General features: G+C 49.4%; 1 protein-coding gene and 1 long non-coding RNA gene across 2 annotated transcripts; both read left to right on the forward strand.

The window, feature by feature from the left end:
- The first annotated feature begins 1,136 nt into the window (after window positions 1-1,136).
- On the forward strand, window positions 1,137-32,064 carry pelp1 (proline, glutamate and leucine rich protein 1). The gene is made up of 17 exons (XM_041178934.1): window positions 1,137-1,300; window positions 2,027-2,091; window positions 3,033-3,138; window positions 3,264-3,413; window positions 6,917-6,988; window positions 8,442-8,501; window positions 10,167-10,317; window positions 12,387-12,516; window positions 14,191-14,278; window positions 16,051-16,139; window positions 17,599-17,715; window positions 20,289-20,439; window positions 21,495-21,660; window positions 22,975-23,030; window positions 25,216-25,419; window positions 28,023-29,576; window positions 31,884-32,064. Exons 1-17 carry the CDS (start codon window positions 1,163-1,165, stop codon window positions 32,004-32,006), a joined length of 3,420 nt encoding a protein of 1,139 aa, XP_041034868.1. The 5' UTR covers window positions 1,137-1,162; the 3' UTR covers window positions 32,007-32,064.
- A 2,193-nt stretch (window positions 32,065-34,257) lies between these two features.
- Window positions 34,258-51,080, forward strand: LOC121272332. The gene is made up of 4 exons (XR_005941870.1): window positions 34,258-35,756; window positions 40,249-40,462; window positions 43,800-44,056; window positions 50,564-51,080. It is a non-coding gene; the product is annotated as an uncharacterized LOC121272332 (long non-coding RNA).
- Window positions 51,081-71,213: the final 20,133 nt, after the last annotated feature.

Raw genomic sequence — 71,213 nt, forward strand, 5'->3', positions numbered from 1 at the left:
ACATTAACTCTTTATTGGTAGTCTTTAACTATTTACAGATCCCAGGCTGCTGTCGCCATGTCGTAGGATGCTTCTAGAGTGTTCTCTAGACTTCTCTCAGTCTATTACCATGTGACTCTATACATCATACCGTGGGCGGTGCTATTCTTCAGTCCCACGTTAACTCTAGCTCTGACGAGTGCTATTACATTACAATGGCATGCAGGTGCATACAACATCCTACAGCAGACACTGGGGAGAAATCATTATGTCATTATAAAAGATGGGGTTTTTTTGTTATCTTCTTTGAATATTTCTCTTTACCTGATATAAAAAGTGATAAAATGTTAGGTGGGTTGAGGCTTTTTGGCTGACAGTCAAGCATCATCCAATTGGTAATGAGTCTTTTTGCTTTCCAATCGGTGTAGGAAGGCCCTACGTCACAAAGATGGATGTGTTGGCTGACAAATGACTGGAGTGCCGGGGCAAGTCCTGTGATTAAACCTCCAGGAATCCATTCAATCACAGTTGACCACCCTAGTCGAGCGTTGGCAAGTTACAGTACATTCTGTAGATACCACTGTATGCCAGTGGTGGAGGGGTGCGTGTTTAAGGCGGTGGGTGGGGTGGTGATCAAGCGGGGCTGCTTTGTCCTGGATGGTGTTGAGCTTCTTGAGTGTTGTGGGAGCTGCACTCATCCAGGCAAGTGGGGAGTATCCCATCACACTCCTGACTTGTGCCTTGTAGATGGTGGACAGGCTTTGAGGAGTCAGCAGTTGAGTTACTCGCTGCAGGAACTCCAGTCTCCTGGTCCCAAGATTGAAATCCCCTTTATTTAATTTCATGAGTTGGCCACCCTGATGAAAACTTGACAAGGAGCTTGGCTTGGGACATTATACTGATTCATGCTCTTGATAAGTGATTCCTTTTATTTTTAATTGTTACTGTTTAAACAGGGGGAGGTGGGCACTTTGGTGAAATTGATTGCAATGCCACAGTCAGGCCTGATTGGATTCTGAGGCAAGGGTAGGCCGCACGGTTGCCAGGGTGAATTTCGTCGCGCCGCCCACGACGTCATTGCGGGGCACGGTCGCGCCGCCCAAGACGCCGCTGCGGGGCACGGTCGCGCTACTGATGACGCGAGGCCTGCTGGCGGTCGCGGCTTGATGACGCCTGGAGGAGGATGGCCGCCTCGCTGCTGCTGGACAGCGTCGCCGTGCTTCTCCGGCCCGGGGATGGCGGCCCCCAGGGCGGCCTGGCCCAGCAGCACCTGGCCGACGTGGTCAGGCAGCTGAGGGGCCAGAGGCTGCTGCAGGCCGAGGTAACCCCGGGGGACGGGGCCTGCCGGTCACCGAGTGAACATCCCCTCCCCACCCCCACCCCCACCTCCCCCTCCCCCTCCCCCTCCCAAACCAACCCCCCCCCCCCCCCCCCCACTCCCCACAACGCCCCCCCCACACCCTCCCACCTCCCCTTCCCAACCCCCCCACCCCCACCTCCCCATCCAGGCCCCCACCCCTCCCCCAACTTCACCCCCAGGTCCCCTTCCCCATCCCCAGGCCCCACCTCCCCCTCCCCAACCACCCCCCCCCCTCCCCCAGGCCAACCCCCACTCCCCCCCACTCCCCACAACGCCCCCCCCACACCCTCCCACCTCCCCTTCCCAACCCCCCCACCCCCACCTCCCCATCCAGGCCCCCCACCCCTCCCCCAACTTCACCCCCCCCCGCCCCCAGGTCCCCTTCCCCATCCCCACCCCCCCATTTCCCCCTCCGCCTTTCTCCCCCCCCTTCCTTTCTCTGCCCCCAAATGCTCCACCATTCTCTTCCCCCCCCCCCCCCCCCCCCCCAATCCATGTCCTGCCCCTCCACCAACCCCACCCTGTCCGTCAGGCATCTTGCCTCTCTACACCCCCCCCCCCCCCCCCTCCCCCTATTGAATTGCTTCTGAGGGTTTGGGGAATTGCTGAGTGCTGGCTGAGGATCGAAGGGGTTCGAACCCTCCGCGCGCCTGTTGCATAACTTCACGGGGGTTTTTTTTTCCCCAGAATTTGTCAGACCTTGGAGGCTTGATTGGGATCAGCAACTCCAACCTCCGTTCTGTGAAGACCAGGTAAGGGTCAGGAGCAATTGCTCGTCTCTGTGTGAACCGATGCAGGTGCAGCTACCCTCACAGGTGGGCATTTGGGTGTCATGGTACATGGGTCACAGCGCGTTAGCAGCAGACGCAGCAAGTGATTGGGAAGGCAAATGGAATGTTGGCCTTTATTGCAAAGGGGGAATGGAGTATAAAAGTAGGGAAGTCTTGTTACAGCTGTGCAGGGTGAGACCACATCTGGAGTCCTGTGTGCAGCTTTGATCTCCATAAGGTGGATACTTGCATTGGAAGCAGTTCAGAGATGATTCACTTGGCTGACTCCTGGGATGACGACAGAAGGGTGAGCAGGTTGGGCTTATCCTCATTGGTGTTTAGAAGGATGAGAGGTGATCTTATTGCAACATCTTAGATTTTGAGGGGGGGGGGGGGTGGGATTGATGGGGTAGATGCTGAGAGGATGTTTTCCCCCTCATGGAGGAATCTAGAACAAATGGACACGGTTTGAAAATAAGGGGTCTCCCATTTAAGACGGCGGTGAGGAGGAATTTATTCCCTCAGAGGGCCGTTAGTGTTTGGAGCTCACTCCCCCAGCGAGCAGTAGAGCTTGCATCGTTGAATATCTTCAAGACTGAATTAGCTTGTTGATTAGTGAGGGAGTCGAGGGTTGTGGGGGAGGTTGACAGGAACGTCGAGTTAAGCCCACAATCGCAATCAGCCGTGATCACGTTGACTGGCAGAGCAGGCTCGATGGCCTACTTCTCCTAACTCTTATGGTCAGTGCAGTGATGTTTCTGGGTGACCTCGAGATATTGATTCCATTCCCCCACAGCCCTCCTATCGACCTGTTCCCCGCTTTGGGGTTGAGAGGTTAAGGGAATGTTACTGTGTCCAGTTTGGTACTTAGCCAGTGCTGACGACCCTATTTGTGTGTCGCTGTCTCCCCTGCACCCCCATAGGTTCGAAGGAGTTTGCCTGCTGGCTCTGCTAGTGGCCGACAGTCCCACAGATACCTTCCAGGATCAGTGCATCTCATGGCTGCGGGCAGTGCAGCATATTATCCAGGTAAGTAGTGGACTCCAGGCTGCCTCTTTGAAGACTTTTCATTGTCCTCCAGCTCCGAGAGGGGGGAGGGGGGAGGTGCCGGTAACCAGATTGTTGCTAATTTCTCTTCCTGCCTTCTGTTCCAGTCCCAGGATCCCCAGACGACGATGGAGATGGCCATCTGGGTGCTACGCGACCTGCTGAAGTACTCGTCTCAGCTCCCGGAACTGGCCCGCGAGGTGGCCATGAATCACATCCCCACCATTGTGACCTCCCTGCTGGGCCTGAAGCCTGAGGTGAGCCCCTTGGTGCAGGCACAAAAAAATCTTCCATTTTCCACATAAAATACCTTCTACAGAAAGGAATCTCAGTGACAGGCAGGTGGGGGGTTGGGGGGAGCTAACTTGTTACAGTGGGAGTGAAGTCTCATTTCCCATGCTCCCCAGAAGCTGCATTCCCTGGTGGGGGGGGAGTGGGGGGAGGCCTTTTACCAACAGAGTGAAGGAGATGGCATCTGAATAGGACTCTGAATAAGGGTGGCAGCATGGCTGTGATCACTATGTTGCTTTGCCGCTGGGAAGTGGCTCAGATTTTACAAATACCTGGGGGGGGTGGGTGCAAACGGGGGAAGACGAGCTTCTCCTAGTTGGCGAGTCACTGCTGAGCTCTATCACCTTCAACATCCATACTGAGAGATTTGACTTTCTGGACGCAGAGGGGACATTTTCAGCGACATCTGCCTCACCACGGACCAGTTCAGACCCTAATCCCTCATGGCCTTGAAGAGGCGAGCACCGTGTGAAATAGGAGAAATTACAGCAGCAAGTAGAACGGTGGCATTAGTTTGTGATTGATACAGGGCTATGGGGAGAGAGTGGGGCAGTGGGATTAGTTTGGGATTGATACAGGGCTATGGGGAGAGAGTGGGGCAGTGGGATTAGGTTGTGATTGATACAGGGTTTTGGGGAGAGAGTGGGGCAGTGGGATTAGTTTGGGATTGATACAGGGCTATGGGGAGAGAGTGGGGCAGTGGGATTAGTTTGGGATTGATACAGGGCTATGGGGAGAGAGTGGGGCAGTGGGATTAGGTTGTGATTGATACAGGGCTATGGGGAGAGAGTGGGCCAGTGGGATTAGTTTGTGATTGATACAGGGTTATGGGGAGAGAGTGGAGCAGTGGGATTAATTTGTGATTGATACAGGGTTTTGGGGAGAGAGTGGGGCAGTGGGATTAGTTTGGGATTGATACAGGGTTATGGGGAGAGAATGGGGCAGTGGGATTAGTTTGTAATTGATACAGGGCTGTGGGGAGAGTGCGGGGTAGTGAGGTTAGTTTGGGATTGATACAGGGCTGTGGGGAGAGAGTGGGGCAGTGGGATTAGTTTGGGATTGATACAGGGCTATGGGGAGAGAGTGAGGCAGTGGGATTAGTTTGGGATTGATACAGGGCTATGGGGAGAGAGTGGGGCAGTGGGATTAGTTTGGGATTGATACAGGGCTGTGGGGAGAGAAAGTGGGGCAGTGGGATTAATTTGTGATTGATACAGGGCTATGGGGAGAGAGTGGGGCAGTGGGATTAGGTTGTAATTGATACAGGGCTATGAGGAGAGAGTGGGGCAGTGGGATTAGTTTGTGATTGATACAGGGCTATGAGGAGAGAGCATGGCAGTGGGATTAGTTTGGGATTGATTCAGTCCTATGGGGAGAGAGTGGGGCAGTGGGATTAATTTGGGATTGATACAGGGCTATGAGGAAAGAGTGAGGCAGTGGGATTAGTTTGGGGTTGATACAGGGTTATGGGGAGAGAGTGGGGCAGTGGGATTAGTTTGGGATTGATACAGGGCTGTAGGGAGAGTGGGGCTGGGATTGATACAGGGCTGTAGGGAGAGTGGGGCAGTGGGATTAGTTTGGGATTGATGGGGGGCTGTGGGGAGAGAGTGGGGCAGTGGAATTAGTTTGGGATTGATACAGGGCTATGGGGAGAGAGCGGGGCTGGGGGATTAGTTTGTGATTGATTCAGGTCTATGGAGAGAGGGGGGCAGTGGAATTAGTTTGGGATTGATACAGGGTTATGGGGAGAGAGTGGGGCAGTGGGATTAGTTTGCGATTGATTCAGGGCTATGGGGAGAGAGTGGGGCAGTGGGATTAGTTTGGGATTGATACAGGGCTATGGGGAGAGAGTGGGGCAGTTGGATTAATTTGGGATTGATACAGGGCTATGGGGAGAGAGTGTCAGTGGGATTAGTTTGGTATGTTACCGGCCTATGGGGAGAGCGCAGGGCAGTGGGATTAGTTTGGGATTGGTACAGGGCAATGGGGAAAGATCGGGATTTTTTTGGGATTAATATGGGGAGAGAGTGGAGCAGTGGGATTAGTTTGGGATTGATAGAGGGCTATGGCGAGAGAGTGGGGCAGTGGGATTAGTTTGGGATATATGCAGGGCTATGGGGAGAGAGCATGATTAGTTTGGGATTAATATGGGACTATGGAGAGAGAGTGGAGCAGTGGGATAAGTTTGGGATTAATACAGAGCTGTGGGAAGAGTGGGATTAGTTTGGGATTGATACAGGGCTGTGGGGAGAGAGTGGGGCAGTGGGATTAGTTTGGGATTGTTACAGGGCTATGGGGAAAGAGCGGGATTAGTTTGGGATTAATATGGGGCTATGGGGAGAGAGTGCAGCAGTGCGATAAGTTTAGGATTGATACAGGGCTGTGAGATGAGTTTGGGATTGATCCAGGGCTAAGAGGAGAGAGTGGGATTAGTTTGGATTGATACTGGGCTATGGGAAGAGTGGGATCATCTTGGGATTGATATTGGGCTATGGGGAGAAAGCCAGACAGTGGGATTGTTTTTTTTTTTCATTCACAGGATGTGGGTGTTGCTGGCTAGACCAGGATTTGTTGCCCATCCCTAATTGCCCCTTGAGAAGGCGGTGGTGAGCTGCCTTCTTGAACCGCTGCAGTCCATGTGGTGTAGGTGCATCCACAGTGCTGTTAGGAAGGAAGCTCCAGGATTTTGACCCAGCGACAGTGAAGGAACAGCCGATATATTTCCAAGTCAGGATGGTGAGTGACTTAGAGGGGATCTTCCAGTTGGTGGTGTTCCAACACGTCTGCCATCCTTATCCTTTTAAGTCATGGGTTTGGAAGGTGCTGTCAAAGGAGCCTTGATGAGTTGCTGCAGTGCGTCTTGTAGATGGTACACACACTGCTGCTACTGTGCATTGGAGGTGGAGGGTGTGAATGTTAAAGGTGGTGGATGGGGCGCCGATCAAGCAGACCTCTGTGCTGGAAGGTGTCCAGCTTCTTGTGTTGCCGGAGCGGCACTGATCCAGGCAAGTGCAGAGTACGGGATTGGTTTGGGATTGATACATGGGCTACGGGGACGGTACAAGGTGGCGGGATTAATGTGGGATTATGAGGAGAGAGCGAGATGGTGAGTTTAGTTTGGGTTTGATTCAGGGCTCTGATGAGAACGAGACATTGGGGTTAATTTGGGATTGATACAAGGCTATGGGCAGACAGCTGGGATTCATCAATCTTTCCTGATGATAATTTCAGACTCTTGAATCTCGCAACCTCTTTGTAAACCTTTTCTCCATTTCCCCCAGCACTTTAATCCTTTGTTTCACCTTCCTCTCCGAACACTGTGTTACAGTTAATTTGCCTGTAACTGCCCTGTAATGCTCACTCCATTTAAGAAAAGATTGTTCCTGATACCCTGCTGTCATCAGCAGGAGTTTAACCTCCTGTAAGTGAAAGTATTGGAAAAGTGTCTAATGCTCTGTCTTTCTTTCAGTGTCATGGGGCAGCGATGGATGGAATGAAGGCATGTATGACCTTTTATCCCAGAGCCTGTGGATCTCTGCGGGTAAGCAGTCTTGCTGTGTTGCATAGATCACCCCTTAAAAGGCAGCAGGTAACCAAATTGTTTACAAGTGAAAACCTGACCCCTTTCAACTTAGCAAACTTAGTTCACCATTCACCTTGATATCTTAGACCAACATCGTTCAGCTGTCCTCATTTCAAATGTGCAATAGGGTGCGATTCTTTTTCCCAATCATACACCCCAGTATGGTGACGGAACTAGTCCTTCAGAAATAGGGCAATAGCTGGAAGAAGGAATTTAAGCTGTATAACACTGGGGTACAGCACTGGTAGGGACGGGTCTGTCACTGTATAACACGGGTACAGTACTGGTGGAGACAGGTCTGTCACTGTATAACACTGGGGTACAATACTGGTGGGGACAGGTCTGTCACTATAACACTGGGGTACAGCACTGGTGGAGACGGGTCTGTCACTATAATGCTGGGGTACAGTGCTGGTGGGGACAGGTCTGTCACTGTATAACACTGGGGTAACATACTGGTGGGGACAGGTCTGTCACTATAACACTGAGGTACCATACTGGTGGGGACAAGTCTGTCACTGTATAACACTGGGGTACAGTACTGGTGGGCAATGTTCTTTCACTGTATAACACGGGTACAGTGCTGGTGGGGATGGGTCTGTCACTGTATAACACTGGGGTACAGCATTGGTGGGGACGGGTCTGTCACTGTATAACACTGGGGTACAGTACTGGTGGGGACAGGTCTGTCACTGTATAACACTGGGGTACAGTACTGGTGGGGACAGTTCTGTCACTGTATAACACTGGGGTACAGTACTGGTGGGGACAGGTCTGTCACTGTATAACACTGGGGTACAGTACTGGTGGGGACAGGTCTGTCATTGTATAACACTGGGGTACAGTATTGGTGGGGACGGGTCTGTCACTGTATAACACTGGGGTACAGTACTGGTGGGGCAGGTCTGTCACTGTATAACACTGGGGTACAGTACTGGTGGGGACAGGTCTGTCACTGTATAACACTGGGGTACAGTACTGGTGGGGACAGGTCTGTCACTGTATAACACTGGTGTATAGTACTGGTGGGGACAGGTCTGTCACTGTATAACACTGGGGTACAGTACTGGTGGGGACGGGGTCTGTCACTGTATAACACTGGGGTACAGTACTGGTGGGGACAGGTCTCTCACTGTATAACACTGGGGTACAGTACTGGTGGGGACGGGGTCTGTCACTGTATAACACTGGGGTACAGTACTGGTGGGGACAGGTCTCACTGTATAACACTGGAGTACAGTACTGGTGGGGACGGGTCTGTCACTGTAGCACTGGTTTCTATATCTTTGAGTACAAAGGGGTCTCTGCAGAGCAGATGATGGGAGATCACAGGAGTGAAAATGCGTTGTAACAGCAGGAGAAGAATTCTACAAATGCTTTGATTGTAACTTTATCTCCTTTTTGCCAACAGGGCAAACTGGCTGCTTATTTCCTCAGTAAACTGGATAACATGAGTCCCCTTGTCCAGGAGGTAAGCATGGGGCAGTGATGCCAGATGAGGGTGAGATTGGTCATGTTGCTTTGCGTTTGAAAGTAACACTAGATTTTGGGCCTGCTCGGATGAAGATCAGTATGCGATCCCATGTAATAATGGAATGCACCTTTCCCTCTGTCTTACATTGTTGGAGGCTGAGGGGACTTTACTGGGGGAAATCTGTGGCAGAGAGCGGTCGTTGTGTGTGGTGGAACTAGCTTCCTAGCATTACGTGGTAACCTCTGTAACCTGGGATTTTTTAATCCTCTCACTGAAGACTGGCTTGGATTTATATAGCGCCTCTCACAATCTCAGGGTTCCCCGAAGCCTTTACAGCTGATGAAGTGCTCACTGAGTGCCGTCATTAATGTGGAAATTGGTGACGACCTATTGTACTGATGTTGGTTGAGAGATCACGTGTCAGCCAGGCCCCTGGGGTTAAGTCCCCTGCTCGAATTTTTATTTATGCCTCCTAAGAGGAGCAAACAGGTGTAATGTCTCATCTGAAAGATGGCAGCGCTCCCTCAGTGGGAGTATCGGCATTGGATGCATATCTCCGGAATGGGACTTGGACCCACGGCCTTTGACTCAGAGGGGAAATTCCCTTCGCGGCTGATACCTAGATGGCACACTGCCAACCAGTGCCAGGAGCTGGCTTTTGGTGCCAGTGCAGACCCACACTCAGGCCGTAGTTCTTGTGATTGGGCTACAAGCGGGAGAGGGGTGGAGAGCTGGTCTAACTCTTGGAGATAGCACAGTTTCACCATTATTAGGGAAAAACAAAATTTGAAAGGATGCAGGGAAAGGACAGCACACTAAGAACTTGAGGCCGTTCAGCCTTTGAACTTGTTCTGCCATTCAGTGGGATCAGTACCAGCTCCGTGACTCAACTTGTCTGCCTGCCTTGGTTCCTTAACCCTTAATACCTTTGCGAAACACAAAGCTACTCCCAAGTTCCAAAATTTTCGACTGACGGCTCCACAGTTTTTGGGGCTGAGGGGTGGGGTGGGGTTTGGTGTTCCGGATTCCCACTCCCCCTTGTGTGGAAAAAGTGCTTCCCGATATCACGCCTTGGCTGATGAGCTATGGACATGGATTCAAATCCCACCACAGCAGCTTGTGGCATTAAAATTCGATCAGTTAGTAAAAATCTGGAATTATAAAGCTAGAATCAGAAATGGTGACCGTGAAATTTTCATCGATTGTTGTGAAAACCCATGTGGTTCACTAATGTCCTTTAGGGAAGGAAATCTGCCGTTCCTTACCCGGTCTGGCCCGCATGTAATGAGTTGACTCTTAACTGCCCCCTGAAATGGCCTAGCAAGTCACTCAGTTCAGGGGCCATTAGGGATGGGCAACAAACGCTGGCCTTGCCAGCGATGCCCGTATCCCATATTAAAAAAAAATAAAGAACCCTTTTAGCCACCCCACCCGTCCCTCCCAGCCCGGTATTCCGGTGACGTTTACTGGAGTGGGACTGAGTGGGTAGTTCTCCGAGACAGCTAGGATAGGTGGAACAGGTTGTGTGGCCTATTGCTGTGTTGTGTAATATCTGCTTCTACATTTGACCGATGATCCTCACTCTCTCTCTCTCTCTCTCTCTCTCCCCCTCTCTCCCCCCTTCTCCCTCTCTACCTCCGCCCTCCCCCTTCCTTTCTACAGCTGGCCTGCCAATGCTATGTGTTATTGCCAGGCCTTGGCACCGGGTTCGCCCAGGGTACGAAGTACGCAGAATCCTGGGCACAGCAGCTGCACTGCCTCCTCGCGACCCTGCATGGCCTGGTGGAGCAGTTGTACGAAGGGGCAGAAACTGGTGAGGGTTAAAAAGCAAGCCTGGGGCATTTGCTGTCGGGTAACAAAGCTTAAGTGAGTCGGCAAAGGTTTGGCAGGAAGAATAGAGAAGCAGAATATAATTTAACTGGAGAGAGACTGCAGAATGCTGCAGTACAGAGGGATCTGGGTGTCCTTGTACATGGATCACAAAGTCAGCAAGCAGGTACAACAAGTAATTAGGAAGGCAAGCTGAACGCTTATTGCAAGGAGGCACCATTCGCGACTCCTCAAATACTGAAGCAGTCCATGCCCAAATGCAGCAAGAGCTGGACAATATCCAGTCTTGGGCTAACAAGTGGCAAGTAACATTCGTGCCACATAAGTGCCAAGCAATGACCATCTCCAACCGGAGAAGATGTAACCATAACCTCTTGACATTCAATGGCATTATCATTGCTGAATCCCCCACTGTCATCAACCTGGGGGCGTTACCATTGACCTGAAACTAAGCTGGACCAGCCATATAAATACTGTGGCTGCAAGAGCAGGCTAGAGGCTCGGAATCCTGCAGCGAGTAGCTCACCTCCTCAGAGCCTGTCCACCATCTATAAGGCACAAGTCAGGAGTGTGATGGAATACTCTCCACTTGCCTGGATGAGTGCAGCTCCCACAACACTCAGGAAGAGTGACACCATCCACCACCTTCAGTATCTGCTCCCTCCACCACCGGCACACAGTGGCAGCAGTGTGTACAACCTGCAAGGTAAACTACAGCAACCCATCAACGATCCTTCGACAGCACCTCCCGACCCCCTGACCTCAACCATCCAGAAGGGTTAGAAAGACAGCAGACGGATGAGAACACCACCACCTGCAAGTTCCCCTCCAAGCCGCGCACCACCCTGAATTGGAAATGTATTGGCCGTTGCTTCACTGTCCCTGGATCGAAAACCTGGAACTCCCTCTGTGCCTGCACCAGATGGACTGCAGCGGTCCAAGATGGTGGCTCACCACCACATTCTTGAGGGCAATTGGGGATGGACAACAAATGCCACCCCATTTCCAAGAACAAATAAATTATGGAAACCGGTTAATTGGACTGAAGCTGTGTCTGGTTTTCAGTGTGTCATGGGCCTGCTTTCCATGAAAGATGTAGAGTAGGTGCCACACCTTAGTAGTGGTTAAATGCAGGAAGACCTCTCTGTTATGAGCCCTGGGTTTATTTAGGTAGGCGGCAGTGATGGGCGCGCAGGAGACTGGCAGGCCAGTCGTGGGAATGGCCGGTGGTGCAGATGTCGAGAGAATATCCAGTGGTAAAACCTGAACATAAGTTGCAACGGTGGGAATGGAAATCGGGTGAGTGGCGAGTTGAAAATCTGGATTTGAAAGGATTGCAGTGGGAGAATTGAGGGAGGTGAGTTCGAGTGTTGAGATCCTGATTTTTGGGGGGGTGGCAGGGAGGGAAGCTATTCATAAGAGTGGGAGATGGATGACGATCTATTTTACACCCCAGCACCAAACGCAACTGTATGTATTTTTCTGTACTTTTGCCAGGGTGGAGGGACTTACCTTGGGAGATCCTGGAAAGGCTGGGATTGTTAACTGAAATGCCTAGGTCGTGGGCTAACTCAACTGTTCAAAATGACGAGGGGTTTTGACATTGCATAGGGAGGAACTGTTTCCAGTGGCAGCAAGGGCCATTGCCAAGCACAAATATAAGATGATTGGAAAAAGAAGCAGATGAGAATTTGTTTTCATGTAGCGAGTTGCGCCCTGAAATGCACTGCCTGAAAGGGTGGTGGAAGCAGATTCCATAGCAACTTTCAAAAGCGGAATTCGGTAAATACTTGAAGAGGAATAACTACAGTGCTGTGGGGAAAGAGCAGGAGATAGTGGGGCTAATTGGAAAGCTCTTTCTTTCTATCGGAGACACGATTGGTCGTCGGATAGCTCTTTCAAAGATTGGTCGTCTGTACTGTAAGATTATTTTATTTATTTAAACGCTTCTCTCTTAGGGAAGTTGTGTTTGTAGTTTTACTTTGTATTTTTGTACAGAATCTACAGAGTAACGCTGACCCCCCCGACCTCGGTCTCTCTTGTTTGCCGCAGACCCGGTTCGTTACGAGGGACCCGGCGTTGAGCTGCCCCAGCCTGTGCTGTGTGATGGCGACCCGTTCTACGTGCTGCGGCTGAGGCAGAGATTCTCCACGCTGAGCAAGTGCCTCTCGCTGCTTCTCAGGTAGGCCCGGCCTCCGCTCTCCACCTCGGCCCTCGCTGTTCGTACCTCCTCACCAGTAAATGAACCGGGGGCTGGGTTCTGAACAGTGAGTGGTACCTCGTGAGAAAGAGCTTGCCTTTAGCTAGAACCTTTCGCGATCCCTGGACAACACCACCCCCCCCCCCCCACCCCCTTCCCCACCAAAAGCATCTTGCAACCAATCAGAAAGCACCCTTTGAAGTGAGATTACTGCTCTGGCCACTGTTCCCCCTGATGTTTCTTTGTACGTGGCCTGTTTGTTGCCCTGTCTGATTTATTCTAGGTTGCTGCCCACTTCTGTGCAGCTTTGAGGAAACCTTGGCTATGGTTTAGGAAACGTTCTAGTCAGCTTGCGCACAGCAAGCTCCCACAGACTTCAGATAATCTCTCTTGACTGGTGAATAGTGAACAGGGCACCAGGAAGAGCCCCCCCACCCCCCGCCAGTCTTTGGAATATCAGCCGTGGGATCTTTTATGTCCACCTGAGAGGGCAGACGGGGCCTTGGTTTAATGCCCCATCTTGAAAGAGCTAACTTCTGAGAGTACAGTAGTCCGCCCTCGGAGCTGATGGCGTTGGGAGTATCAGTCTAGATTTTTGTGCTCAGGCCTCTGGAGTGGGACTCGAATCCATAGCCTTCTGGCTCGGGCGAGAAGAGTTAGAGTCGTGGCTGACACCGGGGCAGACGCCAAAGATGGGGAGGAGTGGAGGGTAGGTTTGAAGGGCGCTAAGGACAGTGGCTGCACGCCACTACACTGCCACCCCCCTCCACCAGCACAGGTCCATTGTTTGGGAATCCCAGGCCTTATTGTGCCGATGGGCCAGAGGATTTTGTGTGTCGGTGTGAGGACGTTTAGCTGCTTGCTGCATTTTACATTGTGCAGCAGCTTGCTTATTTCAGTTTTGAAGCTGCCCAATTTAGCTCCTTTAATTGCCTCCCCAGGCAATAATGCAACATGTCAACCCTCTGCCCAGACAGTGTTACTGGATGCAGACCTTTGACGATCCCCAGGCAGATGGGGTTTAATGCGAGGTTTTTGGCAGTGCGGCACTCCCTCCGTCCTGCTTTGGAGTGAGGCTTGAGCCTGGGACCCACAGACTGGCAATGAGCAGGGTATACAGCGAGGGAGGTGTAGCTCCGCTGAGGGAGACTGGGACTTGAGCCTATAAGACATTGTATAACACTGGGGCAAAGCGGGTCCGTACAAACAGCAATGACTTGTATTTATATAGCGCCTTTTAATGTCGTAAAACATCCAAGGCGCTTCCCAAGGGCATTATAAAGCTAAACTTGACATTGAGCCATTGAGGAGATAGTAAACCTTCGGAAGAGCGACCGTCAGTGAGATATTTCACCTTTGCTTCCAGTACACGTGTGTCCACAAGGCCTTTCATTTTGGAAAGATAATCAGGAGCCATGGGGTAAAGGGGGTGCTGCTTAGTTGGGAGCCTGGGGCTGAAGATGATCCCGATCCCCACCGCCCTGAGCGCTATGCTTGTTCTCGGGCTGTTTCTGTAATGACTGCGCGCCCAAGCGAACCTTGTCCGTCGCTCTTAATGAATGGTATACCTTCCATGGGCTTTTTTCTTTTTTTAACTTTGTCTGCTCCCTCCCTCTACCTACTGAGATCTGACGCTCTCTCCTCCTCACGTTCCAGTTCGGATTTCCCAGTGCCCGTGAAGCTGCCGGTACAGGATGTCCTGAATTTGGTTTGTCGGGTCTTGAACATCAGCACCAAGAACATGGTAAGGAAGTGGATGCTGCCAGCTGACGGTGAGGGTGCTCCTTGCTCCAATGCTCCTCAAAGTTCTCCCAAGATCCGAGATGCAAAATGCAAACTGATTGTCCAGTCTCCTCTGTCCAGTTGTCCCTCTGCATTGGACCTCAAAAGCATGAGGCTCCTTCCCCCCTCTGATATTTCCTGACCCTCCCTTGATCTCTCGGCTACCGGGTTCCTGGCCCCTGTTACTCCGCAGTTAAACATTCCCTTCATTTTATGGTCTTATTTACTGACCCTAAATATTTTGAAAATTGCTTTAGGTACGTAGCATTTACAGCACAGAAACTGGCCATTCAGCCCAGTGAGCCCCTGCTGGTGTTTATGTTCCTCATGTCCCTCTTCCTGCTTAAATTCATCCAACCCTACCAGCCGAACTTTCCATCCCTTTCTCCTCCCTGTACTTACCTAACTTCTTTTTAAATACGCCTACAGCGTTCACCTCAGAGACTTACAGTAGCGAGTTCTGCCCTCTCGGTAGAGAATAATGCTAAAGGCTTAAGACCATAAGACGTAGGAGCAGGAGTAGGCCATTCGGCCCATCGAGCCTGCTCCGTCATTCAGTGGGATCATGGCTGATCTGATAATCTTCGATTCCACTTTCCTGCCTTTTCCCCATAACCCTTGAGTTTCTTAATGGTTAAAAATCTGTCTATCTCAGCCTTGAATATACTTAACTACCCAATCTCTAGAGCCCTCTGCAGTAAAGAATTCCACAGATTCACTACCCTCTGAGAGAAGAAATTCCTCCTCATCTCTGTTTTAAATGGGTGACCCCCTTACTCTGAAATTATGCCCTCTGGTCCTAGACTCTCCCACAAGGGGAAACAACCTCTCAGCATCTACCCTGTCAAGTCCCCTAAGAATCTTTTATGTTTCAATAAGGTTTCCTCTCATTTTTCTGAACTCCAGTGGGTACGGGCCCAACCTACTCAACCTCTCCTCATAAGAAAATCCCCCCATACCCGAGATCAACGTAGTGTCCCTTCTCTGGACTGCCTCCAATGCCAGTACATCTGTCCTTAGATAAGGCGACCAAAACTGTTCCCAGTATTCTAGGTGTGGCCTGGTCCTTATTTATAATTTACTCCTCAATTAGATGATGTTCTTGAACACTGAAAACCAGATATGTGTTAAGCATTAAGTACATGCAACAGCACTTCAATATACACTTAAAATACAGTACTGAGCACATAATCAGGTGGTTTGGTTAAGGATTTCAAGTGTAACATTGAGTTCTGCGCTCTGCATCTTTAACACGCATTTAGATTCATTAGCTTACAAACAAGCCAGTTTTTATACATTCCTCTGACTTGCTACACCTGTGCATGTCAATCCACACAACCCTGCGTTAAGAAAAGTTAAAATACTCCATCCAACAAGGACTGATTTACTTCTCCAATCCCTTATCTACCACTTTTGGGTTTTAATGAGTTCTCTCTCCCTAAACCAGCGTGACTTCCTTTTGTTACCTGAGTGAGAGTTTCGCTTTTGTTCTGTCCACTTGGTGTGTCACCAAGAAAAGCTGTTAATTAGAAGTGTGTCTTAAATTGAGCCACACGTTCTGACCACCCTTCACCATGGCATTGCGCCCCGTACCTTGAGTGGACGTGCTTTGACACTCGCTGTTCACCTCCTTTCTCACTTCGCCCCAGTGTTGTTGCCGACACAGTTTGAAACGTGTGTTTGTCCCTCTTATGTGTTTTCTCTTTTTCTTTCTCTCTTAACCCTCCATTGCAGAGCTGGGTGGGTGAAGGTCCATTGAAAATGTTAGTCCTGCCGACAATCCACTGTGATGCCCTGGAGGTTCTGTCGGCGCTCATCACCGTGTAAGTGCATCAGCATTCGCTCGAAAGTTGCCTCCCCCTGTGAGTAAAAGACCCTCCTCCTCCTCCGCTCAGCGATGAGGTTCCGTGTCAGGGATGATCTGCATGGGGGTCACTTGCGGGTGCTTGATTCTTTTGCCCAGTTTCCTTAAATATGAGTCTCTGGCTATCAAATATTGTCAAGAATCTTTAATTGGTGGTGGGTGGTGTGTTGCAGTTCACGGGGAGCCCAGGTTTCTGTGGTGACGTGCTCTTTTTTTTTTTTACATGAGTGTTGCAGCCTGGAGCTATGGCTAGTGATGGCAGAGGCTCCAACACTCTTCCCATCACACGGCCGACCAGGAATCTCTCTCACTCTTACTGCCCGCCATTGGCGTGGGTTGGAAGGATTTACAGGTTGATGCTCGACCTGTTCAGCTGTGTTTTGAGCGCATCAAGGCCTGGGGTGGGGCTTGGAGTTTCTGGGCTCAGAGGTAGGGACACCACCCACTGCGCCGCAAGACCTTCTCGAGGTCTGCAGGACTATAAGGTGTAGGGACCTGCATTATGTAAATGTTAAAGAGCAAGGAGAGGCGATATAAAGGGTGCAAGTCCAAAGGGGGTGCAGGAACAGAGAGGTCTGGGGATATATGTGCATAAATTGTTGAAGATGGCAAGGCAGGCTGAGAAAATGGTTAATCAGACACAAACAATCCTTGGCTTCTTCAGTAGGGGCACAGCAAGCAAGGAAGCTACGTTAAATCTGTGCAAAACGCTGGTTCTGCTTCGACAGGAGTATCACGTCCTGTTCTGGGTGCCGCACTTCAGCAAGGATGTGAAGGCTTTAGAGAGGGTGCAGAAAAGATCACGGGAATGGTTCCGGGATGAATAGACTGAAGGAGCTGATTCTGTTCTCTGCTTGGAGAGGCGAAGGTTGAGAGGAGATTGATAGAGGGGCTCAACATTGAGGCGTCTAGGCAGCGTAGACAGAGAGAAGCTGTTCCCATTTGACGGGCAGACTTTTGATCCCTCCCGGAATTAAGGAAGGATATGGGCACTGGGTGGAACAGTGGAGTTAAGGCTGATAATCAGCCATGGTTGTCCTGAATGGCGGAGCAGGCTCAAGGAGCCGTATGGGCTACTACTCCAATTGGCACAAGGGCAAGTGAGGCACAAGAAGCAATGGCATTGTGAGGCAAAAACCTTTTATGCAGTGCGTGGTTAGGATCTGGAATGCACTGCCTGAGAGTTTGATGGAGGCTGGTTCAGCAATCCTCGAGTTCTGTACCGAAAGCACCTAAGCTCAGGTAACCATAAAAGGTTTTGATTGTTGGCTCTTGACTTTGTGGATAGAACACAACTTGGATTGAGCACCTCCTGGCCTACCGGCGGCAGCTCTTCCCGCTGTGCCGGTCCGTTCCGCGTTGGCGGCGGTTGAGAACGATACCCAGGGGTGTGATTCGGTTGTGTTTTGGGTGAACAGGTGCAGGAAGCATTTGCTGCGATTCGCTGACATCATCTGCAGGCTCTTCCCCCAAGTCCTGAGCACGTGGAGCACGTCCCGAGACACGTCCGCACCCGGACAGGAGAAAGCATACAGGTCAGATTCCACGCTAAGTGTTGAGTTTGCGAACGTCTCTCGTTTGCGGGATTCGGGGAGGGAGCATCGCGCAAGCAGTACCGTGACACAGGGAGGTGGTTGGGGTGGGGGGGGGGGGGTGGGGGTGGGGGGGGCGGGGGAGGAAGCACAGAAGTCCAGATGTCAATACGGATTTCAACAATTTCAGATGATCACCTCCGCCCCCATTTTGTTTCCTTTTGTCCTGGCTGGTTTTGGTTTCTCTCTTGTTTTTTACTTCCGGATATCAGGTGTTCACCAATTCTGCCATTCACACCTCCTCTACACCCATCTTTTGCTTGTCCGTTACCCTGTACCGTCAGCCTTTTCTTGTCATTTAACTTCTCTTGCCCGCCACCCTATCACGCACCTTCCCTTTTGCCGTTCTTCCCGCCGTCCCTACTTTGACTTCCTTATAACCAATTACACCTCTTAACTGGTCCAAATTCTGATGAAAGGCCATCGACCTGAAAGGTGAAATTGTCCTCTCCAGGGATGCTGCCTGACCCCGAATGTTTCCGGCGTTTTCTGCTTTTTGTTTCGGATTTCCGGCATCTGTGGTATTTTGCTTCAGAATTACGGGCCTGTGTTTGGGATCAAATAGCCCAGCCCTCGTTGATAGAGTAGGGCACATCTCCACCATTGGCAGCCGTGTTTTAGGCAGCCTAGGCCAAAACCTCTGGAAATCCCTCCCTAAACATCTCTCCTTCTCTTAAAACGCTGCACCAAACCCAGATGATCTGAACAAGCTTTTGGCGTCTGCCCTAATGTGGCTTGGAGTCAAACCTTGATAACGCTCCTGTGAAGTGCCTGCTTTAAAGGTGCTATATAAAGGCAAGTTGTTGCAGGTGCTCCCCCCCAGCCTCCCCGCCCAGCAGACATTGCCTTGTGGACTTTTCCCTTATTCTTTCACGGGATGTGGGTGTCACTGGCAAGGCCAGCGTTTGCCCCTCCCTAATTGCCCTTGAACTGAGCGGCCTCCTAGACCATTTCAGAGGACTGTCAAGAGTTAGCCAAGTTTCTGTGGGCCTGGAGTCACATGTAGGCCAGACTAGGTAAGGACAGCGGATTTCCTTCCCTCAAGGGCATTTGTGAACCCCGAAGGGTTTTTACAATAATCGGTGAGAGTTTCATGGTCACCATTACTGAGACGAGCTTTATATCCCAGGTTTGTCAATTGAATTTAAATTCCACCAACTACTGTGGTGGATTTGAGCCCATGTCTCCAGAGCAGTAGCCTGGGCCTTAGGATTACTAATCCTGCTAGTCCAATGATATAACTACTAGGCCACTGTCTCCCCCTAGGTTGAGAGAAGGGATTCTCATTCATTTGGTCTGCACTACCTTTCCTCATGTCTCTCTGGCCCAAGTTTATAGATCAAGCCCAAGTTTTGGTACCAGTGTCTCACATAGGATAGGTGGTGAGTCTCTCCTTTACCCTGTGGAAGAGTTGGAGCTGATGCAATTGATTTTGATGGGTTAGATGTCGCTGTGTACGATGGGGGCTGTCGGAATACCAGCACTGAGGATAGTGATTATGTCGTTGGGCTAGCGATACAGAGCCCTGGGATACTGACCCAGACAAGGGGAGAGCAAATCCCACTAGTGGCGGTTTGAGATTCAGTTATTATCTATTTTGTTATGATCCGCACTGAAGTGACCATGAAGCTTTTAGGTTTTTGTAAAAAAAAAACCCATCTGGTTCACTGGTGCCCCTCAAGGAAGGAAATCTGTCCTCATTACACCTTCTGGGCATAAAAGATCCCAAGACATTGGAGCAGGAGTAGGCCATTTGGCCCCTCAAGCCTGCTCGACTATTCAATATTCTTGAAAAAAGAGAGATGTCGAATCTTTTCAAGTTGCACTCATCAGGTCACGTCGCAAGAATATCAATATAAGGGGCAAACAACAATTTATATTGTGTGAGAAGACTATTCAATATTATTATGATAGTGACCATAACTCCACTTTCCTGCCTGCACCCCCATTTTCCTTGACTTCCACGTCATCAAAAATCTGTCTTCCTCTGCCTTGAACATATTCCATGACCCAGCCTCCACTGCTCCCTGGGGATGAGAATTCCAAATGCTTACAACCTTCTGAGAGAAGAAATTCCTCCTCATCTCCGTCTTGAAAAGGAGACCCCTGACTTTGAAGCTGTGCCCCCTCGTCCTAGATTCTCCCATAAGAGGAAACGTTCTCTCGGCAATCTACCCTGTCAAGTCCCCTCAGAATCTTTTACGTTTCAGTGAGATCACCCCTCGTTCTTCTAAACTCCGATGAGCGTAGGCCCAACCTGCTCAACCTTTCCGATATGTGACTCCAGCACCCCCCACTGACGGAGTGGAACCTCAGCCACTCTCTTGCGGTGACCTACCAACTCACTCAGTGTATAAAACCAACTACCAACGATTCAAGGAGGCAGCCCACCACTAGGGCAACTCAGGATGGGTGGTAAATGCCATCCTTATTGGCGACGCCCATGTCCCATGAATGAATGTGGGGTGGGGGGAGGGGGGGAGAAGTTAACTAAAATGACAACATTGTGTTTTTAGCTCAGTGAGAGTCAAGACCTACGAGGTCCTGGGGACGTGGGTGAAGGTCTGTGGGGCTTCCTCGGGAGTTCTGCAAGGGGCATTCCACCATTCTGAAGTCTTATTGGCTAACTTGATCGCTGACATCACTCCGGTAGTGGACACGGTGAAGGTAAGAGCCACGGGCGAGGTGTGCGGCTTGCGAGGAGAATGAAATTCTGGAAAGAAGAGAGTCCCCTGATGGAAGGTGGTCAGTCACTCGACTCACCTCGGTGAATGGCTGCTTGTGGGTGGCTCCGTTTGTGTGCCAAATCCTCCAAGGGAGGGGTAAGGGGTCCCCGAGCCAAGGGTCACGACTCCCAGTGGGGTCACAGGACGAGACTTTTGGGGTGGCGAGCTCCCAGGCCGTAATGGCCATCGAGCGGAGACCCTGTCGGCAATTTCCTGGGACCGGCTCCGAAGCCCCTTGATACTTCAGGCCAATTTTTTTTGTTCCTGACTCGCTGTGGTTGTGAGGGGAGGGGAGGTGTGAGCCTTCAAGTGACTGCACGCGCGATAGGGTCACAGCGATCACCAGGAGTCCCAATTGGAAGAGGCGTAAGTGGGTGGGTGGCGGGGGGTCATGCTGAAATGTGAGGGTTGGGTTGAGGCTCAACGTTTAGAGAGACAGATTTTGAAGTTCAAGGTGTGAGCTTTATTGAAGGTCACTATCCTGCTGTCTTGTTTTATTTTGACAGCTGAAGTCAGGCTCAACTCCCGGATCCCTCCCCACCTCCCTCCAAATTTTTCACTCTGGGGTTACTCAAGGTCTGAGCCATTAAAATGGGGTGGAAGTGGGAACAAGTTTGGGAAGCACTGCTCGCGGAGAAAATAATTTTTTCCTCAAATGAAGAGATTTGGGGCGTGGTAAGGTTTTGTAATCTCGACACGCTATCGTGAACTTAAACCTGTAATGCCCACCCATCAACAGCTTCTCCTTTACTGGTATTGTAGCTTCTTAACGTTACTCCCTCAGCCCCTCTAACTAGGAGGGGATGGTGGGTGGTGTGTGGGGGGGAGGAATGTGGAAGTTGCCGCCCATTCCCTGTCGTCCACCCCCCCCCCCCCCCCCGCATCCCCACATTCCCCACCCCTCGGCCACCTCATGGGGCTATCGCGGGTCAGGGACCAGGCCCCCCCACCACCGCGCCAACCTGACTGAGAGGCTTTGACCTTTACCCTTCGCAGCTGCGGGCGGGCAAGCCGGCGGGGGACGGGACCCAGCCGCTCAACTACGGCAAGCACAGCAACAAGAAGCAAAAGCTGATGGACCTGAACGACGCCGTGGCGCTGACAGGCCACAAGAAGCAAGACCCAACCGCCAACAGCGACGTCTGCCTGGCGGCGCTGAAAGGTACTCGCCGCGTTAGCCCCACCCCCCCCACGCACTTCACCGGCTCGGCCCCGGTTTCGCGTCCGTGTTAGGAGGTCCTCGCCTATCCAGCCTTGCTGCGATGAGTGTAGAATGGGAGCGGAGCTTACAGACCAGGTCCTGTCGCACTCCTGGCGTCCGTTTTAACCTTGGGTCAATGAGGCGAGTAGAGTAAAATGGGAAGGTGCTCACGTTCATGTCTGCCTCAGCCTTAGCGCCTGAGTCATTCCCAGCTAGTGTGTGTGTGTGTGTGTGTGTGTGTGTGTGTGTGTGAGCGCGAGCGCACGTTGTGTGAGCGGCTCAGTCCCAGCTCCTGAGTCGCGCTCCCATCTGTGAGGAATTGTATTGGGTTGTTCTCTGGAGTTTAGGAGAATGAGAGGCGACCTCAGTCAAACATACAACATTTTTGCAGGGCGTGACTGGGTCGCTACAGGATGTTTCCCCTGACTGGGGTTGTTGGGGGTGGGGGGGTGGGGGTGGGGGTAGGGGAGGGGTCTAGAACCAGGGGGCACAGTCTCAGAATAAGGGGCATTTAGGACTGAGATGAGGAGGAATTTCTTTGCTCAGAGGGTGGCGAATCTTTAGAATGATCTGCCCCAAAGGGCTGTGAAGGTTCAGCCATTGAGGACACTCAGGACTGAGGTCGATAGATTTCTACATATTAAAAACATCAAAGGGGTACGAGGATAGTGCAGGAAAATGGTGTTGAACTGGAAGATCAGCCTTGATCTCATTGAATGGCAGAGCAGGCTCGAAGGGCTGAATGGCCTACTCCTATTCATTATGTTCTTGTACGGCACAGAAACAGGCTGTTCGGCCCAACCAGCCCATGCTGGTGTTTATATGCTGCACTCGAGCCTCCTCCCATCTTTCTTCGTCTAAATCTACCAGCTATTCCCTCCCCCCTCACGTGTTTGTCCAGCCTCCCCTCAAGTGCCGTTAAGCACTATTTGCCTGTGATGGCGGGTTCCAGGTGCACGGCACTCTCTGGGTGAAGAGGTTTCTCCTGAGCTGATAGCTGTTTTCCGAAACGGCTGCATCGAAACTCGGCTGCTCGTTCGCCTCGTTCAAGGAGGAGTCCGCGTGTCACCCACTTAGATCCCCACCATCGTGACCCCAGGGGACCCTGCGCCCACGTTCGGACCAGGCTCTCCTGACACCTTGGTGTCGGCCCAGAGGATGCAGACCTGTTGGGCTCTCCGCCTGCACCTCCATTGGCTTCGTCGCTGGCTGATGTGGGCCCTAATTCTCTGCTTTGTTGTTTCTTCTCCCCCCACCACCCCCCCCACCCCCCAGCCTGTAGCGATGTGATCCTGTCCTGTGGAAGCTTATTGAAGGAGGAAACGCACAAGGTGAGTGTAACTTAACTGTGCAGGGTGTGCCAGGGTTCCTTCTGATACCTGCCCCCCAAGCTTAAAAATAGTGCACGCGTTTATAAAGCACCTTTCCCCACCTCGGGATACCCCAAAGGACTTCACAGACAATTAAATACCTTAAATACGCAATAAACAGTCAGATCCTGAGAAGCGAGGCGGAACAGAGGGACCTTGGAACGCACAGATCCCTGAGGGTTGTTGGACAGGGCAGTAAGGGTCAAGACAGTTTATGGCATACTTGCCTTTATTAGCCGAGGGGTGATGCTGGGACTGTATAAAACGCTAGTTAGGCCACAGTTAGGAGCACTGCATGCAGCTCTGGCCTTCGCGTTATAGAAAAGATGGGATTGCACGTAAGAGGGTGTGGAGGAGATGTTCAGCAAGATGTTGCCTGGACGGGAGAATTTTAATTGTGAGGAAATATTGCACTTTGTTCAGAACAGAGGGGGCCTGAGGAAAGACCTAAGTGAAGTGTATAAAATCGAGGGTCCAGAGTGAGTGGATAGGGAAGCCCTATTCTCCTTGCTTGAGGGGGTTCACAACCAGGGGGTGTAGATTAGGATAAGAGGTGGGAGGTTTAAAGGGGGTTCAAAGGAAAAGCTTTTTACCCAGATGATGGTGGGGGGGGGGGGTGGATCTGAAACTCACTGCTTTAAAGGGCAGTAGAGGTAGAAACCCTCATCATATTTAACTTGAACCCACACAGCTACAGACCAGGAGCTGGGAAGTGGGATTAGGATAATGTCTACTAGTCAACTGGTGCAGAAAGGATGGGCCGAAGGGCCCACATCCATGCTGCATATTTCTATGGTTAAGGTACGGCCTTGTAGATTAGCACGCCAGCCAAATGAGTGCACAGCAAGATCCCACGGGCAACACTGTGGTGAACAGGCAGTTGACCTGTTGCGAAGGTGGTCTGAGACCTGATCTTTGTCGCCCTCTAGCTTGGCAGAATTGCCACAGACCCAGGCATTGCGACTGAATCCCTCACCCATCCTTCCAGCGGCCATTTGGGTCGGGGGGTGGGGGGGGAAGAGGGTGTTAAAGTTCCGTACTGAAAAGCTAAATAACTAGATACAACTAAAAGTTTTGGAGCAACCTGCATCATTCCAAGAAACGTCAGGAGTTTTTGATAGAATAGACGGGTAGAAACTTTCTCCACTGGCAGGAGGGCCAGTGACCAGAGTACCCAGATTGACAAAGGAACCAGGGAGATGTGAATTTGTTTCAGGAGGCGAATCATCGCTATCCGGAATGCCCTGCCTGAAAGGGTGGCGGAAGCAGATTGAATAGGAAGGGCATCAGATAAATACTTGGGAATGAAACATTTGCGGGGCCGTGGGGATGAATAATGGGGGAGCGGGATGAATTGGGAGTAGCTGTTTCAAAGAGCTGGCACAGGCACAATGGGCCGAATGGCCGGATCCAATGGTATAATTTCACCTTTAATTTGAATCACTTTTGTTTAGTCAGAGAAGCCTAGTTTTGGTCATCATTCCTAGCTTGTGGCAAAATTGTCAAGTGTGCCTTCCACAATTCAGTCTATTCCTTTCAGGAGCTTAAAAAGAAAATAATTCCGGCTCTAGTTCCCTTAAATTTGCTGCCTCAGCGTTGTAGCAGGCTGCCATCGTGTTGTGCTCAGGAGGCTGGGGGAGAGAGACTTGAGCACAACAGCCTGCGTTTAAGTAGTGCCTTTAACATAGTAACAGGCCCAGAGCTGCTACGCAGCAGCGTCTCAAGACACCAAGCCTCGTGAGGTACTGGGACAAGCTTGTTCGGGGGTGATCGATAGGTTTGTAGATACTCATGACATCAAGGGATGTGGGGATAATGTGGCGAAAATGGCATTGAGGTAGAAAATCAGCCACAATCTAGTTGAATGGCAAGGGTAGGGGGGGTAGGGGCGTGATTGGCATTGAGGGATCCCTTAAAAAGGAGGGAGGGAAACAGATTTCCTGGCTGGGATGAGAGAGAGAGAGAAAATATGAAGCACTTACACCAGAGTTTTGAGACTTTAATCCTTGCAACAGTTAGACCAACTTTTCCTGGTGAAACCCACCCCCCCCCCCAACCCCTCCACCTCCGATTATCTTCGGTAGCGAGTCCGTTGTTGAGACCTGGCCTCCGTTGTCGCTGACCTCTCCCGCTCTCTCCGCCGCAGAAGCTCCACGAGCTGGTGCTGCCTCTCCTGATCCGTCTGCAGCAGGGCGCCAGCGCAGTGAGCCCCTACCTCCGCCCGGACTGCCGGCGGGAACTCTACCGCCTCCTGCTCTTCCTGCTGCTGGTCCCCAGCTCAAAGTGGCCGCCGCCGCTGCACTGCGCCGTCAGGACCTTCAGCCAGGGCCAGAACGATGGAGACACCGAGGTAAACGCCAGAGAATGGCTGTCGCGTCCGTGCGCGCTTCACTGTTCCAGGTTTCCTTGTTGCGCTAATCCCCGTGCGTGCGTGTAATGGGACGCTGTAAATATCGAGCTGCGGCCGTGCCACCTTGTTTGTCCTGGCGCTGCAGCTGTAGCTGTGCGCCGTGCCACATCTTCTCCGCTAAGCGAGCGGCGCAAACACTGCGGTCTGCCGACCTTGCCTGAATCACTGTAGGCTTTGCGAGAAATTTTGTAAACTTAAGCACAGTGGACAACCCCATATAGAGAGGGGGGAGCGGTACCTAATGAGGCTTGAATGCCTGCCCAGTTGGCCGCCATCCTCCTTTGGACCTGTAAGCTACCCTTTTCCCCTCGTGCTTATCTAGCTTCCTGTTAAATGCTGTGGTACCCTAGGGTCAGGGGGGGTTGGTGGGGTGCGGTGCAGAACCAGTGGGGGGGAACCCAGTCTCAGTCTAAGGGGCAGGCCATTTCAGACTGAGACGAGGAGGAATTTCTTCACTGGGAGGATGGTGAATCTTTGGAATTCTCTATCCCGAAGGGCTGTGGCAGCTGAATCATTGAGCACATTCAAGACAAAGATCAATAGGTTTGTAGATACTCATGACATCAAGGGATGTGGGGAGAGTGCAGCGAAAACGGCATTGAGGTAGAAAATCAGCCACGATCTAGTTGAATGGCGGAGCAGGCCCAAGGGGCTGAGTGGCCACCACCACCTCCTAAATACGGTAGCAAAGTGGCTACGTTGCTGGACATGTTAATCCAAGCCCTGGACAAATGATCCAGCAACGTGAGTTTCTACCCTACTGGGAGAATTTAAATTCAATTCATTAAATAGACCCGGAATGAAAAGCTGGTCTCAGTCATGGTGACTCTTAAACTACCGGACTGTCGTAAAAATGCATCTGGCTCGCTCGAGGGAAGGAAATCTGCCGTCCTTACCCGGTCTGGCCTACGTGTGACTTCAGACCCACAGCAACGTGGTTGACTCTTAACCGCCCCCTGAAATGGCTGCGCGAGCCACTCAGTTGCATCCCAAGATGGCAGCTCGCCACCACCTTTTCGAGGGCAATTAGGGATGGGCAATAAATATTGGCCTTGCCAGCGACACCCACATCTCGTGAATAAATACATTTTTTTTTTTAAAAAAAAGCTGCCTCAACCAATCCTTGCAGTGATGAGTTCCACGTTCGCACCACTCCCTGGGCAAGGAAGTTGCTCCTGAAATTCCGATTGGATTTACTAGTGGCAATCTTAATTTACGGACCCAGATTCTGCTGTCCCCAGCAAGTGCGAACATCTCCTTACCTACCCTATCGGACCCTTCCATCATATTGAAGGCCTGTTGCAGACCGCTCTTCAGCTTTCCCTTTTCTAGAGAAAGGAAGCCCAGTCTCTTTAAAAATTCCCGATGGGTTTAACTGCTCAGTTCTGGCGCCAATCCTGTAAATCCTTTTTGTACCTTCCCCAATGCCTCGGTATCCTTTTTATACAGTGGCGACCAGGACTGTTGTTCATATTCCAAGAGTGGCCTATGAAAGGTTATATAAGCTTAATGGAGCTCCCTGCACTCCCTGTGGGCAGCCCCACAGGCCATGGTCAGTTGTATTATGGCATAAAAAATAGGAGCAGGAGTAGACATTTGACATTTTGAACCTGCTCTGCCAGTCAGTATGATCTCTTTGTGGCCTCAACTTCACTTTCCTGCTTGTGCCATAAGACCATAAGACATAGGAGCAGAAATTAGGCCATTCGACCCATCGAGTCTGCTCCGCCATTCAATCATGGCTGATAAGTTTCTCAACCCCATTCTCCCGCCTTCTCCCAGTAACCTTTGATCCCCTTTCCAATCAAGAACCTATCTATCTCGGTCTTAAATACACTCAATGACCTGGCCTCCACAGCCTTCTGTGGCAATGAATTCCATAGATTCACCACTCTCTGGCTAAAGAAGTTTCTCCTCATCTCTGTTCTAAAAGGTCTTCCCTGTACCCTGAGGCTGTGCCCTCGGGTCTTAGTCTCTCCTACTAATGGAAACATCTTTCCCACGTCCACTGTATCTATGGCCCCTCCAGCCATAACCCTTGACTCCCTTGTCCATGAAAATCCAGCCAACTCAGCCTTGGTATATTCAGTGACCCGGCCTCCACTGCTCGCTGGGGAAGAGAATTCCAAGCATTAACAACCCCCTGAGAGGAGAAATTCCTCCTCCACTGTGTCTTAAATGGGGACACGCCTTATTTTGAAACTGTGCCCCCCCCCCCCCCCCCACCCCCCCCCCCCCCCCCCCCCACCGACCTCCCGATTCCAGATTCTCCCATGAGGGGGGGAACATCCTCACAGCATCCCACCCTGTCAAGGAATGTATAAATTTCAATAGGATCACTTCTCATTCTTCTAAACTCCAACGAGTAGAGCCTCAACCTTTCCCCATAAGACAAAGGCGCTCATCCCAGGAATCAGCCGAGTGAACCTTCCCTGAACGGCTTCCAATACAAGTACATCCCTCCTTAAGTAAGGTTAAGTATGGCGTGGGAACCTGGAAGCTTAAGGTTCCTGCAATAAACTTGCATCGTTTTTATTTTGCAGGTCTCAGCTTTTTGCTCGGAAGCACTGGTCATCTGCAACTGCTTAATACACCCTCGGGTGCCCTCTCTTCAAATGCCCCTCAACACGTCCAGCCTAATCGCGGCCGCCTTCAAACCGTCAGTGCCCGACTTGCAGGGCCCCAGCCGGCAGCCTCAGGTGCCCACGTTCCACCTGCCCGCTCCCCCGGCCCGGCCGCAATCCGACCTGCCCCCGCCGCAGGGGCGCTTTGCCAACCTGCCGGCGCCCACCCGCTTCCCCCTGCCGCAGGCGCCCGCCGGCTCGGCGGAGAACCACGCCCCCGAGGAGGCGGGGCCCATGGAGACCGAGGCCCCGGCGCCGCCGGACGACGACGATGACGCCCTGTTCGGCAATGGCGGCCACCGGCCGGTCTTCGTGCGCTACGACAAGGAGGAGGAGTCCGACGTCGAGATCTCTCTGGAGAGCGACTCCGACGACAGCGTCATGATCGTGCCGGAGGGTCTTCTGCCCGAGCGCGGTGCCACGCCCGACGCCAAGAAGGAGGAGATGGAGGAGATCGAGAAGGTGGTGGTCACGTCGCCCTCTCAGAGCCAAGTGCCGACCGCGGCCCCCCCTGCCCAAGCCCAGGCTGCGGCTCCGGCGCCGGTTCCCTCGCCTCCCCAGCTGGCGGCCAGCGAAGAGCCGAAGCTGGAACCCCAGGAAGTGGACGAAGACCTAACCGTCATCAATATCAACAGCAGCGAGGATGAAGAAGGGGAGGAATACCCAGAGGACGAGGACGACTATTACGACGAGGAGGAGGAGGAGGACTACGAGGACGAGGAGGACTTCGAGGAAGGCGAATTGGAGGACGATGAGGAGGAGGAGGAGGAGGAAGAGGAGGACGAGGACGAGATGGATTACAAGGAGATCGATGAGCTGGAAGAGGATGAGGAAGACGAGATGTACGAGCACGACCAAGAGGGGATGTCCGAGGAGGAAGAGCCTCCCCCGGAGCTGACGGTGCAGGTTGGCGAAATCGGTGCGGTGGCACCCGCCCCGGCCGCGGACGAGGGTCCGACTGAAGCGAGGCAGCGGGGGTACGGCGCCCAGCAAGACCCGCACCCCCAGCAGGAGGGCGTGGCGGAGGAGGAGGAGGAGAAGGAGGAGGTGGGGGTGCCGCGGGAGGGACCCCCAGGCGCCCAGCCGGGGGGGCACGCCAGCGAGACCAAAGCGGAGGCGGGCAAGACGCGGGCGGAGCAGCCCGATGCAGAGGCGGGGTTGACCGGGCCGCCACCGCCAACGCCGGCGGAGGAAGCGACGCCGCGGGCGGAGGCGGAGCTGCAAGGGGAGGAGGTGCGCCAGGAGGCGTCCAACTCCGCGTCGGATGGGGACAACGCGGACGTGGCGGCGCCGGAAGGCAGGGCGGAGGGGGCTGTCGCCTCCGATAAGGGCGACGCCCCTGGCGCGGACGAGCTGCCGGCGAAAGCCGAGGATGGAAGCCCGGCCAAAAACGCCGAGGAAATGGCGGAGGAAAGCCCAAGCGACCAACAGGGCAAGGAGGGAACGCCGACTGAGAAAGCTGCTGAGGCGGAGGTAAGATCGCCACACCTCCTAGTAAAGCTGCACCAGTCGGAAGCCAAAACCATCCGAAAACCCGGCGGGGTGGGGGTGGGGTGGGGGGGGGGGGTACCGCAGCCGAGGAAGGAAATGGCCTCGCGCTCAGCCCGCCCCAATGCAAAGCCTCGTCTCATTACCCCAGAGCACCTGGGAGGGGCTTCCTCAGCCCCCCCCCCCCCCCCCCCCCCGTTTGGCATTGGCCAAAAAAAAGATAAGGTCCAAACAGATCCCCCAGGGCGCCAAGTAAATGGTGGTGGTTTTAAGTAAAGAAAGGAACCGGGGCTGTATTGACTGGAGTAGAGAGGGTTGGTGGCAGGGGTGGGAGGTAAGACCAGAAAGAACGGTGCATGACTTTTTTTTTGTGTAGCATCTGATCACATCCTCAGGGTGTTCGGGAAACACTTCGCAACCAGTGAGTTGTCACTGGGCAGGTCAGGTCCCGTTTCTGAGGGCAGTGTAACTGTTGAAACTGCCAAAGGATTGGAGGTGGATAAATAGTGAAAGACAGCTGGTGGTTCTATCAGTAACAATGTGCTGCAAATGGAGAGCGTAAGGGAAGTCTGGAAGCAATCTATTTTGTGCAGAAAGTTACCTGATCTTGCAATACTACCACCATCACCACCATCTTGGGGCAGAAGGCAGAAGGCCTTGCCAGCGAAGAGCTCATCCAGTGAACAAATAAAATACTTTACTGAAAGTGAGTCAGATGAAGGAATCTGGATTAGAGTAGACGTCACTAGTCTTTAGTCCTATTGCATACCTCTGTGCAATTGCGTCCCAAGAGAGTGAGCACACTGTTTCTTTCAGTAATGCCGACCGCAACTCCTGGGCAGCAAAGGGACTGAAGTGAGCAGCCCAGCATTTATATTTTAATTTCACAAAGCGAGGATCTCAAGGAAGACCATTACGTTTTTAAAAATAATTTCAAATTCCCAGTTATTAACTTAAAAGAATTATGCTGCAAGGTTTTATGTTTTAAACAAAAACCATTACTGTACAAGAGTTCAGCAAAGTAACTAACTTAACACTATATATTTTTCGTAAACACCCGTTCTTCAACCCTGTAAATCTCAACGGGGCACTCCCAGTTTGACTTGTTTTTTCCACCCAAGCGTTCCCTTATACTTACTTGGATCTTGAGGGCTCCTTCACTTCTCCTGGGGCCAAGCCAAGGCATGCCACAGATCTCAGGAATTCACTTTGATTTTTTTCAGCGCTCATGCTGTTCTGAGTTATGAGATTTTTTTGAGGTCCTTTCACTAGCATTCTGTCAGGCGACCCTCTTTAAGCACCTCACAATTCTGGACATTCCAGTGCAAACATGGGCTTCACTGCCTTCTTGCTTGGTGGTCCACAGCACAGGGCAGCTTTCTTTCACTGTCCGTATCTGTATCCAAGCTGTTCCTGCTCCAGATATAAACTGCCTGTTTTCTGTGGGGGGTGGGGGGAGGGGGGAGATCACCCAGATAAACCCAAAACAAAAAGGTAGCTCCCCTGTCCCCTATCCAGTGGCAATGATGACATAAAGGGGATGTCCCAGATAGAGATTTTGACTAATTAACCACCTTCTTAAACCTGGCCTTTAATCTGAAGAGCACGTGGATACTTTAAGAACTTCTCTTGGTTACCGGTTGCTTTCCAACTTCCCTTTGATCTAGGGAATTACATGAACAATTTAAACCCCTGATGAAGATGATTGTAGACATATCTCATCACCAAGAGACTGAAAGGGGCCATCCATTGTTAATCTTTTCCCATTTCCAACTCTGACCTTTTATTAAATAAACACACCCTTTTATCTCTTGGCTTCTTCCCTATTTACTTTGCATTTAAAAATTCAATTCCCAAATTAAAAGTTATATTCGTACAGCATATAAGTCCTGAAATTAAAAATTTTCACCACAATAAATTTCCTTAAGTTCTGTATATAATTTTGGAGTTTATTGGCACTTTACATATTTTTTTAGAAAGAGACATTTGTTAAATTGCTTGCGACTGAGGCCAATTAGAATGACCTGAGTGTCAGTTAAGAGTAGGCATCTCCAGTATGGATCTGGGCAGACACAATGGGCCGAATGGCCTCATCAAACACTGTTGTATTCCACGCTGGTCAGGATGGCTCTTCTGTATCAAGGCCCGTTTTGCACATTCCTGGGTTGGTTATAAACTGCCTAACAAACGCAGCACTTGTATCCAGAGAGAGACTCCTATGACTGCTTCATTCATTCCCTTGCATTTTCTTACCCCCCCCCCACAACCCCAAACAACACTCATCACCCTCAGGACCAAGATGACCAGACAGCGGCCATGCTGGCGGACTTCGTGGACTGCCCACCGGACGAGGAGGAGGAGGAGGAGGCTCAGGAGGTGGCGGGAGCTGCGGTGGAACCGAGCACCAGCAGCTGAGTGCTGGGGAGGAGATGGCAGAGGCATCGACGGCTTTGGCAATGCTGCTGGAGCGGGTGGCGGGGGTGGGGGTGGGGGTGGGGTGGGTGGATGGGAGGTGCTATGGTGGCGGAGAACCACGGTACAGAGCACACTGTTTGTCATGGAGTGAGTGCAGTGGCCAGTACTCCTTTGGTGCTACGCTCATTTTGTGTATGGGTTGGGGAGGGAGGGAGAATGGGTCAGCCATCCGGCTGGTTTTATTTCCAACCACTCTTGAGGCCTCCTGGCTATGTGGTTGGGGACTGAGGGTGGGGAAGCTCCCACAATGTTTCCTTTCTGTCTCTGCATATGTATTTTGTATGTTTTTATATGACAAAAAAAAACCTGAACACAATTTGCCAACATGGCAGAACTCGAGACTTGTATACGCGATTAATAAACACAGTAAGCGATGGACAGGCCCGTGCGCAATTTGTTTTCACTCCGTGCTCACCTGGCTCTGTCTCGCTGGCACAGCACGTTCTTAAACTAGGCCTTTCTGCTCCCCACCATCCTTCGACCTCCTCCACACTACCGCTCGACCAGTGAGGAGATGTTCTGAATCGAAAAGTACGTTCATCACCCTAACAGCAGTTCTCTCTCTCTCTCTCTCTCTCTCTCTCTCTGCCAGCAGACCAGGTGTGACAAAATGGGCTTCGTTTTCCATCATGGCTTCAGATTGGTGGAATCTCGGGTTTTTTTTTTGGTTTATTTTTCACACATTAATTTTCAGTCAGCAAATGGCCCTGTTCCTGTGGCCACATCCCATCAATGAATAAAGGGGAAAAAATTAAAACGAGCCATACGGACTGATTCAAAGTGATCGTCACAGTGAACTCCTTGACACCTCGCTTCACCTCTGACTGGAGATGGGTTTTTTTTGAGGAGTGTTGGACGCCCTCAGAACTCTCCATCCAGGAATCCTCTGATTATCAAGTTATGTGAGGAATAGGTTCCCAGGAGGCGCGCTGTCTCTCAGCCAGTTTGCACTTCTTCCTGTCCCCCCCACCTTGGTACATCATCAAGCACCCCACCGTCCCTCCATGTCTCACTTGGCCTGTAAAGGAAGTGGTTCATTTTGGATTGTGCGGTGATTGCCTGGAACCTGTGGCAGGGGTTAGAGATTGGAGATGAGCTGCAGAGCAGAGGTTGCCCCTCTTGTCAAGAGCAAGAAGGAAGGGGAGAGAGACAAAGAGAGAGGCAGATCCTGGCTCGGCCTTCCCTGAATTGGTTTCATGTTTGACCTGTCAAGGGAGAGCAGACTCTCGCCCCGGTCAGCCTGCACTGGCCTGTGGGTCATGCTGAAGGGGGTAGGGGAGAAGGGCAGCCAGATAGCAGTGACCTCCCTGATCCCATTCAGAGTTATAAATACACCCCACCGTGCAACTGGTGCTTTCACTTCCAGCTTCCACCGCCCCCCCCACCCCCCCCCCCCCCCCCACAGGGGTTAACTCCCCAATGTCCAGGCTGGCGCTGGTCACAGTAATTCCCGAACAGAGATTGAAACTCAAGACTCCTGTCTCCTCCTCCCCTGTTAACCAAGAAATTATCTGAACTCCCAGCCATTGCCTCTGGGCAGCTGCCATTGGAACAGACCAATATCCTGTCTCTTTGATTCTATTAAGCGGGTGCAAGAGAAGCATTTTGTCGTACAAAAACAAAAATACCTGGAAAGACTCAGCAGTTCTGACAGCATCTGTGGGGAGGGACACAGCTGACGTTTTGAATCTGGATGACCCTTCATCAGAACTAAGACATATAGAAATGCGATGAAATATAAGCTGGTAGAAGGGACATGAGAGCTGGATACAGGGCCAGTGATGGGTGGAGGTCAAGAAGAGATTGCCAAAGATGTCATAGACAAAAGGACAAAGGATTGTTGATGGTGGTGTTATTATCTAAAAGATGTGCTAATGGGGACATTAAGGGTAGCAAGCAGGACAAGCTAGTGGCAGATGGCCCTAGCGGGGGTGGGGGAAGGGATTGAAATGGGCTAAAAAGTGGAGATGAAATAATAGATCGAAATAAATTTAAAAATAGGAGGGAAAAGAAAAAATATAGTGTGTAAAAAAAATTTAAATTATTAATAATAAAAAAATATAAATTATTGGAAAAAGGGGGGTCGGAAAGGGGGTGGGGATGGAGGAGAGAATTCATGATCTGAAATTGTTGAACTCAATATTCAGTCCGGAAGGCTGTAAAGTGCCTAGTCGGAAGATGAGGTGTTGTTCCAGGTATTTTTGTTTTTGTTCTAGATTTCCAGCATCCGCAGTATTTTGCTTTTATCTAAGAGTTTTGTAGTCACTGGGAACAACACATTTTCATGGGGCACAGGTAGACTTGTGTGTGTCTCAGGCCTGGACTGTGTATACTAGGTGAAAGGGGGTGGTGGGGGGAACACTTTAAACACAAGAATACATGAATTAGGAGCAGGAGTAGGCCATTCGGCCCCTCGAGCCTGCTCCGTCATTCGAGAAGATCATGACTGGCCTGATTGTGGCCTCAACCGCACTTTCCCATTTGTCACCCCCTCCCATATCCCTTGTCGATCAAAAATCTATTTAACTCAGCCTTGAATATATTCAGTCACCCGGTCTCCACTGCTCTCTGAGGAAGAGAACTCCACGGACCAACGACCCTCTGAGAGAAAAAAAATTCTCAGTTTTAAATGGGAGGCACCTAATTTTTATAGTGCATCCTCTAGTTCAAGACTCCTCCACAAGGGGGTGCAAGCTCCCCACATCCACACTGTCAACTCCCTGAGGATGTCATATGTTTCAATAAGATAACCCCTCATTCTGCTAAACTCCAATGAGTCTAGGCCCAACTCGCTCGACCTTTCCTCCTAAGGCAACCCCTTCATCCCAGGAATTAGTCGGGTGAACCTTCTCTGAACTGCTAATGCAATTATATCCTTTAATATAATTATATAATTCCCTCTTGTGTTGCACTGCACATCTCATGGACATTCAGTTCCAGCCCCTCTAAGTGTACAGTAAAAGGGGGAGTTCCAGCCCCTCTAAGTGTACAGTAAAAGGGGGAGTTCCAGCCCCTCTCAGTGTACAGTAAAAGGGGGAGTTCCAGCCTCTGTTTACAGTAAAAGGGGGTAATTTGCTGTGTGACAGCTGTCTGCCTCCTTCTCTGTCTCTTTTTCTCTCTGTGCCCCTTTCCCTCTTGTGTGTCTCTCTGTCACCCATGCACTGTCATGTGCACTCTTTCTCTCTGCGTCTGTCATGCAGGTGCTCTCTCTACGTCTTTAACGCACATGCACTCTCCCCCTCTATGTCTTGTCGTGCGTGCTCTCCTCCCGCTTGTTCTCTTCCTGTCTCTGCCTCGCTTTGGCTCCATCTCACTCTGTCTCTCTCTCTCTCTCTTTCTGTTTCCCTACCTCTCTCTGTCCCTCTCTCTGTCTCTCTCCCCCCTCTCTCTCATGCTGTTTATAACCAGGTGGAAACTGCTAGTGAGGGTGAACCCGGATTTCACTTTCAGCAGCCGCACCAACTTGGTAAATGAGGTGTTAGGTCCCCGTTTATAAGGCTAACAGCGTAAGGGCCCTCCACCTGAACCATTACCTCTTGTTTCTCTCCCCACAGAGGCTGCCTGATTTTCTGTTTCTTTCAGAGTTCCAGCAGCCGCCGCATTTCACTGCGACCTAAGAGGGAGAGCTGGCTGTGCAGCACCTAGATACGGCACCAAAGGACCCTGACGCTGTCACACTTTGTGTGAAAGGTGGGCTGGGGGCTGTTGGAGGTGGATTTGAGGATTGGCGGAACACCGGCAGCTGTCCTGAGCCACGGTCGTTGAGCCCCACCCGGCACTTTGGGTGCACCCCGTGCAGCGGGAGCGTCCCTCGTGACAACATGAGGCACTGAGGGATTAAAAACAAAATACTGTGGACGCTGGAAATCTGAACGAAAAGACAAAAGTGCTGGAAATGCTCAGCAGGTCTGGCAGCATCTGTGGAGAGGAACAGAGCTAACATTTTGAGTCGAAGTACAGGGAGGTTGCAGTTAGTGAGCGGCTGGCTGTGTTACATAGAATATACAGTACAGAAACAGGCCATTCAGCCCAACTGCTCTGTGCTGGTGTTTATGTGCCACATGAGCCTCCAGCCATCCCCTCTTCATCTCAACCTATCAACATGGCCTCTATTCCTTTCTCCACTTGGGCTGGTAAGTGGCAAGTAGCATTTGTGCCACTCTCAAGTGCCAGGCAATGACCATCTCCAACAAGGCAGAATCTAACCATCTCCCCTTGACATTCAGTGGCATTACCATCGCTAAATCCTCCACTATCGATATCCTGGGGGTTACCATTGATTAGAAACTGAGCTGGACCAGCCATATAAATATATGCCATATATCAAGTTCTGTCGAAGGGTCATGAGGACTCAAAACGTCAACTCTTTTCTTCTCCGCCGATGCTGCCAGACCTGCTGAGTTTTTCCAGGTAATTCTGTTTTTGTTTTGGATTTCCAGCATCTGCAGTTTTTTTGTTTTTATCAGCCATATAAATACTGTGACTACAAGAACAGATCAGGGGCTGGTAATATGGCAACGGGTAACCTGTCTCCTGACTCCTCAAAGCCTGTCCACCATCTATAAGGCACAAGTCAGGAATGTGATGGAATACTCCCCACTTGCCTGGATGAGTGCAGCTCCCACAGAACTCAAAAAGCTTGACACCATCCAGGACAAAGCAGCCCAGCTTGATCAGCACCCCACCCACAAACATTCACTCCCTTGACCACCGCGCACAGTAGCAGCAGTTTGTGTACCATCTACAAAATGCATTGCAGGAACTCACCAAGGCTTCTTCAACAGCACCTGCCAAACCCACGACTATTACCACCTGGAAGGGCAAGGGCAGCAGATAGATGGGAACACCACCACCTGGAAGTTCCCCTCCAAGCCACTCACCATCCTGACTCGGAAATATACCGGCCGTTCCTTCACTGTCGCTGGGTCAAAATCCTGGAACTCGCTCCCTAACAGCGCTGTGGGTGTACCTACACCACATGGACTGCAGCGGCTCAAGAAGGCAGCTCACCGCCACCTTCTCGAGGGGCAATTCGGGATGGGCAACAAATGCTGGGCCCAGCCAGCGACATTCAAACCTGATGAAAGGTTTAAAAAGAAAAAGCTGTAGGGTGCCAGTTGATAGCTCATGATGCGTGAAAATAATGGAGATTCACAGAGTGAGGTCAATGTAGAAGTCACTCCTTGGGAGCCCTGAGTGAGGCCACACAACAGAACATCTGAGTGAAACCGCTAACCTAGGTTCATTCAAACTAAACGTGACATCACAGAGTGAGCAGTACTCCAGCGAGTGATGATTATACCACGGCAGTGACATCACAAAGCTCTGGGCCTTGCTTGTCTACCCCCCAGTCACCTCGAAATGAGATGCTGGAAAAGCCCTTGCATTGATGAGAGTAAAGCACCCGGCTACAACAATGAAACCAAGATACTTACTGCTCTTTATCCTGTTCCGGCTGATCTGGGAGTGCGACACCAGCCCAGGTAAGCTGGGGCTCGTTGGGTTGGCCCTGAGGAAGTAGAGCGTCTCTGGTCAATAGGAGGGGACCATAACGCAGGCACCAGCAACTTTTTAAAGAATTCTTACATGGGACAGAGGGGTTGCTGGCTAGACCAGGATTTGTTGCCCATCCCTAATTGCCCCTTGAGAAGGTGGTGCTGAGCCGCACTCTTGAACTGCTGCAGTCCGTGTGGTGTAGGTACACCCACTGTGCTGTTAGGGAGGGAGTTCCAGGAGTTTGACCCAGCGACAGTGAAGGAACGGCCGATATACTTCCAACTCAGGATGGTGAGTGACTTGGAGGGGAACTTCCAGTTGGTGGTGTTCCCACACGTCTGCCATCCTTATCCTTTTAAGTCATGAGTTTGGCAGGTGCTGTCTAAGGAGCCTTGGTGAGTTGCTGCAGTGCATCTTGTAGATGGTACACACACTGCTGCTACTGTGCGCGGTGGTGGAGGGAGTGAATGTTTAAGGTAGTGGATGGGGTGCCAATCAAGCAGGGCTGCTTTGTCCTGGATGGTGTCTAGCTTCTTGAGTGTTGTGGGAGCTGCACTCATCCAGGCAAATGGCAATAGTAGGGCAGATCTCCAAAGGCTTGGTCCAGGAGGTAGGTTTTAAGGAGCATCTTAAAGGAGTAAAGAAAGGAGGAGAGGTGAAGGGAGGGTATTTCAGAGCTCAGGGCTCTGGCAACTGAAGGAATAACCAATAATGGTTGCACGGTTAATATTGGGGATTCCCTAAGAAGTCAGACCGAGAGGAGAGGTCTCAGAAGGTTGTGGGCTGGAGGAGATTACCGAGACAGGGAGAATTTCAAAATCAAGATTTTACTTAAGGATGGAGGCCAGTGTAGGACAAAGAGCACAGCGGGTGATGGGTGAACATCACTTGCTGTAAGTAAAAAGGAGAGCAGAAGAGCTTTGGATGACCTCAAGTTCACAGAGGATAGAATGTGGGAGACCAATCAGAAATCGTCAAGCCGAGAGGTAACAAAGCCGTGGAGTGAGGGCTTCCGCAGCTGATGAGCTGAGACAGGCAGAGTTGGGCAACGTTATGAAGGTGGAAATAGGCAGTCTTAGTGATGGCTTTGGTGCTGGTCGGGGGTTATTTCGGAGTCAAATAGACAGAACAACTGGAGGGCCGATGGGTAAATAAATGGACAGATAAGGGGGGTAGAACAATGGCCTGATATGCAGCCGATGTATTTGTGAACTTTGTCTGAGATCTGTGCTCCTTGGATGCGGTGCCACCTGGCATTGAGATCGGGGCACTGATGGTTAGGTAGGCCTTGTGGTGCAGTAGGTAGCATCCCTGCCTCTGACCTGGAAGCTCCAGGTTCAAGTCCCACTCCAGGACTTGTTGACCACGATGTGAATAACCAACCTGCTCATCCTTCCAACAGGCACATGGAAGGCAGTAAAGAGTTATGGGTGATGTGGAGTGGAGCTCCTCAAGATATAACCAAGCAATTATGAAGGCAAATGGTATGTTGGCCTTTATTCCAACAGGATTTGAGTATAGGAGGAAAAATGTCTTACTGCAAATTTACAGAGCCTTGGTGAGGCCACATCTGGTGTAATGTGCGCAGTTTTGATCTCCTTATCTAAGGAAAGATATACTTGCCATAGAGAGAGTTCAATGAAAGTTCACCAAACTAATTCCTGGAATGGAGAGATTGCCTTATGAGGAACAATTAAATAGACTGTGCTTTTATTCTCTGGAGTTTAGAAGAATGAGTGGTGATCTCATTTAAACATACAACATTTATTCAGGGCTCAACAGGAGGTTGTTTACCCTGGCTGGAGAGTCTAGAACCAGGGGACACAGTCTCAGAACAAGCAGCAGGTCATTTAGGACTGAGATGAGGAGGAATTTCTTCACTCAGAAGGTGGTGAATCTTTGGAATTCTCTGTCCCATAGGACTGTGGAGGCTTAGTCATTGAGTATGTTCAAGACTGAGATCGATAGATTTCTACATATAAAAACACTTAAAGGGGTACAGGAATAGAGCAGGAAAATGGAGTTGATGTGGAAGATCAGCTATGATCTCATTGAATGGCAGAGAGGGTGAGAAGGGCTGAATGGCCTATGCTTTTTTTATTCATTCACGGGATGTGGGCTTCGCTGGCTGGGCCAGCATTTATTGCCCATCCCTAATTGCCCCTTGAGAAGGTGGTGGTGAGCCGCCTTCTTGAGCCGCTGCAGCCCCTGTGGTGTAGGTACACCCACAGCGCTGTTAGGGAGGGAGTTCCAGGATTTTGACCCAGCGACAGTGAAGGAACGGCCGATATATTTCCAAGTCACGATAGCGAGTGACTTGGAGGGGAACTTCCAGGTGGTGGTGTTCCCATCTATCTGCCGCCCTTGCCCTTCTAGATGGTGGTGGTCATGGATTTGGAAGGTGCTGTCTAAGGAGCCTGGTGAATTCCTGCAGCGCATCTTGTAGATGGTACACATACTGCTGCTACTGCACGTCGGTGGTGGAGGGAGTGAATGTGGTGCGGTGCCAATCACTCTTGCTCCTGTTTCCTCTGTTCTTGGGTCTCTCTCTCTCTCTCTCTAACAGAGAGTGATGCCTCTGGTTCCTGGCAGACTTACAGCTAATTATGGACAGACTGCATTGGTTAAGGAAATAAAATTTGTGAATGAATTTAAACTCTGCGATTATCTCTTTTTTTTCAAACAGAATGCGGGGAGCGAGCATTCTACTCTGGTGCCACGGACACTCGAAGTGACCACGAGAACAGAATCAGGAGTCTCGAAGGCAGAGACAGTAGTAAGGCGCATCTCAAAGAGTTTCCCTGGCAAGTGACCATAACACACTGGAGGAAGCACCACTGTGGAGGCTCCCTTATTAATGAATACTGGGTTGTAACTACAGCCCAGTGTGTGGCAAATAGGTAAAGAAAGTGGCAGAATTTTCACTGAGGTGAAAAGAGGCCAAGATCTTGTAATGTCCATGTGTTTACATGTACATTTACATTCATAGAATCATAGAAGGAGGCCATTCAACCCATCTTGCCTGTGCCGGCCCTTTGAAATTGCCATCCAATTAGTCCCACTCCCCACTTCACTTTCCCCATATCTCTGCAATTTTTTTCCCCTTCAGGTATTTATCCAATTCTCTTTTGGAAGTTCCTATTGAATCTGCTTTCACCGCCCTTTCAGGCAGCGCCTTCCAGATCACGACAGCTCGCTGTGTAAACTCATCTCCCTTCTGGCTCTTTCGCAAATAATCTTCAATCTGTGTCCTTCTGGTTACCAAACCTCCTGCCATTGGAAACAGTTTCCCCTTATTTACTCTATCAAAACCCCTCACGATTCTGAACGACTCTATTCAATCTCCCCTTAACCTTCTCTGCTCCAAGGAGAGAAATCCCAGTTTCTTCAGTTTCTTCATGCAACTGAAGTCTCTCATCCCTGGTACCATTTTAGCAAATCTCTTCTGCACCCTCTGCAAAGTCTGGACATTGTTCCTAAAGTGAACACAGTACTCCTGCCAGGTCCCATCCAGTGTTCAAAAACACGGTATTTTAGAAAGGTTTAGCTGAACTTATGTACTCTACACCTCTATTTATAAAGCCCAGAATCCCCCAAACTTTACTCATATCCTTCTCAACTTGTCCTGCCAACTTCTAGGACTTTTGACTGTACATCCCCATGTCTCCCTGTTCCTACACCCTCTTTAACATTGCAGTTTACATTGTATCTCCTCATTCCCCCTACTGTAGAGTTTAAACGTTCTGCGTTCTGCCTTCGATTATATGAGTCTGTTTACTATTGATGTTCACTGTGCTTGATTGGTTAAGCCTGGGTGTGGACTCAGAGAAAAGTAAACCAAGCTATCGAAAGAGCTGGAAGCTAAGAGCTGAAGCATGGAGCAGACATTCTAAAGCATTATATAAAATTCTTGTAAATAAATTTCCTACACATGTAGAAACTGGTGTCATCTCTGCATAGACCCGAGACATATAAATGACGCAACACCTATCATGAATTCAGCACATCACACTTCTCTGTGATAAATTTCATCTGCCACGTATCTGCACATTTCACTGGTCTATATCCTCCTGAAGTATGCTACCGCCCCTCCACATTGTTCACTGTATGTTTGAGTTCCTGGTCATCAGCAAACTTTGAAATTATATCCAGCCTATCCAAGTCCAGATAATTCATTCTATAATTCTAGGATTGATGTGTTGTAGAAAGAGCTGTGGTTCTAAAACCAAACCACTACACACATCCCTCTCCAGTCTGAAAAACAGCTGTTCATCACTTTTCTTGGCTTTCGGTGTCTTAGCCAATTTTGTATCCATTCAGCCACTGTCTTGTCAATTACCTGGGTCTCAATGTTACCAAAACATCCATTATGTGCTACTTTATCAAACAACTTTTGAAAGTCCATATGCATAACATCAATCGCACAGCCCTCATCAACTCTTTTTGTTACTTCATTGAAGAACTCAAGCAAGTTAGTCATTATTTTGCAGTATAAATTGTTGCTTCCTTTGAAATTTGGCATTCTTGCATCTGTCCCTTTGAGTACAAGATGAAAAACTTCACCTGCGTGTCTTTTTTTTAATGCTGTAAAATTTTTTCTCCCTTTGACATTCGGCATTCTTGCATCTGTCCTGATGAGTGCAAGATGAAAAGCTTCGAAAGCATGGTTTTTTTTGCAGTATAAATTGTTTCTCCCTTTGAAATTTGGCATTGTTACATCTGTCCTGATGAATGCAAGATGAAAAGCTTCAACTGTATGTATCTTTTTTTGTAGTATAAATTGTTACTCCCTTTGAAATTTGGTATTCTTGCATCTGTCCTGATGAGTGCAAGATGAAAAGCTTCAACAGCATGTTTTTTTTTGCAGTATAAACTGTTGCTCCCTTTGAAATTCGGCATTCTTGGGTCTAACCTGATGAGTACGACATGAAAAGTTTCGACTGCATGTCTAGTTTATTTTTTGTAGTATGAATTGTTTCTCCCTTTGAAATTTAGCATTCTTGCATCTGTCCTGATGAGTGCAAGATGAACTTTGATGACGTCTCTTTTTTCAGCAATACTCAATCAAGTTAATTCCAAGATATGCCTTGGACAAATCCATCCTTCTATTATTTATTAGCCTATTTTTAGCCAAACGACTATTAATTTTGCCCTGCATTATTGCCTTGCAAAGTTACTCTGTCATTGATGTTAGGCTGACTTAACCTACAGTTGTTGGTAGTCCTGTAGTTCATCCATCTTCCCTTTTTTGAACATTTGCAAACCTCCAGTCCTCCGGCACCACCCACATGGAGTCCTTGTAGCACAGAAGGAGGCTGCTCAGCCCATTGAGTCCATGCCAGCTCGCTGTGCAGTAATCCAATCAGTAAACCTCCATCTGGCCCTGGTGACTGTTTTTTCACTCGGAGCACTGTGAGTCTTTCAAGTATATCATCTTAATCTATTTTTATCCTGTCCAATATCATTAGCACCATCCCCTTTACTGTGACATTGGTACGTTCTTTAGTGAAGACAGATGCAGTTAGTACCTCAAGCACGCCCCCAGTCTCCACAAGAAGACCATCATTTGGGTCCCTAACCAGCCGCACGATCCTTACACTATTTATATGTTTACAAAAGATTTTTGGATTTCTTTTTACTGTTATCCAGTTATATATATTCTGTGCCCTTCATCTTCCTTTCACCATTTCCCCGATGTGTGTTTACATATTTCTTCTTCGATGAAAGGGAATCATCCTTACACGATCTGGGCTTATATGTGACTCCAGTCCGACACCATTGTGATTGGCTCTTTCACTGCTACTGAGGTACCTCTATCTCAAGGTGAATTGCTATCACCACCTTCTCAGGGCAGTTAGGAGTCTCCACCGAAGCCCGGTCTTCTCAATGACACCAAAATCCCAGGAGTCAATGAAACATCTAACCCCGTGCAGTACCTGTCCTGGGAGTGTTTGATGGGGACAGTGTGGAGGGAGCTTTACTCTGTATCTAACCCCGTGCTGCACCTGCCCTGGGAGTGTTTGTTGGGGACAGTGTAGAGGGAGCTTTACTCTGTATCTAACCCCGTGCTGTACCTGTCCTGGGAGTGTTTGATGGGGACAGTCCCACTAGGATGAGTAATCAATGTGATATTGCCAATATTGTGCACGTTATGAGAATGTTTCTTGGCAGGGATTGTGATGTTATAATGCTGGGCGACGTCTGGAAGACCATTAAAAATAACTGTATCCCTTCCAGATCATCCAAAAATTTACAAGTTGTCGCTGGGACGGTTGACATCACTCATCAAGAAAACACCCACACTGTGGAAAAAATAATCTCGCATGAGAATTACAACCCAATCAGCTCTTGGAATGATATCGCCTTGCTGGAGCTGACACAACCGGTCAATTATAGTGACCTGGCCAGTCCGGTCTGTTTCCCGGATGCTGCCTATGTGGACCCTGACCTTCTGGGCATTTGCTGGACCACAGGCTGGAGACACATGCAGGCGGGTAAGGGAATCCAGCTCTTCAGCCCCTTCAGCCCCCACTTCCTTCTACTATCCCCTCAGCACAACCAAACATATGAAATAGGAGCACCAGTAGGCCATTCAGCCCTCATGCCTTCTCTGCTTTCAATAGGGTCATGGCTGATTTGACTGTGGCCTTAACTCACTTCCCACTTCCCTGCCTGCCCCCCAACCGCACCCCCCCCACCCCCTACCAACTGCCCCATAACCCTTGACTCAATTGTTCATCAGAAACCTGCCTAATTTGAATATATTCAATGACCCAGTCTCCACTGCTTTCCGGAGAAGAGAATTTCAAACACTAATGAACCTCAGAGAAAACATCCCCCTGACCTCCATCTGCCCTGTCGAGCCCCCTCAGAATCTTATATGTCTCAATAAGATCACCTCTCATTCTCCTAAACCTCCAACGAGCATAGGGCCAACCTGCTCAACCTTTCCTCATAAGACAAACTCCTTCATCCCAGGAATCAGCCTAGTGAACATTCTCTGAGCTGCTTCCAGTTCAAGTAAGATAACCAAAACTGTACACCATACTCTAGGTGTGGGCTCACGAAAGCCTTGTACAGTTGGAGCACGACTTCCCTACTTTTATACCCCATCCTGCTTTGCAATAAAGGCCAATATTCCATTTGTCTTAATTATGTCTTGTACCTGCTTGCTGACTTTGTATGATTCAAGTACAAGGACACCCAGATCTGTACCAAATGCTGCAGTCTCTCTCTCTCTCTCTTTCTCCATTTACATAATATTCTGCCTTTCTATTCCTCTTGCCAAAGTGGACAGCCTCACGCTTTCCCAAATTAAACACCTTCTGCCAAACAGTTGCCCATTCACTCAGTCTATCTTATGTCCCTTGGCTAACACCCACATCGGCCGCATCTCATGGGCTTTCATGGAGTTTAGAAGAATGAGACCTGGTTTTAACTGATCCCCAGGATGCAAGGAGAGATGAAGTAGAATAGTCTGAAAACTCCCTGGAGTTTGGAAGAATGAGAGGTAATCCCACTGAAACGTGAGATTCTTAGGGGGTTGTTTTTTTTTAATTCACATGGGTGTCACTGGCTAGGTCAGCATTTATTGCCCCCTTTAGAAACTGAGTGGCTTGCTAGGCCATTTAAGAGTCAACCTTATTGATCATGTAGAGTAGACCAGGTAAGGACAACAGATTTCCTTCCCTAAAGGAGATGGGCTTTTACCACAACCATTTCATGGTCATCCTTAGGCTTCTAATCCCAGATTTTTATTGAATTCAGGTTTCACTATCTACCATGGTGGAATTTGAACACATATCCCCAGATGACTGGTCCAGTGACAACACCACTAGGGCCACCATCACCTCCCCTAATGGATGTTGAGGGGCTGTTTCTCCCGTCTGGAGAGTTAGAAAACAGGATCACAGTCTCAGAATAAAGGGCTGGCCATTTCGGACTGAGGTGATGATTGAAACCTTTAAGATCCTGAGGGGTGTTGGCAGGGTGGACGTGGAGAGAGTGTTTCCTCTTGTGGGAGAATCTAGAACGAGGAGGGTCACTGTTTAAAAATAAGGGGTCGCCCATTTAAGACAGAGATGAGGTGAATTTTTTTTCTCTCAGAGGGTTGTGAGTCTTTGGAACTCTCTTCCTCAAAAGGCAGTGGAAGCAGAGTCTTTGAATATTTTTAAGGCAGAGGTGGATAGATTCTTGATTAACAAGGGGGTGAAAGGTTATTGGGGGAGTAGGCGGGAATGTGGGGTTGGGGTGACAATTAGATCAGCCGTGATCTTATTGAATGGCGGAGCAGGCTCGAGGGGCCGAGTGGCCTACTCCTGCTCCTATTTCTTATGTTCTGATGTCCATTGTTCAAGAGGCCCCATGTGGCCCTGCATCATGAGTGGCTGATGAAACAGTGGGAGTATTTTGGCCAAAGCCAGCCAACCCTGGGCCCTTGGGACCAGCCGTTACTTTACTTTCAGTGCTCAGTAGGTCAGAGGGCCAACTGCGTTGCGATCAGTAAGCTCAAAGCACACTAAATCTGGCTGCATCCTTGGGGCCTGAAGAAACCTATCAATCTCAGGTTTGAATAGACTCAATAGATGAGCACCATAGCTCTCTGGGGGGTGGAGAATTTCAAAGATTCATAACTCCGGCTCAGCACAGATTGGCGATGCGTGGGATGAAACTTGAGCTCTTAGGAAGACAGGGGTCGGGGTGGGGATGTGGAGGGCTGAGGTGGGGGTTTCTCAATGACCTCAGCCGAGAAAGCCACTGAAGGCCTAAGCCATAGCGTGGGGCACAAACAAGTTTCAACAGAGGGGAGGAGACAGTGAAGCCAAGACCGAAATGAGATTGTAGCAGGACAGGGAGGAGTGGGTCATTTCTCAGAGATCTTAAGGACTTAGGGTGAAGTGGGAGACCCTTTGATTTGGTTTGACTCTAATCCAGTTCATTGCTTGCTCCTTGTTACCCTGTTTTATGCCATGAGGACTTCTGACAATGCTCATTCCCTAAATAGATTATATTGGCCTGGCCCCAAACTCATTGGTGAGGGGCTGCTTTGAGGGTAATTAGGCGGTACATAAACCACAATTCTCTGCCCATTAGTTCTGCCACGAACAGGCGGCTGATTCACTATCGCCAGTCTTGCCCAATCGCCAGAGACCAAAGACTGTCGTTGGGCCAAAACTCCCGGAACCCCCTCCCTAGCAGCACGGTGGGTGTACCTATGCCCACAGGAACTGCAGCGGTTCAAGAAGGCAGCGCGCCACCACCTTCTCAAGGGGCAGTTAGGGATGGGCAAGAAACGTTGGCCCAGCCGGCGATGCCCACATCCTGTAAATGAATTCTCAAAAAGCTCAGCTCTCCCCCCCACCCCCCCCCCAACAGGTTCCCATTATGACGGGTTTCTGGGGCTACCTCATTGTGTTGGTCTCAGTGCACATAGAGCACCTCCTGGCTCTCTGATTGGTCGGCGCTATTATCCGTGACATGTTTAACAGGATCCAATCAGATCTCCTAACCAGGGGAAAGGCAGCAGCCATTCACCCTCTGACTGAGCCTTCCCTTGCCTCCAGTCACTCACTGCCCTCTTACAACCCATTCTCATTTCAGTAGGAGATTAAATAGGGACACAAATCCCCCCATTGAATGATTTCTGCTACCGGGACCTTCTTAAAACTTAGTGCATTTGTGGACGATTTACCGCTGTTGTTAGAAGGATAATAGTGCAATGCGAAGGGGAACCACTGAGGGATGGGTGGAAGACCAGGTCAATCAAGAACCTATTTTGTTATCATACCAAGATTGGTTTTAACAGCCTGTAGACTGTAGAAATGAAGCAAAGACTGCAGGGAATAACAAATTCCACCATTCCCTGGGCCCATAAGCGCACACGTTCCAATGACAAAAGGCTCAAGGAGGTTGACTGAAGAAGGAAGAGTAAAACAGGATGGTGTCATTTGGGGTTTTGGAAGAGAGAAGCAGCGATGAACATTGCAACAGCAAGTGGGGGAACAATCGAGAGCACCAGTAAGAGAGCACAATTGAGCTTGTCAACTTGCATTTGCTTGTTATTTGACCAATAGAATGTGCCAAGTGATCGCAGAACCTAAGTTTCAAATGGACTTAAACTTCATAAGCCTAAATTTCCCACCATTATCTTCAGTGTAAGATCAGCAGAAGCCCTGGAAAATTGGCGTCAATGTCTGCGTTTACCCCTTTCACTGTTTCTCCTGAGGCACTTGTTAATCTCTTGCCAGAGGAACCCCACAGAAAATGTCGAGTTGTGCGAAAGGTATTGAGAAAATACTCAGACTCTTGGAGGAAGCTCTAGAAATGGAGGAATGGCATGACTGAGGAGGAAAAGGGGGCCAGGAACCTCAGTGGATGAGGAAGAAGCAGATAACCGGACAGAACAACGGCAATTAGAATTTAGTAGAAATTTGAGGAACTGCATGTGGGGAAGGAAAATAACATGTTCTGTGAATGATGCTGAAGTGAAGATGAAGATCACAGGATCGTAGAATTTTAATGGTGCAGAAGGAGGCCATTCGGCCCATCGTGTCTGCACTGGCAAAAAGTGCACTGGACGCCTTAGAGCCTTTGTGTGTCTTGACCAATTCAACCAATTCAGGGAAACAAACAACAAAACCATAGAGTCACCTACAGCACAGAAGGAGGCCATTCAGCCCTAACTCTGGCTCCATCATTAAGGCACAACTGGAGGAATTCCAGTGAAGACCATGCGGCTGATCCTGCTTGCCACAAGCTTTGGGAACAGGTCAGAGATCTTTTAACTATCAAAGGAGGCATCTGAGAGGTGATGTTGTCAATCGGAATTAAGGCGATGGAGAAGGTAAATACAGAAAATCATTTCAGGTTACGAGAGTAGGAATAGGGAGACAAGTGCAAGCTAGTAGACAGTGAATTGTGATACGATATCAAGAATTTCTTTACTCAGGAGCAAGGACTACAAGGGATAAACTCCCAAGCAGAATAGAGGGGGTGAAAATCTGGGAATCATCGCAGAAGCAATGAGATTTTGCAAGGGGAGAAGATTTAAGAGTCACTCTGGATGGATGAACTGAGAGTAACATCATGAATTCATTCACGGGATGAGGGCATTGTTGACAAAGCTAACGCTTCAACAAAATCAGAAAATGCCGGAAAAGCTCAGCTGGCCTGGCAGCATCTGTGGAGAGAGGAACAGAGGTTACGTTTCGGGTCCAATATGACTCTTCTTCAGAGCTGACATGTATTGCCCATCCCTAAATGCCCTTGAGAAATCCTCTTGAACTGTTGCAATCGTGTGGTGTAGGCACATCTACAGTGCACTTAGTGAGGGAGTTCCAGGATTTTGACCTACAGGCAGTGAAGGTAAATGATATATTTCCAATTGGAGAAGATTATTGATGTTACGATGGAATGAAATTGGAAAGGGAGCTGAGCCCAGGGATCACCTGAGCTGATTGCAAAACATTCAGATAACGTAGCATTAACCACCAAGTGGACAAGAGCAACAACAAACAGAGATACAGAAAATCAGAAGGCAAGGGCCGATGGATAGAGCAAGAATCTTAGAGATGCAAAGAAGCAAGAGGACCTCGAAAATATAAAGGGAGACAGGAGAAATGTTCCCAAGTGGAGGAAGCCAACACACACAAGTGGAAGGCAACTAGCAAGACTGAAAAGAGGACGAGAGACAATGAGGTAAATGAAGAAATAATGGTCAAGTGATGGGAGCTTTGAGTTTTCAAAGGCTGTGGGTTGGCAGAGGAAGGGAGGGGGAGGGTTGAGGGGGCTAAGGTGCATCTCCAACAGTTAGAGGAAAACCCCTTTTAGGGGTTTAGGGCCAGCTGTTACTTTCCAGCTCCTCCTAACTGGCTCTGTAGCGAGTGCTGGAATTAATCTGCTTGATCTTTGTTTCATCTGCCTAGCACCCCAAAGAGCAATGGAGTTCTCTGCTAATCGCCCGCACTTCATGTTATATGATCACAGTCCTTGTGTTATGATTAAAAAGCCAAAGGAACATGATGCTACAGCGCTGGCACCTCTAATGTCGGGGGGGGGGGGTCCGCTTTGTGCTTCTGCCATTAGAAGAGTGTAAACTGTTGGCACCAGCGGCTGCATTGCCAGTCAAGCACCTCAGATAAAAGACATGTGGTCATGACAATGCTGGCGAGCACCATGGTAACAAGCAGGGAGGAGGAAGAAGATGGAGACTGCTCGCAAAGTAGGCTTGGCCCATTGAAAAGAAGGAAGGAGGCACCCATGGTGGGCACAACGTCCCACCTAAGGAAGAGAGATGAGTCACCTCGGGCATGGGGCGGCCGTCTCCTGAGAGAAGGAGGGCAACCCAGAGTTTGCCCCTGGAGGCCACATAATGGCTAGATTGGAAGATGGAGAGGCAATGGGTAGAAGCCAAGTTACCTCCCCACCCGTCCTCCCCCAAGGATCTGGAGGGGTTTTTTTTCCTAAGGGAAGATGCAAGGCTTGAAAGGATATTACTGTGCTACTTCCCAATGTTCCCAACCGTACTAGATCAGGGCAGTAATGAAGCCGGGCGGTCTGCCGGCTAGAGATTGAGGGTGGCGGATAAGACGCATGTTCTGAAGTGTCGGCCCAACAGTTAGAGACGTCATGTCACAGCTTTTCCTATGGCTGCATTGAAGGGGTACACACGGCTTTGTGCCTGTAACTTACCTCGGGGCACAATCGCAACCTCCATTGGGTGGAGTGCAGCTTCCACGGAGTTTCCTCATGTGGGGGGGGTTGATGGTGGGAGGAGGGGTGTAGAATGATGGCAGAACTCAATCCAACACCGCTTTAATGTACTTTCTTAGCAGCGGGTTATAGATTGTCAACTGGCTGGGGCAGGGAGGTCAAGTAGTCCATTCCACTCTCTTGCTTGAGGGCAGACAGAACAAAATAGTTGAAACATAAGAGATAAAAGAAACTTTTAAAAATCGTTTGAATAGAACATTAAAGTAAAATATCTCTCCATTGTGTTCCAGATAGGGTCCTAGGAGGCACCCCAAGATTGGTCCACCCGGTAGATGATTGACCACCCACATGCTCACGGAATGAACGCTCCGATCTAGTGGCAACCAAGGTTCAGCTCAGTCTCAGAAGGCCTGGCACTCGAGAGGGATGACCCCAACTCTAATCCGATCCAGTGACCCACGCAGCCAAGGGACAGCCGACAGGGGAAATGACCTCCTGAACCGCTGGAGGACCCTGGGAGAAACAGTGCTCCCCACAAGACTGACACCAGTATCAGATATTGAAGGAGGCTTTCCAATTTCCATAGCTGCCCTTGGCCCTTTACCTCTGAGGTCCTGTGTTGGGAGGCTCAGAATAATACCCAATCCTTTGGCTCTGTACTTTCTCTCCAGAACTGATCTCAAAATATCTGTAGAAAGGCTCCAATGGGATGCGGAACAGCTTGCTCATATGGGTGTGGATCAGTTATCTCGAACTATGGCTTTCTTTTGCAAATGAAGAATTATACTTGTGTGCAAAAATAAACATTTAAATGGTTCTGTTTTACACAACCAGCGAAGTGTACCTCATTATATATATAAATATATATATATATACACATATATAACCAAACAAATGTAAATATGTCTGGGAAAGTCTGGTGAAGGGCCCAGTGTGAGATGCAAATCTCAATGTTTAGTGGACACCCCTCTTTATACCTCTCCTCAAAATGTCTCACACCACCTATCCCTGAGTCAGGGGGAAGAAGGTGGTCCAGTGCTAATGTCACTAGACTAGCAATCCACAGGCCCAGGCTAATTCTCTGGGAACATGGGCTCAAATCCCACCCCAGCAGCTGGTGGAATTTCAATTCGATTAGAATAAATCTGGAATTGAAAGCTCGTCTCAGTAATACCATCAGCTGGTGTAAAACCCATCTGGGTCACTAATGTCCTTCAGGGATGGAAATCTGCTGTCCTTACCCAGTCTGTCCTACATGTGACTCCAGACCCACACAGCAATGTGGTTGGCTCTTAACTGCCCCTCTGAAATGGCCGAGCAAGTCACTCAGTTCAAGGGCAATGTAGGATGGGCAACAAATGCTGGCCTTGCCAGTGATGCCCACATTGCATGAAATAAGAAATAAAATCCCTCCCCAAGCTCTCTGGTCAATCTACAAGTAGTAAATCACAATCCATGTTCACTTCCATCACACCAGATGCCACTGGTAGTGATTGGAAGAATTCCACCCTGACTCAGGCCAATTGTAGCTCATCTTCCCCTCCCCCAATGAGATAACTGGATAACTGAGCACTTACGCTGGGTGATACCTGGGACCTTCTTGGCTTATGTGGTTCTAAGCTTGCTTCTGAAGCCTTCGGGCCTAAGGTTAGTCACTAACCAACCCTCCTTGGAGCTTGTTTTCAGTCACTTGAAAGCTTTGCGCTTGCTGCTTGACAAATCTTCTAGATTTTTCCATGCCTTTGGCGATTGCCCAGGGTGACCTGCCCTGGGGTACGGTCACCTCTAGCTGTCCCTTTGGCGTGTTTCTGTTCTTGCGAGTTCCCACGGTTGCCCACCAAGTGCTGGACTGAGCGAGGGATTAGACGTAGCAAGGCAGGTTAGTTAGGAAGTGATCTTTTAAAAAACGTTCGAAGATCAGAGATGGGATGGAAGACCTAAGAGAGACGAAGAGTCTTTGACAGTCTTCGGAAAAGAATGAGTCAGAGAATGATGAATCATGGCTGAAATCCAGTGAGGAGCTGGTGGAAAGAAACATGTTAGAACAGGAAGCATAGATAATAAAAGAATGAGAGAGGTTGCGATGGAGACAGTGAGTTTGGGGGTCAGAGGTCAGAGGTTGTGAGTGATAATGCATCAGCCAAGAAGTACTTTTCTTGCCCAGGAGAGATTTAGAAAGCAAGACTTGCATTTATATAGCGCCACTCACAATGTTAGGATGTACCAAAACATAAATACAGAATGAAAATACAAAAGGAGACCATTTGGTCCATCATTTCCTTGCTCACTCTCTGCAAGAGCAACTTAGCTGGTCCCACTTCCCTGCCCTTTCCCCATAGCCCTGTTAATATCCAAATTCCTTTTGCGAGCCCGTGATTGAGCCCGCCTCCACCACACTCTCAGCCTGGCACTCCAGAACCTAACCACTCGCTGTGTGAAAAGGTTTCCCCTCATCTCACCTTTGCTTAATAAATCACCTTTGATTGATATCCTCTGGTCCTCAATCCTTCCACCAATGGGAACAGTCTCTCCTTATCTACTCTTGTCCAGATCCTTCATGATTTTGAACACCTCTATCAAATCTCTTCTCAACTTTCTCTTCAAGGAGAACAACCCCGGCTTTTCCAATCTACCCGCGTAACTGAAGTTCCTCATCCCTGGAGCCATTCATAGAATATGATAGAAAACCAGCCAGAAATATAAAAATAGATTGTTAGAGCATTTATAACACATACAAAGGAAGAGAGTAGCTAAAGTAAATGTTGGTCCCTTAGAAGCAGAGACAGGAGAAATTAACACGGGGAAACGAGAAAATGGCAGAGGCATTGAACAAATATTTTGTGTCTGTCTTCACAGTAGAAGACACAAGTTCCATTCCAGAAATAGATGATAACTTAGGGGCTAAAATGAGTGAGGAAATTAGGGAAATCAATATCAGAAGAGATAAAGCACTGGAGAAGCTTAAGGGGTTAAAATCTGACATATCCCCAGCACCTGATGGCCTTTGCCCTAGGGTTCTAAAAGGGATAGCTGCAGAGATAGTGAATGTGCTAGCTATGATTTCCTAAAATTCCTTCGATTCAGGATCGATCCCACTAGATGGGAAGTTGGCAAGTGTTACACCACTTTTCAAGAAAGGAAGGAGAGGGAAAACTGAACTACAGGCCACTTGGCCCAACATCAGTTGATGGGCAATTGCTGAAATCTATTATGAAGGAAGTCTTAACGATGCACTTGGAAAAGCATAGTATGATTAGAACAAGTAAACATGGTTTTACTAAAGGGAAACCCTGTTTGACAAATATAATAGAGTTTTTTGAGGATGTAACTAGTAGGGTAGATAAAGGGGAACCAGTAGATGTAGTATACCTGGATTTCCAAAAGGCTTTTGATAAGGTGCCACAAGTTGCCCACTTTGGTAATAAGAATAGAAAAGCAGAATACTTTTTAAAAGGCGAGAAACTCTTAAGCGTTGACGTTCAAAGAGACCTGAGTATACTTGTACAAGGAATGCAGAAAGTTAGCATGCAGGCGCAGTAGGCAATTAGGAAGGCAAATGACATGTTGGCCTTTATTGCAAGGGAATTAGAGTACAAGAATAAATAAGCCTTGCTACAGTTGTACAGGGCTTTGGCGAGACCACATCTGGAGTACTGAGTGCAGTTTTGGCCTCCATATTTAAGAGGGGATATATTTACATTGGAGACGGTACAGCGAAAGTTCCCTAAATTGGTCCCTGGGATGAGGGGGTTGTCCTATGATAAGAGGCTGAGTAAACTGGGCTTACATTCTCCAGAGTTTAGAAGAGCAAGAGGGTAATCTCATTGAAACATACAAGATTCTGAAGGAGTTTGACAGAACGGACGCTGAGAGATTGTCTCCGCTGGTCGGGGAACCTAAAACACTCAGGATGAGGGACCAATCATTTGGGACTGAGATGAGGAGAAATTTCTTCACTCAAAGGGTTGTGAATCTTTGGAACTTTCTACCCCAGATGGTTGTGGATGCTCCATTGTTGAATGCATTTAAGGCTGGGATAGACAGGTTTTTGGTCTCTCGGGGAATCAAGGGATATGGGGAGCGGGCGGGCAAGTGGAGTTGAAGCCAAAGATCAGCTATGATCGAAAGAATGGCAGAGCAGGTTTGACAGGCCGTGTGGTCTACTCCTGCCCCTGTTTATTATGCTCTTATTCTTGTAAATTCTCTTGAACCATTCAGTGTCTGCTGTGGCCCTGGGCAGCACTCTCATGCCTGAGTCAGAAGGTTACGGATTTGAATCCCACTCCAGAGACTTGAACACAACGTCCAGACTGACACTCCCAGCTATGCTGCTGGATGAGGCATTAATCTGAGGCCCTGTCTGCCCTCTCAGGTGCATGTGAAAGATTCCATGACTCCCATTTTGAAAAGGAGCAGGGGAGTTCCTTTGGTGTCTTGGGACCAATATTTATCCCTCTATCAACATCTCAAAAACATATAGTCGTTTGGTAATACAGAACTTGAGTATTGTTGAAAAAAAGAGAGATGTCGAAGCTTTTTGTCTTGTACTCATCAGCACACTTTGCAAGAATACCAATATAAAGGGAAAACAACAATTTATACTGTATGAGGAGAGAGTGCAAAGAACAAGGCCCTGTATATTAATATATGTAGCTAATATATGTAGTGGGGTGCATTTGCGTGTACTGGAAGTTACATATATTAATACACAGGCCCTGTCCTTTGAAGACAGATAGAACATGTACACACATTGCGCTTGTTTCAGCTAAACAAAATAAGTGACAGCCATTCGCTGACTCATTCCTCAGGACAATGTCTTGACCAATCAGGGTCAAGCCACCTGGTTTAAATTTCAAATAATGCTTGGCAGTCACCATCAACTGGTGCATTCTCCATGGCAACACCTCTACCAATCAGAGTCCACTTGCCAATCAATTAGCACTCTATTCACATTGTTGTTTTCACCTTGTATTGGTATTCTTGTGAAGTGTCCTGATGAGTGCAAGACGAAAAGGTTTGATGTGTCTGTTTTTCAGCAATCGCAAAAACAGGTTACCTGGATCAGTATCACATGCTGTTTGTGGGATCTTGCTGTGCACAAATTGACTCTCATACTTCCTACATTGACTACACTTCAGAAAGTACTTCATTGGCTGTAAAGCGCTTTGTGACGTCTGGTGACCGTGAAAGGCGCTATATAAATGCAAGTGTTTTGTTGTAGGGTGGCCAGGTTGTGTTATTAATGATAACATTGATCTGCAGACACTCCTCGAGTGAAAATATTAAGTTTATTTACTGTATACTCAGCAACAACTATGCGTGTGCTTTCAACTCCAACTCTATCTCTACACTGACTGCTGAGGTAGCCCGCGCTACTCTCCTATTGGTTACTACAAGTTTTATTCTTAAAGATACATTACACACTAAATAAAACCATAATTATTACATTCCTTCCCCTCTAGCTTGGCTATTTACAAGTACATATTTTTCAAAACAACACAATATTTACACTGGGTAAGGAATTTACAAGTTCAGTCTTTCAGGTGGTTTCCTGGTCCGTGTGGAATGTCGCAGCTCCACAACTTCAGATTCTTTCTCAGGAACCTCCTTTTCCAGAGTTGCCTGAACATCTGGTGCTTCGGTGGGCACTTGCAGCTCTGTATCCTCAACTCTTACAGGAACATCAGACAAGTCAGTCCTGGGTTGAGTATCCTCAACAGGAAACGCAGACCTGGTCATTGTCACTGGTGGAACCAAATCTTGGTGATTTGTCTCTTTCTTCCTTAAATGGTCCACATGTTTACGAATGATCCGGCCTTCCACCTCCACATGGTAAGATAGGAGGTCCAGTCACCGCACTTATTTCACCTGGTAACCACTTTGGCCCTTCCCTGAAATTTCTCACGTATCCTGGCTCTCCCGCGGTAAATTTCCTCTCGCGACTATGCCAGTCATGTCTAGTTTTCTGGCTCCCCAGACTCCTTTCCACCTTCCCCTCCAAATTCGGCGTTATTAAGCTCAATCTCGTCCTGAGACAGCGTTTCAACAATAACTCCACATGTGTGACGCCTGTTGTTGTGTGAAAGGTAGTCCTGTAATGAAAAAGAAAGTGTGCTAGCTTGGTTGCCAAGGAATCACCAGTTAGCTTTCTCATGCCTGTCTTGAACATTTCAACCGCCCTTTCGGCCAGTCCGTTTGAGGAAGGGTGATACGGTGCAGTTTTCACATGAGTGATACCATTGAGGCTGATAAAATGTTGAAACTCAGCACTCATAAATGCCGTGCTGTTATCGGTCCGTGAATCGCAAAACTCTGATGTAGTTTCTCAATTGTAGCAGCCGACGTTGGTGACTTCACCTCATATATGTCCAACCATTTTGAATGGGCGTTGACAATGAGCAGAAATATTGTTCCCAGGAAAGGTCCAACATAGTCAATGTGTAACCGCGCGGAGGGTCTACCTGGCCACTCCCATGGGTGTAATGGAGCTGTCACTGGCAACTTTTGCAGTTGCTGACATTGCACACAGTGTTTTGCTAAACTCTCTATTTCGCCATCCCTCCCAGGCCACATAGATAGCTGTGTGCTATGGTCTTCATTCGGGAAATTCCTGGATGGGCACTGAGTAGTTCAATTAAAAGTGGCTCTCTTCCCTTTGGAGGAACTATCACTCATGCTCCCCACAATAAGATGTCATCCTGGCTGGTTATTTCATGTCTTCTGTTGAAGTATGGTTTCATTTAAGCAGATATGGGCTCTTGTGACCAACCGTGTAGCACTTGTTCTCATACCTGAGACAGGACTGGATCCTGACTTGCCCAGGCTCAGGATCTGTTGAGAACAAACTGGCAAGGAATCTAAGAAATTTAATCATAAAACAAGTTCCTGTAGAACTGGGACATGCTCACTACTTTCTTGTAAAGGCAAACGACTAAGGGCATCGGCATTTGCGATTTGATTACCAGGCCTTTGTACGAAAGTGTATTCGTATGCTGCCAGAATTAAAGCCCTATTAGTATTTCTGAATCTTCTTTCTAGCGCAGACTTTAATCTTGGCCTTCCTTTTGACTTCACTGACCTCTCTCAGATGCAAGCTCGACTCTCCCAAAATGTCATTATCTGCCTGCTTCTTGGAAAATTCTGCGACTTTTGCTTCCAAAGTTTCTTTGGCTTCAGTTAGCTGATTCTTCAGCTCTTCTACCTCTTTTTTGTATTTGTTTGCTGCCTCCTGGAAAATTAAGTATTGCTGTGTTTCCCCTGCTAATTGATTCTACAGTTCGTTCAAGAATTCTTCCTGTTTCTCTTCATACTTTTTCCAGAGGTACAAACTCTGACCTGAGGACATTGTGTAGTGTGTGAGGGTCTTTTGGAAGGTTTTCTTTCTCCCTTCAAAAGTTGCTCACCTCATCTCGAACTCTGCCAACGGGCAGGGTCTCTTCGAGTTCCTTCTGCTGTTCATCCAGGTTTTGGCTTAAGACAGCCTGCATTTCTCCAGGTTGTTGAGTCCTCACACACTCCTTTTTCAAAACAGGAATGCTTCCAGCTTCCTTTCGGAATCTCAGTGGCCAATCAAGGTTGATTTCCCTTAGCCAATTTTGCCCTAGGAGGCTCGGTCCTCTGCCCCTCAAAACCAACACTGATAGCTTTGCCGATTGGTTTCCATAATGGACAATTACTCTGCTTATGCCTTTTACTTGAACGTCTTCACCCGAATATGTCCTTAGCTCTGTGGCTGTTTCTTCTAAACTCAATTGATGTTCACCATTATTCGAATATCTGAAGGTATGTTTCCCAATTACTGTAGTGGAAACTCCCGAGTCCACTTCCATTCTAACAGGTCTGCCATTTACTTTCACTGTGACAAATATTGGTTCTGTCTTTCCAACTTTCAGATTAAATAACAAGTAAATGTCAGAATTTGTGCTTCAGGCTCTTCTACATTGTAGATTTCATTGGGCTTCTTCTTTTGTTGACAAGCCTGCTTGAATCTTTCCTTGCTCTGCCTCACCATATGTTCTATTTCTATGACAAAAGTAGCATTCAATTTTTTTTAACCTACCAATCGCTAAAAGACTGATTGTTTCCACCTCTATTGAAATTATTCTTTGATTTCACTGCTAAGTTATTTTCCTTTATCCTTCGGCTAATTTCCCGCTTCTTGGCAGAGTCTCGCTTTCTCGCGCCTCTTTCGGCTGAGGTTTCCCGCCCAATGTGGAGGACGACATCATTTTGCGCAGCCTTATTGCTTTTGAATCTCTTACTGTGCTCTCTATTCTAGCGCCTCCTTGAAATCCAGATTCGCTTCGGACAGTAATCTTTTCTGAATAGAGTCCTTCTGTCACACCACACGCTAAACGATCCCTGAGCATGTCGTTCAAAGTCATACCGAACTCACAATGTTCCTTTAGCTGCTTCAGATTTGCCACGGAGCATGCAATTGTCTCACCCGAGGCTCTATTTTGCTAATTAAACCTGAACCTCTGCATCACGACTGAGAGCTTGGGTTGGAAATGACCCTGTACAAGGTCCACCAACTCATCGAAATTTTTTGAATCTAGGGCACTGGGTGCCATCCAACTTCAAATCAGACTGTAGGTTTTTCTCCCACAAGTACTCAAGAGAATTGCTCGCCTCTTCTCTTCCCCTGTAATCTCTTTTGCTTAAAAACAGAATGTGAGGTGTTCCATGTATTGAGACCAATCGTCTGTGGCAGGTGCAAAAGGATCAATTCTCCCAAATTGTGGCATTTTGAGAGAGGATCATGTCCGCAATTCTAACAGAGCTTGCTACTTACAATCATTGGGCAAGGTACAGTGCCGATTTCTTTCTAACTTGATTTCTTCTGTTCAATCCTGTTTTATCCTCATCGCCAATTTGTTGTAGGGTGGCCAAGATGTGCTATTGATGATAGAATTGATCTGCAGACACTTCTTGGGTGGAAACAATAAGCTTATTTACAGTATACTTAGCAGCAACTACGCGTGTGCTTTCAACTCTAATTCTATCTCTGCACTGACTGCTGAAGTAACCTGTGCTACTCTCCTATTGGTTACTACAGATCAAGTGACCTTTCCTAACAAGTCTTATTCATAAAGTTATATTACACACTAAATAAAAGCATAATTACTACATGTTTCTTCTTTTAAATGTGTTCTGCACCCTCTCTATGGCCTTCATGTCCTTCCTTTGACAGCCAATGAAGTGCTTTTGAGGTGTAGTCAATGTGAAACTTGGTAACCAGTTTATGCACTGCAGGATCCCACAAACAGCAGTGAGATAATGCCCAGATACTGTGTTTTAGTGATTATTAGTTGAGGGGTAGATGTCAACACAGGGCACTGGGGAGAACTATATCATCTTCAAAATTTCACCCCTTTCCAACTGAAAGGGCAGATGGGTCCTCCATTTTAGCCCTCCAGCCATCCAAACGATGGTATCTCCACCAATGAGGCACTCCCTCAATAACAGCAAGGCACCTCAGCCCAGATTTCATGGTCAGGGCTCAGGACTGGGTCTTGGAACCTGCAACATTCGGACTTGAAGTCAACCAGTGCTCACCCACTGAGCCACAGCCTACACACAATGGACATGCAATCACAAAGAGCCAAGTTAAGTCGATAGTGGGCCCTGCGATTCTCACCTTGCCTCAACAACTTTCCACACAGGCTCACTGAAGTGGGTGCGGTTCCTACACAGAACAAGGACTGATTACATCAGCAAGGCCAAGTGTAAGGTTGCCTGGGGCGACAGAATAAACAAGGACCAGATTTGCACAAAGAACACCAATCCCGAAAGCACGGGCTGTTCAGTAAGTTGACTAAAATAATTGTTTCTCTGCGATGTGGAAAGGGTGGGTAGAGGTAGGCAGCAAACCCACAGCAGATCACTCAGTCACCCCATTCCATTTCCCTCCCGCCACCCCACTTTTGGTGAGGAGGTTTAACCTGAAACCTTCTCCTGTCCCCTCACTCTCCATACGAGCATACGAATTAGGAGCAGGAGTAGGCCACTCGGTCCCTTGAGCCTGCCCCGCCATTCTATAAGATCATGGCTGATCTGATAATAACCTCAAACTCGCATTCCTGCTGACCCCCGATAACCTTTCAGCCCATAATCAGGCATTCTCTCCGACAAGCACCTATCTACCACTGCTTTAAAAATATTCAAAGACCCTGCTTCCACCACCTTCTGAGGAAGAGAATTCCAAAGACCCACAACCCTCTGAGAGAAAAAAATTCTCCTCATCCCTATTTTAAATGGGTGACCCCTTATATTTAGACAGTGACCCCAAGGTCAAGATTCTCCCACAAGAGGAAACATCCTCCCCACATCCACTCTTTCAAGACCCCCTCAGGATCTTATATGTTTCAATTAAGTCACCTCTTATTCATCTAAGCTCCAGCGGATACAAGCCTAGTCTGTCCAACCCTTCCTCATAAGACAGTCTGCCCATTCCAGGTATTAATCTAGTAAACCTTCTCTGAAACGCTTCCAATGGATTTACATGCTTCCTTAAATAAGGTGACAAATACTGTACACAGCACTCAAGATGTGGTCTCACTAGTGACCTGTATAACTAAAGCGTAGCCTCCCTACTCTTGTATTAATTCCCCTCATAGTAAATGATAACATTCTATTTTCTTTCCTAATTACTTGCTGTACCTGCATACTAACCTCTTGCCATTCATGCACTGGGACTCCCAGATCCCTCTGCATCTTAGAGCTCTCCAGATGCCTGCTGACCCATTGTGTGAATGTTGGAATCACACAGCATAGATAGATTACCATGTACCACCCACCCCCTCAGCTGTGCATTTGTACCATCGTACCTTGTGCTGGCTCTTTGAAAGAGCTATCTGATTGGTCCCACTGCCGCCCCACCGCACCACTCCCCCACCCAACTCGTTCCTTCATAGCCCTACAAGTATTTATCCAATTCCCCTTTTGGCAGCTCCTGTCAGGGGAGGTGGTGCCATAGTGGTATTGTCACTGGGCTAGTATTCCACAGACCCATGGTAATGCTCTGGGGACCCAGGCTCGAATCCATGAAACCATTGTCGATTGTCGTAAAAACCCATCTGGTTTGTTAATGCCCTTCAGGGAAGGAAATCTGCTGTCCTTACCCGGTCTGGCCTACCTGTGACTTCAGACCCACAGCAATGTGGTTGACTCTTATAATGTCCTCTGAAATGGCCAAGTGAGCTATTCAGTTGCATCAAACCACTTAAAAAGTCTCAAAGGAATGAAACCAGGCGGACCGCCCGACATCGACTTAGGCACCGGAACCAAACGCAGTCCAGTTGACCCTGCAAAATCCTCCTTACTAGCACCTTGGGCCTTGTGCCAAGATTGGGACAGCTGTCCCACAGACTAGTCAACCAACAGCCTGACATAGTCATCCTCACAGAATCATATCTTACAGATTGCGTCCCAGACATCACCATCCCCGGGTAAGCATTGTCCCACCGGCAGGACAGATCCAGAGGTGGTGACACAGGGGTATACAGTCGGGGGCAGGGGGAGTTGCCCTGGGAGTCTTTAACATCAACTCCAGACCCCATGAAGTCTCAGGGCATCAGGTCAAACATGGGTAAGGAAACCTCCTGCTGATTACCACGTACCGCCCTCGCTCAGCTGATGAATCAGTGCTCCTCCATGTTGAACAACATTTGGAGGAAGCACTGAGGGTGGCAAGGGCACAGAATGTACTCTGGGTGGGGGACTTCAATGTCCATCACCAGGAGTGTCTCGGTAGCACCACTGTTGACCAAGCTGGCTGAGTCCTAAAGGACATAGCTACTAGACTGGGTCTGTGGCAGGAGGTGAGGGAACCAACAAGAGGGAAAAACATACTTGACCTCATCCTCACCAACCTGCCTGCCGCAGATGCATCTGTCCATGACAGTATCGGTGGGAGTGACCATCGTACGGTCCTTGTGGAGACGAATTCCTGTCTTCACATTGAGGATACCCTCCATTGTGTTGTGTGGCACTACCAATGGGCTAAATGGGATATATTCAGAACAGATCTAGCAGCTCAATACTGGGCATCCATGAGGCGCTGTGGGCCATCAGCAGCAGCAGAATTGTACTCGAACACAATCTGTAACCTCATGGCCTGGCATATCCCCCACTCTACCATTACCATCAAGCCAGAGGATCAACCCTGGTTCAATGAAGAGTGCAGGAGGACATGCCAGGAGCAGAACCAGACACACCTAAAAATGAGGTGTCAACCTGGTGAAGCTATAACACAGGACTACTTGCATGCCAAAGCAACTGATAGACAGAGCTGAGCGATCCCACAACCAACAGATCAGATCTAAGCTCTGCAGTCCTGCCACATCTAGTTGTGAATGGTGATGGACAATTAAACAACTCACTGGAGAAGGAGGCTCCACAAATATCTCAATCTTCAATGATGAGGGAGCCCAGCACATCAGTGCAAAAGATAAGGCTGAAGCATTCGCAACAATCTTCAGCCAGAAGTGCCAAATGGATGATCCATCTCGGCCTTCTCCAGAGGCCCCCAGCATCACAGATACCAGTCTTCAGCCAATTTGATTCACCGTTGGATATCAAGGAACAGCTGAAGGCACTGGATACTGCAAAGGCAATGGGCCCTGACAATATTCCAGCAATAGTGCTGAGGACTTGTTCTCCAGAACTTGCCGCACCCCTAGCCAAGCTACAACACTGGCATCCACCCAGCAATGTGGAAATTTCCCCAGGTATGTCCTGTACACAAAAAGCAGGGCAAATCCAACCTGGCCAACCACTGGCACATCAGTCTACTTTTGTCCTGGATGGTGTCGAGCTTCTTGAGTGTTGTGGGAGCTGCACCCATCCAGGCCAAGTGGGGAGTATTCCATCACACTCCTGCCTTGTGCCTTGTGGATGGTGGACAGGCTTTGGGGAGTCAGGAGGTGAGTTACTCTCCGCAGGATTCCCAGTCTCTGACCCAGCCTCATGACAGATTCTGAAAGATGGATATATCGTTGGGGGAAGCGGGGTGGTGGGTATGCAAGTGATTTGGTTTTTGCTTAACTCAGACGGCCTCTTTTGTCTTTACAGGTGGAAGCTGGGGGCCCGCTCGTCTGCTTGTCCCAAATCGCCAGGCGCTGGATCCTGCTGGGCACCCTGACGTTGGCACCCAGCGACTGCCAGTCCGCCATCGTTTACACCCGGCTGGCTCACTACATCGACTGGGTAAAGGCCCAGACAGAGGCTGCCGGAAAGCCCTTCATCCCGCTCATCCCCGCCGCTCCCGGCCCCCTCCAGCAGAAGGAGGAGTCGGGGTCGGGGTCGGGGTCGGGGTCGGGGTCGGGGTCGGGGTCGGGGTCAAGGTCGGGCTCGGAGGACGGGACTCCCGCCAACGCCACAGCCAGGGCCGGGGGGCAGAGGCGCTGGCAGTGGGTGGACAGGTTCAATCCGGAGTTGCTGGCCAGGCAGGGGGGCACCCTGAACCGGGGAGGGGTGGTGACCCCCCTCCTGCTCCGGGTTACTTGCTGCGCCCTGTCCCTGCACAGGGTGTGTTTGCTGGTCGGCTAGCAGAGGCAGCACGACCAAAAGAATGAAGTGGGACCAAAGCCTTCCTGTCTCCTCCCATCGTTGTTGTTTCCCATGTACAGTTCTATAAAAAGGCCTTTCGGCCCGTCTGGTCTATGCCAGTTTTTATGTAACCTGATGTTTCTTAATCTCATGGGCTGGATATTACGGTTTTTGGCGGGGTGACAGAGGTGGGATTGGAAACAAGTGGTCACTTGCTCCCATCTCCATCGTCCCAGCTAATCGAATCAGGCACTGGGCGGCCAGTTAGCAGATGCCCGGCGGGGAGGCGGCTAATGAGAGGTGCCAATAAAGTAGGGAGGCCCAATCTGGAGTCAGGCGGCAAACTTAAAGGTCTTCGGCCCTCTTCACCTCTCCTTATTTCTCACGAGGGGCTGAAGATCGCGAATAAGTCAGGTCAAGAAACATACCTGGCAGGATCTGCCACTACCTACCCCCACGGTCTCGTCGGCAGGCCTTCTTTGTCCAGGCGCCTCTTCACACTTGGTTAAGCCCAGCAGCTTGCCGATTGGCTCTCCACCTTCAAGATGGCGGGCCGGCGGCCTCTTCTGGCTCTGCCCCTGAAACGCCGGGGTTCCTGGCGGGACGGTTCCGGGCTGCTGACCCACCGTCGCTATGCCCGGTTCGCTTTGGCAAAAATCCACACCCCCCCAACGTGTCCGCCCATTGCCGTGCCTCTTTACCCTTCAACCATCTCCTTAGATGCTTCTTCAGTCGCTAACTTGTGCATTCGGCTAGCCTCCAGTTTCATTCTTTATTTATTCGCTCGTGGGCGTCGCTGGCTAGGCCGGAATTTATTGCCCATCCCTAATTGGCCCTGGATCAGAGGGACAGTTAAGAGTCAACCACATTTGCTGTGGGTCTGGAGTCAGATGTGGGCCAGACCGGGTGAGGGTGGCAGATTTCCTTCCCCAAAAGGGGACATTAGTGAACCAGATGGGTTTTGACAACAATCGGCAATGGATTCGTGGTCCCCATCAGACTTTTCATTCCGAATTTTTATTGAATTTTGTGGTGTGGTGGGATTCCAACCCAGGTCCCCACAGCATCAGCCTGGGTCTCTGGAGTACTAGTCCGGTGACAATACCACAAGGCCACTGTGTAAAACAAGAAGGCCCCTCCTGGTCCCCGCCCTGAATTCTTTCTGTCTGATCTTATATCGCCTCGATCCGGACCCCTCCAACAGTCACCCTCCCCCCCCGCCCCACACCCTTCGTAATTATGGATCACCCTCCATGTCCCACTCAAGTGCCAACCACTGGTTAGCTGGTCGCTTTGAGGCTGTTTGCGGGATCCTGCTGTGCGCAGGCTGGCCGCTTGGCGGGCGCGGCGAATGGGCCAAGCGGCCTTTGCACTTTTTTGCGGCACTTCATCCACGGGCAGGATGAGGTTTCGACCATCGATTAAAAAATATACAAACTTTTCAGACTCATTTTCAACATGCCCCTGCTCATGTGACCAAGTCGCATGGGGGTGGGGGGTGGGGGGGGGTAGGGGACACACACATGTTTTCCTTAATTTTACCGCCTTTATTTGTAAAGTTAAAACTCTTCGGCTCCCTGAGGCAGATCTGTGCCTTCGGGGAGCCTTCACCGAACGCAGCACCCCCCCCCCGCCCATAATGCACTGACTTCCACGCTCGCCCTCCTCCTCCTCCCCCACACCACCACCCCACCTCACCCAGGCAGCGCTGACTGTTTCAGCGCATGAGTCGCACTGGCTGGCCGTTATTTCGCCTGCCGGCGCGAAATCGTGGTCAGGGGTCCGATCGCGGGTGGGCATTCGGTTCCACGGCCGCTCCCAGGCCCGCCTGCCCGACAAGGTAAAAATCCTGCCCCAGAATTACCCTTAGTGACAAAAGGGGTGGCGTGCACTAGGACCCAGCGGGAAGCCAGTAAATCATTCCTCCCTCCTGAGCTGTTCATTCCGGAAATATTTGGGAAAACATAGAATTCCCTTCTCGCCTCTTTCTCTGGCATGTACAGACGGAATCAACAACTGCTCAATTTTCTGAATCATTTGGGATGAATGCTAGAAATTCCCTCGCCATAAAATCACCGGGCATCTCAAGGTGATCAAGTCAGCTGGAGATCAAAACCAGGATGTGACTTGTTTTATGTGCAAATAGTTTGGAGGAAAACATTGTCTCGGGAACTTAAAGTTAAGAGGGCATCAAATGCAGCGCAGGTTGTCTCAGCTGGGGTCACTTCCTGAACCTTAACCCATTGCCTGTCAGCTGCCGGGGTAACTGAATGGGGAGGGCCAATGGCCGGGGGCTCAGGGTTTAATTTTAACCCCTACCCGAGCCCGAATTGGCCACTTCTGGGAGTTAAAGTGGCTGCCCACGCCATTGTCCGGAGTTTGGCAAGGTCAGTGGCCTCCCCTACCCTGAGACTCCCTCCCCTAACCAGAAACTCCCTCCCCTACCCTGAGACTCCCTCCCCTACCCTAAAACTCCCTCCCCTAACCAGAAACTCCCTCCCCTACCCTGAGACTCCCTCCCTAACCAGAAACTCCCTCCCCTACCCTGAGACTCCCTCACCTACCCTGAAACTCCCTCCCCTAACCAGAAACTCCCTCTCCTACCCTGAGACTCCCTCCCCTAGCCAGAAACTCCCTCCCCGACCCTGAGACCCCCTCCCCTAACCAGAAACTCCCTCCCCTACATTGAGACTCCCTCCCCTACCCTGAGACTCCCTCCCCTACCCTGAGACTCCCTCCCCTACTCTGAGACTCCATCCCCTACCCTGAAACTCCCTCCCCTAACCTGAAACTCTCTCCCCTACCCTGAGACTCCATCCCCTACCCTGAAACTCCCTCCCCTAACCTGAAACTCTCTCCCCTACCCTGAGACTCCATCCCCTACCCTGAAACTCCCTCCCCTAACCTGAAACTCTCTCCCCTATCCTGAAACTCCCTCCCCTACCCTGAAACTCCCTCCCCTATCCTGAAACTCCCTCCCCTACCCTGAGACTCCCTCCCCTACCCTGAAACTCCCTCTCCTACACTGAAGATCCCTCCACTACCCTGAGACTCCATCCCATAAGACCATACAACATAGGAGCAGAACTTAGGCCATTCGGCCCATCAAGTCTGCTCCACCATTCAATCATGGCTGATAAGTTTCTCAACCCCATTCTCCCGCCTTCTCCCGTAACCTTTGATCCCCTTACCAATCAAGAACCTATCTATCTCGGTCTTAAATACACTCAATGACCTGGCCTCCACAGCCTTCTGTGGCAATGAATTCCACAGATTCACCCTCTCTGGTTAAAGAAGTTTCTCCTCATCTCTGTTCTAAAAGGTCTTCCCTTTACTCTGAGGCTGTGCCCTCGGGTCCTAGTCTCTCCTACTAATGGAAACATCTTCCCCACCTCCACTCTATCCAGGCCTTTCAGTATTCGGTAAGATTCAATCAGATCCCCCCCTCATCCTTCTAAACTACATCGAGTATAGACCCAGAGTCCTCAAACATTCCTCATATGTAAAGCCTTTCATTCCTGGGATCGTTCTTGTGAACCTCCTCTGGACCCTCTCCAGGACCAGCACATCCTTCCTGAGATATGGGGCCCAAAATTCCTCACAATATTCTAAATGTGGTCTGACCAAAGCCTTATAAAGCCTCAGCAGCACATCCCTGCTTTTATATTCTAGTCCTCTCGAAATAAATGCCAACATTGCATTTGCCCTCCTAACTACTGACTCAACCTGCAAGTTAACCTTAAGAGAATCCTGGACTAGGACTCCCAAGTCCCTTTGCACTCCAGATTTCTGAATTCTCTCCCCATTTAGAAAATAGTCTATGCCCCTATTCTTCCTACCAAAGTGCATGACCTCACACTTCCCCACGTTGTATTCCATCTGCCACTTCTTTGCCCAATCTCCTAACCTGTCCAAATCCTTCTGCAGCCTCCCCACCTCCTCAATACTACCTGTCCCTCCACCTATCTTTGTATCATCTGCAAACTAAGCCAGGATGCCCTCACTTCCTTCATCTAGATCATTAATGTATAAAGTGAAAAGTCGTGGTCCCAACACTGACTGACCCCTGCGGAACTCCACCATCCTGAGAAGGACCCCCTTATCCCCACTCTCTGCCTCCTGCCAGACAGCCAATCTTCTATCCATGCTAGTACCTTGCCTCTAACACCATGGGCTCTTATCTTACTGAGCAGCCTCCTGTGCTGCACCTTGTCAAAGGCCTTCTGGAAGTCCAAGTAGATAACATCCATTGGCTCTCCTTTGTCTAACCTACTCGTTACCTCCTCAAAGAATTCTAACAGATTTGTCAGGCATGACCACCCCTTGATGAAACCATGCTGATTTTGCCCGATTTTTACCATGCACTTCCAAGTATTCTGAAATCTCGTCCTTAATAATGGGTTCTAAAATCTTACCAACAACCGAGGTCAGGCTAATCGGCCTGTAATTTCCCGTCTTTTGCCTCACTCCCTTCTTAAACAGGGGGGTTACATTAGTAATTTTCCAGTCCTCTGGGACCCTTCCTGAGTCCAGTGATTCCTGAAAGATCACCACTAACACCTCCACTATCTCTTCAGCTATCTCCTTCAGAACTCTGGGGTGTAATCCATCTGATCCAGGTGATTTATCCACCTTCAGACCTTTCAGTTTTCCTAGCACCTTCTCCTTGGTAATGGCCACCATACTCACCTCTGCCCCCTGACTCTCTTGAACTTTAGGGATGTTACTTGTGTCTTCCACCGTGAAGTACCTATTCAGTTCCTCCGCCATTTCTTTGTTCCCCACTATTACTTCTCCAGCATCATTTTCCAGTGGCCCAATGTCCACTTTTGCCTCTCTCTTACCCTTTATATATCTAAAAAACTTTTGCAATCTTCTTTTATATTACTGGCTAGTTTATCCTCATATTTAATCTTCTCCCTCCTTATTTCTTGTTTAGTTGTCCTCTGTTGGTCTTTGTAGGCTTCCCAATCCCCTGGGTTCCCACTGCTTTTCGCCACATTGTATGCTTTCTCTTTAGCTTTTATGCTGTCCCTGACTTCCCTTGTCAGCCATGGTTGCCTCGTCCTCCCTTTATTATGCTTCTTCTTCCTAGGGATGAATTTTTGCTGTGTCTCCCAAATTACTCCCAGAAACTCCTGCCATTGCTGTTCCACTGTCTTTCCTGCTAGGCTCATCTCCCAGTCAATTCTGGCCAGCTCCTCCCTCTTGCCTCTGTAGATGCCTTTATTCAACTGTAATACCGTTACATCTGATTCCAGCTTTTTCCTCTCAAATTGCAGGATAAATTCTATCATATTATGGTCACTTCCTCCTAAGGGTTCCTTCACCTTAAGCTCCCTTATCAAATCTGCCTCATTACACATCACTAAATCTAGAATTGCCTGTTCCCTAGTGGGCTCCACCACAAGCTGCTGCAAAAAGCCATCTCGTAGACATTCCACAAATTCCTTTTCTTGGGATCCACTACCAACTGATTTTCCCAGTCTACCTGCATATTGAAATCCCCCATGATCACTGTAACCTTGCCTTTCTTACACGCCTTTTCTATCTCCTGGTGGATCTTGTGCCCCACATCCTGACTACTGTTCGGAGGCCTGTACATAACTCCCATTATGGGTTTTTTACCTTTGCGGTTCCTCAACTCTACCCACACAGATTCTACATCATCTGACCCTATGTCATTTCTTGCTATCGATTTAATTTCATTTCTTACTAACAAAGCAACCCCACCCCCTCTGCCAACCTGCCTATCTTTTCGACAGGATGTATATCCTTGGATATTTAGCTCCCAGTCCTGATCCCCTTGCAGCCATGTCTCCGTGATACCACCACATCATACCTGCCAATTTCAATCTGCGCCACAAGCTCATTTACCTTATTTCTTATACTGCGTGCATTCAGATACAACCCCTTCAGTACTGTATTTCCCATCCCCTTTCTCATTGTCGTCCCTTTATCTGATGTGCTTGAAGTTAGATTCCTATCCCTTTCCAAACATTCTGTCCTATTTTGTGTTCTGGAGACTTTAATAGCTTCTCCTGGGCTCTCTTTTCAGTTTTTTCATAATTTTCCAAGAAGTTGAATCAACCCTCCCACATGATAACCTGCTGCTCTGTTTCCCATTAGACATACTTCTTGGAGTTTTACCCTTCCCTTCCCCCCCCACTTTCTAGTTTAAAGTCCCCTTACCCTGAAATTCCCTCCCCTACTCTGAGACTCCCTCCCCTACCCTGAAACTCCATCCCCTACCCTGAGACTCCCTCCCCTACCCTGAAACTCCCTCCCCTACCCTGAAACTCCCTCCCTTACCCTGAAATTCCCTCCCCTACCCTGAGACTCCCTCCCCTACCCTGAAACTCCATCCCCTACCCTGAGACTCCCCTTCCCTACCCTCCACCACCCCAAGATGGCCTTCCCTCTCCTCCTCCACCCCTGAACACCTCTCCCCTAGACACTCCTCCCCCTCCCCCGGACACCCACTTCGCTAGGCACCCTTCCCCTGCTCGGCAAACACTCCCCTTACCTCCGGACATCCCTTCCTGTGCCCCAGACATCTCTTCCCCCTCTCCTCGATAACCCACCCCTCCCCCCTCCTACCTCCCTGTATGTTTCTCCCCTTTCCTCAAGAGCCTCCCCCTCGTGCCACTCACTCCCCCCTCCCCCTCCCCGCCGAGCTTGACTCCACCTCCTAACCTGCGGCACTTGGCATGGTTTTTCTGCTGCTGCCAAAGGAATCGGTCAAGCCGGCCTGTTGAGATCTGACACGCTCGGAGGCAGTGTGCGCGGTGGGGTGAACGAGTTGCCGGAGCTGGTGAGACATATTCCCAGAGCTTCCATCGCATCATATTTGGTCACCAAATTCCTACTCCTGCCTTTGGTCGCTCCACATGTCCATCCTCCTGTCACCCTGCCTCCCCAGCCCAGTCAGAAACCTCGCAGGGTGCAGTAGTCGAGTGGTAAGGTTACTGCACTCATAATCAGGGCTAATGTTCCAGTGATTATGGGTTCAAGTCCTACCACAGCCACTGGGAAGTTCAACTATTTAATAAATCAGGGGGGAAAAAGATGCGAGTATCATTGATGGTCATGAAACTACCAGATTGTCATAAAAGTCCCATTGTCATAAAAGCCCCATCTGGTTCACTTGTGTCTTTTAGGGCAGGAAATCTGCCGTCCTTACCCGGTCTGGCCTACACGTGACTCCAGGCCCACAGCAAATGTGGTTGACTCTGAAATGGCCGAGCAAGAATGTGTCAAACCGCGACGGAGAAAGGCACCGGATCACAGCGGTTCAAGGAAGCGGCTCACTGCCACCTTCACAAGGGCAATTCAGGATGGGTAATAAATGCTGACCTTGCCAGTGATACCCCATCCCAAAAATAAATT

The sequence above is a fragment of the Carcharodon carcharias genome, chromosome 33, assembly GCF_017639515.1.
Source record: "Carcharodon carcharias isolate sCarCar2 chromosome 33, sCarCar2.pri, whole genome shotgun sequence".
Lineage (NCBI taxonomy): Eukaryota > Metazoa > Chordata > Chondrichthyes > Lamniformes > Lamnidae > Carcharodon > Carcharodon carcharias.

What these genes read in the sequence shown, in the direction of transcription:
- pelp1 (XM_041178934.1), top strand. Translation starts at nt 1,163, where the DNA reads ATGGCCGCCTCGCTGCTGCTGGACAGCGTCGCCGTGCTTCTCCGGCCC. An exon ending in TGCCTCTCGCTGCTTCTCAG is followed by an intron (nt 12,517 to 14,190) that starts GTAGGCCCGGCC and finishes CTCACGTTCCAG; the next exon opens with TTCGGATTTCCCAGTGCCCG. An exon ending in GGACAGGAGAAAGCATACAG is followed by an intron (nt 17,716 to 20,288) that starts GTCAGATTCCAC and finishes TTGTGTTTTTAG; the next exon opens with CTCAGTGAGAGTCAAGACCT.